General features: G+C 35.2%; 1 protein-coding gene across 1 annotated transcript; it reads right to left on the reverse strand.

Moving 5' to 3' along the window:
* Window positions 1–5,320: 5,320 nt before the first annotated feature.
* Window positions 5,321–58,650, reverse strand: Hey (Hairy/E(spl)-related with YRPW motif). The gene is made up of 3 exons (XM_081755482.1): window positions 57,922–58,650; window positions 46,969–47,186; window positions 5,321–9,807 (listed from the first exon to the last, which is right to left on the reverse strand). The coding sequence occupies exons 1-3, from the start codon at window positions 57,981–57,983 to the stop codon at window positions 9,107–9,109; spliced, it is 981 nt and encodes a 326-aa protein (XP_081611608.1). The 5' UTR covers window positions 57,984–58,650; the 3' UTR covers window positions 5,321–9,106.
* Window positions 58,651–72,089: the final 13,439 nt, after the last annotated feature.

Here is a 72,089-nt window from a genome sequence, read left to right on the forward strand (position 1 = left end):
CGAATAACCTTGATTTTTTCTTTCTCTGTATATACATCTATACATATGTACTTACATAGTTTGAAAATTTACGTGCCTGCTCTATTTGTTGTATTTCCACATCTTATGTCAACTTATTAAATAACACCAACTATTTCTTTATACGCGGATCTTTAGTAAATTGAGAATGATTATTGATTATCGGGTTTACATATAAAGTACAATGTTGCAACCTTATGAGGGAAAAAAGTGAATTTTGATAGTCAGGGTTTTTGTTTATTTTGAGCCAAGCAAGCGTGAATACTTGTTGAATATAAACGGTTATGTAGAATTTAAATGTCGACGAAATACTATGATGGATATTAAAATGAAATTTATTATATTGAGTAATATATATATATATGCGAGTATGTATGTAAAGGGCTCGGTATTTACCCTGGTTGTTTTAGGTTGCCATAGATTTTTGACACCCGATATTAACCAACTATTTGTGATATACAGTATTACCGCGTAAATTGTAATAAATCACATTTTATTGAGTTGTTATTGATGTTTGTGACTATTAAAGTTGAATATCATGTTAAATACTGCATGTAAATAGAACAAGTAGCAGGTCGTAAGAAAAGTAAAATTAACCCTAATCCTTATCCAAATTTATTTTGCGAGATCATAGTGAAATTAGTAAGCTACGAAACAGTGTGCCCCACCAACGAATCTTCTATCAGAAAACTATGAAACAAATCCTTCCCCTACGATCGGAAACCTAACTATTCAGTGACTAGAATATTTTGACTACGATCTATACTAGAAAAAAAATTAGTGATCTTAAATTCAATGAACTGAAATTTGGTTAATAATTTAATGTGAATACAGGAATATGGAAATATGTTCCCAATGTTTGGGACTGGACTCGATATTTTAAATCTCGATAAACTTTGAATATGCATACCAAGTGCGTTAAGTGACGAAATAAAAAATATATATGTAATATGAAGCAACTATTTGTCTGTAATTAAAACCAAAACGATTAAATACTCTCATGGACACAAATCATAGTGAATAAAGAGAGTTGAAAAAGGAGTTATTATCGACGTGAGAACAAAGACTCATAAAATTGTCGAAATGTCTCCTCTTGGGACAGAGACTCAATAAAAAGCTACTAAAGTGCTTTTTTTTTTAAAGAATGATTAACCAATTATATTTTTTTCTTTCTTTTTTCCGCAATGATATGTATTCATTGCACTGAATCTTAAATATATTGACCTTTGAATTTTCTTTTTTGTTTTCCCTTTATTTTTGTCTTTCGTCTTTTGTCGAATTTTTTTTATGTGATTCAACTTTTAATATCTCTAGAAAGAGAAATGTGTTATTTGATCTTGTTGAAAGTAGCGGATTTCTGTGCATGCTTATGAAACATTCTTTTCATGTATTAAATTTTTCCTGTTATGTCGAACTAAGTTTTCTTTTATTGAAATGTAATAAATGTCTATAGAAATGTAGTTAGGTTAGTTTAATTCAACTAAATACAACCTGAAGTATACATTGTCCTGTATGAATGTGTGTGTGAGTGAAATGTAGGTTTAGTATAAGTGCACCAATTATTTTGACATATATGTGTGACTTATTATAATTAATGGTAGTTAGCAATTAAAGTCATTGAATGTCAATACTAACTTAATGTAAGTTGGCTCTATAAAGTAAGCAAAAAGGACGGAAATAGCCTGAACGAATGATCATCATGGGAGAACTGTGAAAGTCAAAATCTTCGACAAATATGTGATACTCTGATTTTTTTTTCTTTCCTGTGGTCGATTCTAACATGCCATCAACTTCGTTGTTTGTTTTTCAAATATTGGATATTAGTCTAGAACTCCTGGAAATATTGAATAAACGGTTAAATTAAACTTTCTCGTTTATCTCAGAGCTAGATTGGGATAATTCGGTAGTTGGGGTTAAACGGATCTAGGTCTGGGATGTATGGGTTAACATGTGTCTACCTTTGATCACCTTAATACCAAACATTCACCCAATCGCTATGGGAAATAATCCCAATTCGATAATTATTCACTTTTCCTTTACCATATTTCTCAAAATATCCAGAACAGTTTCCTCTTTATCACCTTCTTACTTTACCTCTTTTCTCTTCTATCTTCCTTTTCCTTTCTTCATCTTCTTCTTTTACTTTTAATAAAACTGAAAAGGGGGTCGTGACTGGGAATTCTATATGTAATAAACACGGTCATGTATTCATTTGATTTTTATTTTTCTTTAGAAGTCCGATAAAAAGTTTTCTCATTTCGATCGAACCTAGTATGTTCGAAATTAAGAAATGGATATTATATTCCAATATAGTTAGACATAAGCTGATAGCTTCATGAACATCCCCACCAGGGGTGAAGGGTTCCCACTCACGACTTATTCCATGCATCTCATTTGTTACAGAGTTTTCTTTCTTTTCTTCTTTCTTGCCCTTTATCAGTTTTAGATTGGAAAACGTGACAGGATTTGTTGTTATGGAAACGGTGGTTTCTATGGCAACGGCCCCTTTTTCAGTTTTATATATACTGTATATAAAACTACATATTTTCAGAGCGTGAAATCGACTCTTTTACTGAAACTTTCCAACTAACTGATAGAAAGTTAATAAGATGTGACAATCATTATCAGTTTACTTTATTCCGAAATGTGGGCTAAAACAAGATTCACACGTATCTGAACTTCGTTGCTGCACGCCAATGTTCTGTCAGAACTCAGTTATATTTGTTTCCTAGCAACATTCGGACATTTTTCACTTATTTATTATTATTATTATTACATTTTGAGTTAACTTATCAAAAAAACTTTTGATCTATTTATCTATCTATCTATCTATATATATATATTCATTGATTGATAGATAAATAGATCGATAGATAGATAGATGATAGATATTGAAAGTAACTATGCTTGTGACTTCGTACCTTTTTAAACCATGAGACCGTTCTCTCTCAAATTTGCCACATAGATGAGGTTCGGGGCTGAGATAGTTTTTATCATTTCACTTTGACGGTGCAGCTTAGGGGAGGAAGAGATACATAAAATTACATAAAAATGAAAGTGATTCCAACCGATCTTGATAAAATTTTCAACATAGAAGTGGTTCGGGCCTCAGACGGTTTTAATCATTTCACTTTGATGGGGCAGCTTACGGGAGAGGGTGATACTTAAAATGATAGAAAATAACTAATATTAGTGTCGAATCCATAGTTTTTGGGATCGCTGAGATGAACAGTGTTATTTTCGATGTCATTTTAATAAAAAATTCTGCCCTACAGCTTAGGGAGGGGAAAGTATATACAAATGATGGAAAATGACCGATATTAGTGTCGAATCCATAGTTTTCGGGGTCACTGAGACGAACAGTGACACTTTCGATGCCAGTTAAATCCAAATTTAGCCCTTTATGTCCAAAATGAAATGTATTCTCCCCGTACGAAGAGCGAGTATTCTGTTAGTATACGATATTGAAACAAACCTGGAACTTCCGGTCTTTAATATCTGTCCAGTTATATTCTGAAAGCACTTCAACCACTGTCCAAAAGAGACAGCTGCAAGAATTTCAGATGTCTCGACTTTGAGATTCGAGGTATCTCCAATTCTAGTCTCATTCTGCAACACATGTCTCATGGTAGCTCAACAGCGCTGGAAAGCAGCTTTCTCCTATCTGTTACAATTTTATTCAAACCTCTCAGAAATATTGTTGTGGTATTTCTACATATGAAAGAACAAGTCTCGAGTGAGTGAGTAACTGATTGACTGTCTGATCAACGCCCAGCCCAAACAGCTTAAGATAGAACACTGAAATTTCGACAATATATAGGATTTGTGACGTAAGGTATCACTAGAAAGAGGATTTCTCGGAATTCGACGAAGGGGGTGTAAATAGGGGAGCAATTATTATATTAAGATGTCCATATCTTGGAACCTCTGAAGGTAAAAGAAATGAAATTTGATATATGGACTTATCATTTCAAATATTTAATACTTCTTATGTGTGTGTGTATTTGACCTAGAAGGGAAGAAAAGCTGTGAGAAGAAAAAGAAGTCGGGGTTACAATCATTTTAATAATGTGTCCATATTTCGGAATCTCTTAATCTGTTTGGGCCTTAATAAAAATTAGAGACATGAAATTCGGAACCTGAATTTCTCATTTAAAATAATTATATACGTGTTAATAGCTTTTTTAATATTTGATCTAGAAAAGAAAAAATAGAATGGGAAGAAAAAGCGTCATGATTATAACTGTCTTGTATGTTCATGTTCGTGTCACTGTGTAAGGATTCAAACTCTGTACGACGAAATCCAGGGGCTTAGAAACTAATATGATTGGTTGATTTAAAAACCAAATCTAATGATAGAATGTTGAACTTTGGCGTGAGAGTCCCTTGTTCGATCCCAGATCAAGTAAATTTATGATGTAGAGTCTGCAACATCACGTCAGTGTTCTTCCTGAGTTTTTAAGTTTCGTACCACTTTATCGCTTGCAATGGAATTGCGCATATTTTTCCGCTTTTATCAGTTCTATATGATAAACCGTTGACAAACTGTTATAATGTACAGAATTGAGCACAAAAAAATTAAGCAGATGTCAGATGGAACATATTTTCTCTTCTGATGTTTGTATATGTGTGTGACTTTATTGACAAGTGAAACGTGTTTTTCTTGTCCGGGTCACCAGGTCCAAATATTTATCAAATGATTTCATCTTTGTTGAAGATACAATCAGAAACAAAATTGAAATTAAGATCAATTGCAAAAGGAGATACCAATACAGAAGAAAGGAAGATTTAAAGAGACGTAACTTCATATTGAAGCAGTATGAGATGCTTAAAAGTAATACATGTTCAGAGTATGAGACAAGGAGAACTAAATTTCTAAAAATTGTATGTTTAAAATTGCAACCAAGAAAATTATAACATGTGGAGAACTTGGCTATTGGTTTTGGAGGTATCTTGATTTGTTGTATTTACTGATCAATACTATTTAGTGAATCCTCAATATAATTTGTGTTTCATTTCTATTTTCTGTTTCTATCCTTGTCTGAAGAAAAACCTTGTTTTCATACAGATTTTAAAGCTGACATTGTAGCAACATTGGACAAAAATCTATGTTTAAAAAGGCCAACAGAGATTTGTGCGCAATTTTGGATCTAGAGTGTGCACAATCCAGTTGCTCCGCTTTATCATTCCCCAATACTTCCATAACCATTCATATTTGTTAATTATTCATCTCTTTTAGGCCAAGGGTTATAAACATAGAACGTTAGATTAAAATTCCAATTTCACTTTTTCTTAGGGAATAAAATAAAACATTCTTTAGGAAAGTAACTTTTTAAAATGTATTTCTTTTTTTTCTGAGATCATGCTTATATTCAGCAATTGAGATCACTGTGCTTTTCTTTACAATATATAAAGTTACATTACATTTAGGTTCGCTTTTCACCAAGACAATCTTTCGAAATATTTAAGTAAACACATATACAAAATGGTATCTCACATGCTGAATTAGTGTGCAGATGTCCTGCACTTTATATACATATACATTACCGAATTTGGAATCACATATTATCGTTCACCTAATACATTATATAGAATTTGAATCATTGTACATAAATATACTATCTAAACCTTATGAACATTTGTTTTTCATAAATAACACGAATATGGAATATATTAGGCACTTTTTAGTAAAAAATACTTTACCAAAAATATATATTCAGGACTAGATTAGAGTTGTTTTTGTACTTTTGAGGACATTTCCAAATAACGATTGTAAAATACTAAAGAATCTTTTCTGTTCATCAAGTAGTTGAAGTCATTAAAAAGTACAGGATGGCCCAAAAGTAGGTATACAGACTTGCATTGAACACGTATGACATTTTAATTTAAGATAACGCATTTATTTGCTTCGGTCTGTTCTGAACTTCAGGTATAACTGAAAAGATATTAAGAACAACTAATGAAGAAACTAAGCCAATACCTGTATGGATAATAATAAGTAAATAATATAAAATGCCATGACCCGATCAGTTCGGGACTGTACACCTACTTCTGAACCACCCTGTATTTTCACTGAAAAATACAATGAAAATATATACATATTTTTCTGATTGTACATCTATTTTTTTTTAGTAGAAAATTATGTGGTATCACAAAGGCAAACTGCATAATGGTTAAGAATCACACAGCCTCAAAATTAAGCAGCGACTCAATGAATTTGCCTTGAACATAACATTGACTTTAAATTTAATTTAATTTAAGGCACTCTACCGAAATACTGAGCAAACTGAAATCAAGGCACGGCCATTTTTATGGCGTTGATTTACATAAGGCATTTATAAATTAATTTTCAGTCAAATTGCATATTTTGTGTATATTCTCTGTAAGAAAATAGTGATAATCTTTTGATGCGACATTATCCTGATTTTTCTGACACAATCATGTAAACCAATTTCATATACATTCATATTTATAAAATATATTATATATCCTATACAAATTACCTATATATTTATATATATAAAGTATTCAATTCTTATGTATATATTTTTTTTTTACAAAAATAGAAAAGTATATAAGAGTAGTCAACCCTTTAAATGCACTGTTTTATAACACGAAAGTTTTTTATACCTATATAAAAAATGTGTATATGGCATCGTTTACAAATGCGCATGTGTTAACTTTGACAATTAAAAAAAGTCGGATTTAATGTACTGTCTGCTGTCATGTTCAAAATATGTTGTTGTGAATGTTCCTATACCTATTTGGGAAGTTTTTTCCTGTAGATAGCATAGCCTTCGAAAGGAAGAATATGTTGTTACATGTGATACAATTACATCATACCTACAGATAAAGATATTGAATTTTTAAAAGATAGGAGGGTAAACATTTTATAAATCTTTCAAACGATACCCTCAGTATTAAAACTGCCTTTTTTCTATTCGGCTATTTTCTCTATGTAAAAGTTACGATATTTGCTACCCTCAGAATTGTTAGCTTCCCTAAACAATTGAGGCATACCTCGCTAGGGATGCGCACGAGACGAATCGAAACAGGATTTTCCTCACAAAATTCGAGTCGAGACACGGCTATTCCAATAGAGAAATATACATTTTTCGAGTCGAGACATCACTTTTACAGCACATTTTCGAGACGAGACAGCCACAAATTTTGGCTCGTGCGCATCCCTATACCTCGCCTTCAGTGAAACACTATGGTAATGTATTTTTATCCTTTTTCTTTTCTTTTTTTCTTCCTTTTATTTATACAAAAATCTTAATCAGAGAATAATCCTGGAACTCATATACCTTTTTCAATATTCACCATATAGAGGGAAGTTACATTCACAGGCGTAATTAGAAAGGGCCATGGGGCAGACACATCTAGAACACTGTTCTCTCCCTAGAATACTGTTGGACCACACTCTGTAACTGTGGTCGTTAAAAGATTCTTTTTTAAGTGTCAGGAGCAAGAGGCCTGTGCCTCCTTAGCAAAATATCCTAGTTACGCTAATGGTTACATTGTTCCATAACTCGTGTAATTTTCTACAGCAATAGGAGAAGATGAAGTTATCACATTATTAATGTAAAATTTGGTACTCTTTCCGGAACAAAATTTGGAATTTTTATAAAGATCCATCCTCTAATGCTTCGCCTTCTGTGCCCCCCTAAAGCGGCGCGTTACCAAAATAACATTCCAGATTTGAAAAACGCATACTCTTTTGCTACAATGACACCAAATTTCATATTAATTGACAAAAAAAAAAAAACTTCTTTTCGTATGTCCCTACTAATTATATTTATGGTGATTTTTTTTTTATTTTTGAAAGAGGAATGTAGCCCCATTATCAGTCTCTCTTACATGTAAGGAGCATTGGAGCATTAATTCTGTGACACTTGTGATTAATCTGACGCTTACTGGCATTCCGAAAATAAATTTTGGGATTTTAGTAACACATCACCCACCACCTTTTTACGCCCCTTGCCCCCAAAAGAGGGACCTTTCCAAAATAATGTTTGAGACGGCTTTACTAGCTTTGTGAATGAGTGTTTTTGCATTTTGTAACAAATACAATTCATTTGCCCCAAAATCTTGATGAATAATTATTGGAGAAAACTATTTCCAAAATTTAACATTGAATCTCCCATAAGGAAAATGAACTTTCATGTTTACACTCCTAAAGGGGGAGCTAAAGAGCAATTTTCTCATATTTCCTTTAGAAATTTGAAAAATTCAGATATTTCTCAATAAGAGTGCCAAATTTTACATTAATAGTGTGATAACTTCATCTTCTCCTATAGTGCTGTAGACAATTACATGAATTATGGAACAGTCTACATATATTCGTGTAATTTTCTACAGCACTAGGAGAAGATGAAGTTATCACACTACTAATGTACGAAGCTTTCTTTTCTAAACTCGTAGCGCTGTTTTCTTTCTTTTTGCCAATGTGACTTCCCTCAAGTGCCGCCTTCGACAGTAACCAAACTAGTGATTCTATTGCAACAGACAATAGTCAGACGTTTTCCTCTTTAACATTTTTTGAATTTTGTATATTTGTTATTGTAGAATCCGAATTCTCTTCCAAAATATTTTTTTTAAAAATAATATTGTGGCAACAACACAAATCAACATACAGTATGCTCAGAATAGTTACCGAACAAGAAATGAAGAATCGGCAGTAAAAGACACAATAATGTTATTATTCGCTCATTTGGTGTGCACGCATTGTCCGTACAAAATAACTTACAATCGTGCAAGAAAATCCAGAATGTTCTTTGATGGTAACAAAATACGTACTGATCGGATTTACTGTACAATTTCAAGATGAACAAGTCATCAAAATCATAAGTAGTATTCTTTACAAAGCACTACTTCGATTTAAAAAAAAAAAAAAGTTAGTTTTTTTTTTTAGATACACTAAAATCATATCGAAAGTGCGTTTCTCTTTATTTTTCCCACTTATATATATTTAATATATAAATTCTTTTTTATATATATGTACAAGATTCGAATACCACATTTTTTTTACACGACTAGTACTTATCTCACTTACTATCCACAGGTTAGAGCAGAAGTGAAATATAATTTAATAAGCCACCTCTGCTCCCCACGGTCTATATGGTTTCATATTCGCCGTGCTGGGGCTATAGCTATTTTGTGATATCGAAGGAAAACTACTGTGAGAGTTCAAGTTCACGTGATACTGATGCGAAGAGTTCAATTGAGCAGCTGAAGAGGTTGATGACGATGACATTGACACTGTTGGAGTCAATGGTGACGAATGAGGGTGACGAATTCCAGCCGTTGAGGAGGATGTCGACACGGAAGGTGCTAAGGGCCCACAGGACGATACGTCGTTATGCAAACTTGACCCGTAAGCATTCATTGTTGTTGATAACTGGGAAGAGTCCAAAAGTGACGTTGGTCCTGTTTGACCCATTGATGTTGATCCTACATGCGATGGCGCTGGAGGGGGTGGGGGTGGAGGAATCATATGTCCAGAAAGACTAGCAGCAGATGCTGGTGACGTAGAGTATGGATTATTAACTCCAGTCCCAAGACTATGGTGGTTAAAGCCCCAACTGGTAGACGCCTGTTTGTTGGCCAACTCCCGTTGTGCCGCAAAACACTGTAGGTGAGACATTAACCGTAATCTTAGTGGATCTTGTATATCCATTCCTTCTACAGTCACAAGGTACCTAGCTACTTCTGCAGCGCACTCTCGAAAGCCAATGCTATGGTAGTCCATGGCGAATTTATGAGGATCGTAGGCCAAAGCATCTAATCCTGCAAAGAGCAGAAAGAAAAAAATAATTAGTTCAGAAATGTATAGTATAAAAACATAATATACATTAAAAATAGCATAGGTACATACATATTTACTTAACTTGGTCGGATATTCACATGCTTTCAGGTACAAAAAAGAAACTTGTTAAAAAAATATTTGTATACAATGTTAGTCCAAATCAATGGCGTACGCAGAAGTTTGTCAAGGAAGAAGCTTCACGCTCCAAAGTTCATATTATTTCCGGCGTTTATCCACATATGTAATACGATCCACATATCCTTAATACGATAAATGTTTATTTTTGCATAATATCTTGCTCAGAGTTCAAACCCCGAAACTCTCCTTTCGTATGGCACAGACCTAAATTGATAAATGTGGTTCCACATTAACAGATAAACAAATCATAGTTATAATAACGAATGGCCTTTCCATAGGTAAGACTAGCAAGGAGGTCGTTTGTTAGCGTGGAAGCGTTTATAGATTTCGTCTAACAGTCTAGAAATAAGCAGGTATAAAATCAAAAGAGGGAGAAACGAAAGGTAAATCGCATATACAAACAATTAAAGAGTATGAGGGAAAAAGTGGAAAAATGAGTGATCTTGCTGTAATACCAGTTTATAGACATATACAACTGCATTTCAGGTACAAACTGGAAGATAGATATATCAAATCTGAGAATTTTTCTTTTCTGTTCATGGATGTGCTGTGTGAGATTCTACCCCGCCCCCTATAGTTATATTTCCTCGTGTTCAATTGAAAGATATTTAACTTTAAATCTACTCTAAACTGAGAGTCTTGGTTCCTGTACGTTAACTAATTTCACTGGATTTTCCTCCTCAAATGAGAGTTGATAACTTATTTCATACGGTAAACGTCGTGACTCTAATAGCAACAGTCCAACGTTCAGTAGTTAGAAGATCGCTCCAGCAAAGTTTACTCGATCAACTAATTGGGCGTTAATTGAGGGAAGCGGTGCCAACAAATGAAGTCAAGACGAGAGCTGCTCAGTAATTATGTCTGACCGCCGACTGCCTCGTGCTACCTCATTACCACCATATCGATTACGGCGCTGTTAATAGACTTCCAGGATAGGCATTTACAATCACCCGCCTCACACACACAAAATAACACATGATTAAATTTCGTCTTCAGATTGACCCTTCTTCTTTACTTACCAAAGAAAAAAAAACTTTCTGCTTTTAATGTTGTTATTCTGGTTTGAGCAGGAATTATGCCTACTTCTTGGATTTAATGAAGATTTTTTCCTCTTTCTTAATATTACGCAGCTATGATTGTATTATAAACCAAGACTAACTATATATATGCCGTATATATATATAGTACCGTAAATATATATATACCGTATATATTTTACCTCTTGAGTTTCTCTTGACAAGAAAATAATGTCCCGTGAAAGTTCAACTTTCACTAACAGACGTAACTTCATATGCTTTGTCTAAATATGAATAAACTTGTAAATTATTGTTACATTTTCTACAAGTACGTTCTTCCTATACAGGAGCGACAAGTTTCGAAGGGGCAGCAAAATCTGTCATAACTATATTATTATTTAAAATAAATATTTCTTGTTGGAAACAGACTTTATGATGATGGTAGTTATATTTACTAAGCTGACCATCTATTTAAATCCTTATGTAAATCATGTTTAGGTCGCATTAGTTTAAGGTTACATGGACAGTGCTAAAGCTAATGGTCAAACAAATCCTAGCATGAGTTGCTTGATCGTAGTCAAATACAAGAACTCAATTTTCAAACAGTAGCAAACACCTGTTCCATTTAGTTAGTTGTCACAGTTTTGATACGAAAACTAGTCTTGTCTTTGTCACAAACAAGTTCCTTATCATTGAAAGTAGAAACATTTTTTCTAAAATTGTTTTTAATAGATCTAAAAGTAAAATCAAGAAATAAAGATAAAAGAGTTACTTGCACTAGAACTGCAAACTGACATATTGAGATTGAAGTTCGATATTGAATTCTATTTTTTTAAAAAAAGGATTAAAATCTTTCCCCTGTAAGTATACTTGTTTTATCTTTCACTAAGATATATTATTACTTAAAAAAAACAGACTTAACGAGATTGTATTTGTAGCATTTAGGTTTTTCTGAGTGCGAGTGCGTTTTCCTTCCTCTTCGTTGTTCATGATGCGGTAGCATACTTAAAATTGTGGCTTTTAAGATTTGTTATTTCTAGAGAAAGAGGGTGGCAAATGATATCATTGCACGAATGACAAATTGCCTAGAGTCGACCCTGTTCCTATATCTTAGTGTTGTCAAGAGACGAGAAATTTTTCGTCTCAAAAACAAGACGAGAAAAACATTTTTAAATTCGAGGCGAGAAAAGAAACATGACAATTTACGACGACAATCGAGACGAGACGCTGCATTTCTCGAAGCCTCGTGGGCAACGATAGTTCATCGAAATCTTAGATCTCACTGTCTTTGTGTTACATTACTCATAATGTAAAAACTATAAATTGATAAGTTAATTGTGCAAACATAACGAAGGGCATTAATCAACGTTAAACTATAGTCGGGTCACTACACAATATACTCTAATTAATAAATATGGTTTAAATGTTAATGTGTCATGCTCTTTGCGGAAAGATTCTGATAAAGAAACGAAATTAAGAAATAAATCAAAGCATAAATTTTGTACATAAATTTACAAAAAATGAGTCGAGAAAAAAATTCAAGATGAGCCCGTCCAACACTAATCTCAGTTGAATTTATAACACATTCTTAGCTCTCTTCCTTTATAATATACGAGAAAATGGAGGGAAATTCACAAAAAATGAAGTCCTAAACAGTGCTAGTTTTTTTTTTTCTGAAAAACAAAGTTACGTATACACTGTACTATGAATATGCTACTGTACATCTACACGATCTGGTTGGCTGCGAAGGCACCCGTCAAAATCAATATAAGCGGGGGAAATTACCAGGTGCTGTTTTCTATTTATCCATTGTCTATTGAATGCATTAATGTACTTTTGTTCCATTTTACAAATCGATTTAAATTAAGAAATTCATTTCATGAACACAAAATAGGAAAAATGCCTAGAGAAATCTCAATTTTTAAAGAGAATTTTTTAAAAAATGAGCGACGTCACTGTGTACCGACAAAAGATAAACTATTCTAAAGATTAGCAAATATCCTTACTCTAGTATGCCAAACAGTAAGGCATTTAATGTCCATTACGTAAATATTTCAGTGTACCCCATTTCACAAATACAGATTCCTATTACTTTGCAAATGAAATTTATTCATAGTAATAACACAAATATTTGCAATTTACTAATACTGTCAAAATTTGAATATTCAAAGTTCAAATATTTGCATACATTTCTTTGAAATTATGCTCTTTGGGCTAAGGGGGACGATGATTACAACAAGTGTATGATGATGGAAAAAATAGTGGATTTAGTGCAATGAGAAAGTGGATGAAAACGGAAGTACACAGAGAAAACCCACGATGTTGTACACCGCAAACTTACTTGGCGGAAGCTCATGTGGTTCGGATCCCACGTTAAGCTGTTGGTGAGGTCTCATACAACCTCACTGCTGAAAGGAATGCTAAACTCAAAATCAAGTCAAACCCAGAAGTTGCAGAATAAACTATGGTGCATAATAGTATTTTTTGATCCCTCATTAATAATATAACACAGCCAATATTTATTCTTCTATAGGGATATTCCTCTTTCATTTAACATAGGTTTCCTCCTCTTGAATGCTGTTAACAGCTGATACATCTGTTCATCCAGCCTTCAATGGATCTACAGACATTTTGACTCAACAGCTGGCCTTCCAGGTCTAAAGGGGCAGATGATCGTCCTGTCGCGTCATTATTTCCCGCCAAAATCCGGAGCATTTGCTCAGACTATGTGACGTCATTTCTTCAATACTTAAAAAGAAAAAAATAAGTAGAACGAAGAGGCGTGACCTACAAATGGCATTCCTCTACAAGAAAAACTGTGGTTGGTTCTTTGGTTATAGGATGGACTACACTATTCCGCATTGGCAGAGATTTTCTTTGCTGCATGAAACATAAGATCATTTGCCACATGCGTCTCTTTCATTTTTCATGAAAGGATTGAACCCATATTTCAACAATAATAAACTACAGAAAGATAAAAAGGGCCGAAGAAACTATGCAAAAGGACGCAATAGACTCCATTGAACTAAGTAATTATTGCATTATCACAGTAAAAGGGAGGCCATTAATAATATCGAATTAAAATGAAAAGATAATAGGGCAGGAATAACTGCTATTTCTAAGTAGTTTTTATCAATATTCTTGAAGGCTGACTTGTTATTCCTATCAAGTCATTGGGCCGGATACGAGCGCTTAATTTGAATTCATTGCAACATTCCTAATATTTCTTTATGAGATAATTAAATTACCTCCCTAACTGACAGTTATCGTTATCATAAATCAAATAATTTTCCAGGTAGATTATGCGCTTGAACAACATACAAAGAGAACGATTAATTGGGTTATATGCATCATTTAGTCTCCATGTAAGTTTCTTTTCCTTAAAATTAAAAGTGACATATATGAATGTAACTTCATAGTACTGAAGTTCTATAAGATCTCTTACCACTAGAGAGTTTTTTGCTTTGGTACAGTGGCGGATTTAACCCGGGTCCGTGGGCTTTTAACCCAACTTTTTCAGTAACAAAAGTAATTGAAGCTATTATTTAGATTTTTTTGAAAGTTTAAAGTAAACTTACGATATAGCTAACATAGTTTGGGTTTTGGCTGCCCCCCTAGCTATTATCTTCTAGATCCGCCACTACTTGGGTACTATTACAATATCAGCTGGTATTGGAACACCCCTGTTTCATCTACTGTCATGAAAATTCTATATCGTTTCGTCTCACAGCAATCCTATTTCTCAGTGATAATAGTGACATTCTTGGTCAAATGAACAGACTTGGTTTTTTCTTACTCTTTATAAAAATTAAATAAAATAATGTGCCGTGTGACATGCAAAAAGAAACTAAAAAAGATAAATAAAATTAAAAATTGACATAAATATAAATAAATATATTAGCAAAATTTCACTTTTCTTTTAATTTAAATTGGGTTTGTAAGTAACATTTATACAGTAACCAGTTGTCTTTTCGTACTTTCATTTCAAGCCAGGAGATTAATTTTGCTGAGAACACGCCCATGTATTTATGCACTTAGAAACGTATGCGTGCCTCACGATATTACATTTAAAAAAAAGTAATTTGAAATGTCAAAACAATGCCACATAAACCGCTCATACATGCATGGAAAAATTCTGTAGATGGGCTGGAAACAAAAATGTTGTTCTCTCGTGTCGAGCCAGCTTCTCTTCAACTTTCATTTAGCATAGCTTCGTTTATATAAACGCATATTCTTTACAGGAAAAAACGAAGTTAGTGCGTAATAAGTAGATCGCATTGAAAAGGAGATACGTGGAAGGAATGCGGTCACTGGACTTTTTGTCCGTGTTAAAATTCCTGCCATAATATCACCATTCTGAATTAATGCATGAACTTTTGTCTTAGTTTATCCTTTAATACGATCCCATCTTAATTAATAACTCAAGTAATCCTATGCGCCACTCCCCAAAATTGAGGGAATGAGCCAACACACCTATTGCCAAAATTAGGAGGGCTGGTCCTAGGTACCCTTGGACCATGGCTCCCTGAACCAGGACCACAAAAGTGAGACCAACTGCCCCACTTGCTACTGTTACGCTCCGCAATATTTGCGAAGCTTAGTGCAAAATAAGTTCCCCAGGTTTGGTGAGAGAATTCATTATTCTAAGCCACTACAGCTCACGAAAGGTTCTTGAGAGAGAATGCAGAAAAAACTCAATGATGTTGAATACTCGCGCCATCTTTGTTTTTGGGGAGCATTGATACTGTACATGAGGATTTTTTTTTGTTGCTCACGAGACGAGAAATATTTTTTTATCGTCTCAATTATCAAAGAATTCGTCTTCTTTTGATTCTTAAAAAGATCGTCTCGTCTCGTCTCGAAATATTTATCGCTTTGTTTTGTAAATTACGTACAAAATTTATGATCTGATCTTTTATCTTAATTTAACCTAGAAGTTATCAGAATCCTTCTACATTACGTGAGGTCCGCGAAGAATGTGATATAACAACATTTAAAAACCATATTTATTTTTGAAGTATATTGTGTAATGACTGATGAAGCTTTAAACATTGATAAATCCTATTCATTATGTACGTTCAACCACTTTCATCAATTTATAGTTTTTATATTATGAATCATGTAACACTAAAACAGTGTTTGAGATCTTACACTTGGATGTACTAGTGTTGCAAATGAGACGAGAAAATTATTTGAAATTATTCATCTCGTCTCGAATTTGAAAATGACGTTCTCGTCTGGTTTTAGACGAGATATTTTTCATTTCGTGAACAACACATCTTTGAATGAACTGGAACTTTAATAATAATAATAATAATAATAATAATAATAATAATAATAATAATAATAATAATAATAATAATAATAATAATAATAATAATAATAATAATAATAATAATAATAATAATTCTATTTTACTGAATTCTTCCCCAATGTCCCTAACTTTGTGAAAATTAATATTTATGGACGAAGAGAGTAACAAATGAAAATTAATTTTAACTAGCATCTTTCGTAGGAAGGTCAGTTGCATTGGACATGAATTTATCTTACTCCTAACGGTGTAGATGAAAAAAAAATGAAATGAAATAAAATCTTAAGTTTTACGTCCTACGATTATGTCGGCTAAGCTAAAGGAGACGGTGATTATGAGAAATGAATGAAATGGTGGAATGAAGAAAGTGGAAGGAAACAGTAGGAGATCCCTGAGAAAACCTACGCACAAGGTGTTTGTCTCCCAAAAAGCTCACTTGGCGCGAGTTGGGATCGAACCAAAGACCACACATACCAGAGGTGAACGCTCTACCACTGAGCCACCGCTGCTCGGTGTAGAGGAAAAATAGAAGGAAAGCGCAGAGTAAGATGAAGAACACAACTGTCCGATAATTTGAAAAATTGAAGAAACTATTAAGTGTTAAAAGAAGAAGCTAAAGATTGGCAAATGTGGAAGGAAGATTTCCAGATCAGATATAAGGGATGAAGGGGTGAAAAAAGAGTTCTCTCCTATTAGTACCAAGACTTCCCAACAGGCAAAATATTTAATAAAATAATAATAATAATAATAATAATAATAATAATAATAATAATAATAATAATAATAATAATAATAATTTTACTCTTTGCTATTTCTTCTTTAGAAAAATCAACAGAAGGACGATAAAATTATACATAATGAAAAACAAAGACGTGTATGCATAAATATCATGTATTGGAAATGTCTCATTTCCAGGAAGAAAATTAGGTTCTAATGACAATTGCATGGAGCAAAGCGTACTTTATTTACAATACCTGCGGCTACAGAATATTCCTTTACCTAACACTCCCCTCAGGTATTAAACTTTCTCTAATCGCATGAGTTTGATCTGCAACTAAAAAGGAAAGAAAAGAAAAAGGTATGATACCTCTCGATTCTTTCATTCGCATTTGAAAACCATCTCATTTGGAGAATAGGCCAACACACGCTTTTCTACTTCTGTGTGAGAACTGATTATTATTATTTCTTTTCTCTTTTTTGTTCTAAAACAGAATTGAGAAACAAAATGAAAGAAGAAAAAAAGAATTAAAAGAATGAGACATGGCAACATTGGTGAGTTGAAGTCAATGAGCCGGGTAGCCCCAGATCAAACCGTGGGAAAGTAACCTCCGGCATCGCCTGCTTCTGTTCTCCCCTCAACCTTCCTTCCAGCTATCCGGCCGGTCTCCCCCAGAGAGCGACTTCACGCTACAGATTGTGCGTTACCTCTTTTGACCCTTGGCTGCATTCCGCTCGTTTCTCCACATACATACGTACATAAAACCGAATTAAGTAACTTAAGCAAAGGTAAGCAATTACAAATGATGTCCACGGATCATGATATTATTTCTGCTTTTTTTGAGCTTTTCTTTTTACGTCTTATAGTCATGCGGTTTTATTGTCAAAACTAGAAGAAAATCCAATGTCGAGAATATTAAGTGACGTACGCAAGTACCTATTTACGTAATGAGAACGTAGTCCATTACGTCTTGTAGACATATATTCTTATTTCTAATTCTCCACTTACGTTCCGCAATCGCACATAATTTTACCACATAGTTTTTGAATTGGACCATATCTTTTGTTCCACAAGCTTAGTGGATCTATCAAGGTAAACGGGCTAAAACCTACCTTGGGACATTTAATAAAACAGAGATATATGTGTCGAAGTCAAGAGATCCGATTTCGCAAGCCCAGTTCTCGAACTCAGTCGCCTTGAATTCAATAAATTGGCGTGAGGCCATATAAGCATCGGCCTCAAGTTCGATAAATAAGAATGGGTCCTGTAAACATCGGCCTCGAGTTTAAATGAGCGCAAACCCACGTAAACATCTTCCAATTCAATAAATGAGCGCAAACCCATGTAAACATCGACTTCGAGTTCAATAAATGAGCGTGAGCCCACGTAAACATTGACTTCGAGTTCAATAAATGAGCACAAGCCCACGTAAACATCGACTTCGAGTTTAATAAATGAGCATGAACCATGTAAACATGAGTCCCATAAGTGGATAGCGAGTTAGAGCTCGAGTCCGAACGAGCCTCATTAAGGAGACTGAGCCCGAACTCAATAAGGTTAATGAGCGCAAGTCTCATTGCGGATAGCGACTCCGAGCGCAAAATGGTTACCTCTAGTTATCTAAACTAGAATCAAACGATATGCTCAAGGGTGGTTACAAAAAAAAAAAAAAAAAAAAAAAAAAAAAAAAAAAAAAAAAGCAAGTATCTGTATCATGTAAGGAATAATATGTATTATGTTTTACTACGAACTACAACTGTTATCAGTATTACTCACAGAGTACAATTAATGTAAATGAATCGGTGAGTGGAAGGATACTCTGAAAAAGTCCGAAATCACACTTTATCCATAATTCAATAAGAAAACTGTATGTTATAATGTACTACACATGACATTCATTTTTCAATTACCTAATACCTTGGCAACTGTTATACTAATCCATTAGAATGTTATTCTATGCATTCAACAATTATTTTTAACGGTTTATTTTGGATTTGTACTATTCTTCCACTCATCAATTAAAATACTGTAAGGCAATCACAGTAAGAATATGATTTTAAAACTAATTTATGTCAACCAGGCACTTACGCAGGAATTCATTTTGGAAGGGGTCCAAAGTTTCTAGGGGGGTCCAAATCAATAAGAGAATAAATATGTTAAAACTTCTAAAATTGTCACTCAAATTAGACTAGATTTACAAAAATCTGCTCCCTTTCCCCTCAGGACCTGCACCCTGTGTACGTCTCTGATCGCAACAATTAGTACAGAAAATTTCATCTGTAAAATCAAAACTGATAAAATGTTTTAAATGATCATGTGTACTATATCAGAACGACTCAAATATTACTCAATTCAAACCTTTCATTCTATTCACATAAAGATTGCCTACGAGAAAAGAATTAAGACTGTTGTCTTGAAAGTCATGTTTCGTCTTGAAAAGTGCACCTGTTTCTATTGGAAAATCTCTATTTTGTCCCAAAAATTTTGCCTTGTATTGCCTCATTTACGTTCCAGGGAATAAACTTTATTTGCGTCAGTAGTAAAGTTCTAACCAGTGATATTTCAGATTTTTTTCCCCGAGGAGGAATTTAAAATCACTGGATTGAAAAGTAGTAGGGTCTATAACAAAAATACTGGGAGGAATGCATATTGAGTAGGATAAGAAATATTGCTCCGGAGGAAAATTTCGTAGCTGAGGTGGGGAGGGGATTTCGTGGACCAGCTCTGAAATCATCACTGATTCTATTATGCTATAATATATATTACCTACAAATGTAAAATTAACTGTTTGTTAATCCTTGAGTAACATTCATTTGTAAATCTAAATTTTCATCATACTATTTTTTTTTCCTTTTTTGAATGTATGTGTGTGTGTTACAGATTTTTGAGACAAGAAAATTAAATGTTCTACTTTTCGAAGATGAAATTAATAGAGCAATGAAAGTCGTGAGGTATAGAAATGTACACATAAAAACTTACAATAAAGGGTCCTAAACTAAATTTCGAATACCTCTTTCCGTTCTTTTGTATGTAATTTCTTCCCCGCCCCTTCCCTTCTCTTTATTTCTTCCGAAAGAATAAAAAAAAAGTCTTAAGTAAAATAGGTACATACCAAAATTGATATTCACATAAAGATCACGCTTTATTCAATTTTTTTAATTTTTTTATTTATTTTTTTTTTTAAAGGAGAGCTGTTGAGAAATCAAGGAACGTGAAAAATTGCTTAATTTCTTAATTACACATTTCAGGAAGTGTTATATTCAGTTAACTCATTTTTTTCAGTTATTAGATTTCCATTTGTATTGGTTTCTGAAGCAGAAAGTAAAGACATCTTAACACAATGTTATTCAAATAATGGTTGAATTTTACCAGTGATGACTCTCATGTTTAAACGTGTATTATGAATACATTCTGACTCACATTGGTTAAGTTGTTATAAGAGATACTATTGTTAATGGATCTGGTAGTTCTGTATCCTATATGCTATAATCTGAAAAGATTTAGTTTTTTTGCTTTCTTGATTTATTAGTTCACGAATATGTTATGCATTTACAAGATAATTATAGTATGTTACATTTTGTAGTCTCATAAAATACCTCTTAAATGAATTTTATTTTTTATTATATTGTATATTGCTTGTAAAGTTTTTCTCGAACTTAAAGGCACAAAAACGTAGTAAGGAAATTCTACATACAGTTAAAGATGATTTCAGAATATTATTTCGAAACGACTTCACTAAAAAATATCAAAATTAGCTGATAATTGATGGTTCAAGGCGATTGGAATTATTAAAGATAAAAAAATAAAAAATTATACCTCTTAAAATAGAAAAAAATATTCAAATATAGTAGAAATTTATGGTTAAAATGAAATACGTAAATCAAATAGAAATATGCAAAAATGAGTGTACAATTAGTAACTGAATTCAATATGGCCTAGTGCCCAATATGGCCTATTTTCTTTATTTACGTACTTAGAAACTGAATCCAATAAATGACATATTTCCTGAAGACTATTTAAATGACTAAATTCAACTATTTCGTCAATCAATTAGTCCATACAGTATTGGCGAGAGGAGCGAAAGACGAGAATGTTCTCGTTGTGTCCCGACTGTTATAATGTAGCAAACATGTTATCATTTCCTGTACCTAACAAATATTACATATTACTTTCTTAAGGTCATGTTTTAATTCATATCATTACTAGTTCATAGTAATACATGTTCTTAACTATAATCTAATAACCTACTTTCAACACATGATGCGTAATGGTGTGTAGGGTGGAACCAATATGGCATTGCATTGCATTGTAAGGCATGCTTTTGGGCTATTTCACGGCATTGTAAGCTATGTTTGGGTTGTTGCTCTACATCACGGTTTCTCAACATGGGGGTCGCGAAGATAAGCGGAAGAGATAAATATATTTAGAATCTAATACTGGAAAATATTTTAAATATTACTTTAATTTTGTTCTGACAGGCATATTTTTAACTAGCAGCGTTCACCCCGCTTCGCTGGGGTCACCCCGGAACGCAATAAACTTTGTTACTTAGATAATTTTTACTTTTTCGCTTTCAAGTGATATGATAAAAACCATAGAAGATTGGAGTAAATGTTAACATTATATCGCCTGTCATTTATGTTAACCCGCCGAGTGACACGGTCATGTGGGTTGCATATAAATACGGTTAGATTTAGCTATGATGAGCTAACAAAGGATTTGTACGTTATGAACACTTGAATGGTCAATTATCTCAAGACACTGTTAATTGAAAATTAAAGTGATATGATAAAAACCATCTAGGGTCCAAATCTTAATAACCCCCCAAAAATGAAAGAAATTGGTTCAGCCGTATTAGCGTGATGAGCTAACAAAGGATTTGTACGTTCTCTTTTATATATATAGATTTTGTACGTACTGTTAAGAACAACAAAAAATAGGTCTACTAAACCTTTTGAACAGATGCAGAGTTGTTTAAAAATCAATTTAAATGAAGCAGGTACGATATGAAACCAATGAATACTGCGTGTTGAAATACCAGAAAAATACAAATACAACAGAACCTGCATATTGAAATACAATTAAAATTGAAATGTAATGAGCTACATGTGTGTCTGAGCGAATAGTCTTTTTTCAAGCAACTGGCCACAATTAAGGTAGATTTTTGTTGTAGGATTTTATTTGTTTCCTAAATGTCAAATGTAATCAACTTGCTAACAGTTTTGGGTGATACTGAACACATACACAACAATGTATAAAATTTACAATAACATGAGGTAACTCAGAGTGGCGGCCTCCAGGGCGGTTGCCAGACCAAAAATGTAGGGAAGGGGGGCATCCAACCATATTAGAGTCTATAGTTCATATAAAGCCTATTGTGAAAATTGTAGGGGGCAGTAAAAATTTAGGGGTGCCGGCTCCACTAAACACCCATGGATACGGGCCTGGCGGCCTCTCGAAAATTAAAATACTCAATAGCTTTTCAAACAACTGTCCAAGTTTTTTAAAACCAAAATTAGAAATCACTTTTTTTTATATCATATGACCCAAAATTAAGGGAGTTATGAAGTTTTAAAATTTTCAAACGGCCTCCATTTTGAAACAGTATGACGGATCGGATTCCATATTTGAAATTTGAATGAATTGATCAAATTTAGTTTTAATCCATTCACTTTTAGGGAAGTAACTGTATCCGCTACACACAAGAAATGGATGTTAGTATTATAGAAATAGATAGATATCGTGCGATCTCCAATAGGTATATTAAAAATACCACACAAGCTTATTAGAAACCAGAAATTATGAGGGGGTCGCTAGCAAGAGGATGTGATAAAATTAGAGTCGTGATAGGAATTAGGTTGAGGACCACTGCTCTACTTTGTAAGCTATGTTTGCTCTTTGTGGGTATAAGCTACAATATCCTGTATCTGAGCTTTGATATTCTATGGTCTTATCCTTATATTAAGGTTCAGATTTTTAAAACAAAAATACTTATGTACCCAGGCCATGTTGGACACATTTATACCCGTGCAGCCTAAACGTCACTTTCGAAAAACATGTCCACTGTACGTTACGTTATTTTGAAACGACCTCCAATTTTGCCTACATGTCTAGAAAAGATTCTTCATCATCATATGTATTCTACCATTATTGACAAGGTCACTTGTCGCAACCAAGAAACTTCCATGCTTCACGGTCTTCAGCTAACCTCTTCGTCTTTACGAACGATTTTTCAATTTTGATACCGTCCGTCAATTGTAGTCTAATTCGCCTAACCCTCTTTTTCCTGCACTAAACTCAACTAAACGTTCATTCCCCCTCCCTTTATTTCTTTTTGTCTCACTTTATAAACGTTCACGAATACTAAGCTTAGATAAACCACATTGAGTTTAGTTATCTTAGTAAGAATTCCAAACAATACATTATTGAAAAGTTATTATAATGATTTCTGAATCTTGGATTGTTTATTTAATTCGAGTTCAACATCCGTAGTCATACGAGATAATCTAACGTCGGATCTGAACTACTTACGGAGATCAAACCCAGAAGATTGAATATAGAAAGTCAGAGAATTAGTTCATGGAATAATTTTCCTAGCCCTGTAAGAAATGTAACTTCTTTTCATTTATTAATAATTCATTTCGATAGCTTATGTTATTATTATATTCCTATGTTCAACGAATCTTTTGAACTTATTAAATAGAGTGTAAGTATTGATATGTAACTATAAAGTGTTGGGGAAAATTACCCATCGTCTTTGGTATCAAAAGAAACATCAACAGATAAACAAACCGCGCGCACAAGACAAGAGACGAACCACACGAAAGGAAAAAAAAGAGCAAACTGATGAAAGTGCCGCCGGCAAGCAACACAAAAACCCAACCAGAAGTCAAAAGAAATAGAAGAACATCACATTACAAGAGTTGTTGAAATACAAGAAAAAAAAAGTATGTTTCTTTCTGTTGTCTCTGACAAGCTTCCGGCATCAAATTATCTTACAACGTTACATTTGTAATCACGCTTTCTCGTGGCCCCATTTGAGGCAGGGATCGCGCGACCTCATCTACCTGCTGAAGCTTTTGGAATCAGACCACTCTGCAGGCAGCTAACAAACCAAGACATCATTAAGAAACAAGTTTGACAGTAGTTGCTTTATTTAAAAAAAAATAATAAAGCCTTATTTAATCGAATTGAAGATTCGATCGTTTGTACTGCTATATAGTTACGAGTCTTTTTTCTTTTTTCTCTTCCTCTTTCATTCTTGCGCCGAAGCATTGGAAGTACAAGGAAAGTATTGTTTTATGTAGTTTTTCACTTCTTCCTATTCTGAATCAGATTTTTCATTTCCATGTAGTTTCTCTTCCCTATCCTAAGCCAACTTTTCATTTCCATAGTTTTTCTTCCTTATCCTACGTAAGACTTTTGCTTTCCATAGTTTTTCTTCCCTATCCTACGCCATTTCCATGGAGTTTTCCTTCCCTATTCTCAGCCAGGCTTTTCATTTCTCTGTACCTTTTCGACCCTACATCTTCCATTATTTGATCGGCATATTTCAATTGCAGCTTTCCTCTGGGTATTTTTCCTTTTGTCACTCCTTCATAGCTAATACCGTGATTCCTCCATATCACATAATGTATCCAATTATCGATTTCTTTTTTCTTTTCTAAATTGTTTTGAATATACTCACTTTCTCTCCTACCATCTCCATCACATTTCGTCTGATAGTACCTTATCCATCCACCTAATTTTCTACATCCTTCTACAACATCACATTACGAATACTTCCGTTCTCTACTTTTCCTATTCTTCTAGATTTCATGCCTTACATCCATACAATGGAATTCTCCATACATATGCTTTAATAAGCGTTTTCTTCAGTTCTATGTCAATGGTTTCGCTCAAAAGCTTTTAGTTTTCTTCCAATGCCTTCTTCACCAGAGCTATTCTGGATTTTAATCTTGTCTGCATCTATTATCAATTGTTAATTGTCTATTAAACCATCATCATTCAACTAAAACTTCAATTGACTTTGTGGTTGTTACTGCAAGTTACAAAACAACGCCTTTACTTCCATTAACAATAATTTCTATCCTTTTTCGACTAAACTTTTCATTTGTCTTTGTATATCATGATTGCACTAAATGTATTTTCTATAGTGTGTAAAATAAATACATTATGTTCCTCTTGGGAATTTCCAACCTAAATGTGCTGTCAACCATTAAATTAAACATTCGCACTTTACTTTATTATTAGTTTTATATGATCTCCTTGGAAAACCTTCTATTTTATGTACCCTTTCTTATGGTCTCCAAAGCTGCTGGGTCAACAAATTGATATCAAATCGAATATCAAAGTTGTATGAATATTAATTACAGACTATTTTTATTTTATATTTGTAACAAATCATTCTTGAACGTGAACAATTTTAGACTGTTAACTTTATCACTGATTCCAACTATTTTAGTTGTGCTCCAACTAGACTACTTCCTGAGTAACTGATTTTTCAAATGTATTGTTTACCATATTAATGAATTTACTGAAAAAATTCATAAGATACTGATTTGCCAATAGAAGAGATGTTTATCATGAACCACAACTAAAGGTAATTTCTGTTTCTCATGACTGCCAAATAATTAGATTTGTGTGTGGCAATGTTATTAGCAACAGTTTACTTTCAAAACATGATATATACTCATTCCCACAAGTTTTGGTACAAACGAAAAATTGATTCTTCTAAAATGGAAAGAACTAGAACGTTGAAACTATGTTATTACCGGTACCTATTATGCTGATAAACAAAACATTTTCTATTATCCAAAGTAAGTTAATTTGATAAACCAATGTCGCATTTGATCTAATGCATTGTGTTATATTCCGAGGTCTATGTCTTTAAATTTATTTTAAATATCTGCGTTTATCATAACTGCTGTTCTTTGGACAATATTATTAAACAACATTAGAAGAAGCATGGTTCCAAGGGTGAACCTTAAGGAACACCACATTAAATACGAGGGGGAAAAAAACAACTAAATTCTCTGAAGTTGCTGCCTATGAAAGACCGTCTAACTACTAAAATAATTTACACGTATACTGAAAAATTAATAAATTTATCTTCACAGTTAATGTTTTTTTCAACGAGTTGTCAGGCTTTTGATTTAAAAGCGAGGGAAATGATTAAAATTATTGAATAATAATCGCCAAATAAAAACAGAAATTAGCTCTCTTTCTCCGATTACCTCAATGGCTAACTTCATATGTTACGGTTTCCTTCTATACATATTCCCGCCCTTTTCTTTTTCTTTTTTGTATTTAAGTCGACCGACCATCTGTCGCATGGCTGAATGCGAGTTCCCACGATGCAACGAATACCCTTACCACTTACCATTTTGATAGAACACCAGCTTTCCCGCCTTTACTACCAGGTAGCCTGTAAACAGTGTGAGCTACTCGCACGCACACATCAGGTTAGTGGTGGCACAACAGAAGTCAATAGAATAACAATTCATTATATTATGATTTTTTTCTTATCTTCCAGTTATAGAGCTAATCTCTGACTTCTGACTAAATACAAAATGAGAAGTTTGTTGAAAATTGGCAGATAGTTAGAAATCATTTTGTACCAGGAAAGAGGCAATGTGTTAGGAGCAGAAAGATGTATTATAATGGTAAAAGCAAGAAAATCATGAGCTCGACAACATTCTGTGTCTATATAAAAATGTAGCCAACTGCAACATGCTGCGACTGCTTTAAATGTTCATTTAATAATTGTCTTTGCGATTTTTCTTAAACAATGTTATATTCATTTTTACTTAAAATTTCTATAGGAGCTTCCTTCTGTCTACATAACTACCGTACGTTCCTTCGGCGCGGAAGTTCCGGGTAAATTTCCGAAGGGAGCTCACATGGGAGCACCAAAGACCCACGTGCTAGTCACTTGACTAGTAGGGAGGGCCACTGTGGCTCAGTGGTAGAGCGTTCACCTCTGGTGTATGGGGTTCCTTGTTCGATCCCAGCTCGTGCCAAGTGAGATTTGTGGTGGACAAACACCGTGTGCATGGATTTTTCTCGGGTTCTCCTGTTTCCTCCCAGTTTCTTCATTCCACCATTTCTCAGCCGCATAACCGTACGACGTAAAACAAGAAGATTTATTTGGCTAGTAGGGAAGGCATAGTCATATAAGTTTGAGAAAAGTACCGTTTTTATCGTTGGAAAATACAGATTAGATTCTTATAGCCAGTTGCAAAAATATTAAGAATGTAAATTTCAAATGTTATTATTCTGATTCTTGCCTTTTTCGCTGATATATACCCCCTAGTGGTAGCGCACACGTTTGGTGCACAGATCATGAGTTCGGTTACCGGTCGGAGAGCTTTGAAATTTGAAGCCATTACGGCGGTTCGGATTCCAATTAAAACTTAAATACATTTCTCATATAGCCTTATTGTTGAAGAGGGACCCTCAAATCCAATAATAATAATAATAATAATAATAATAATAATAATAATAATAATAATAATAATAATAATAAACTTCTGATTCTTAAACAGGACTCTCGCTTCTGCTATCAGCTAAAACCCGGAAACATTCCAAAACAAAGTCACTGAATATTTACCTTAATTTTATGCAGTAAAAACGTGTATTTCCCATCGTGACTAACTCAAACTATGCATTCAATAATAGCAGTGTTTCAACAGAGATCGGCATAATATGTAAGTTTTAGTATGTGTAGTATAATATATCCCGTTAAATATTAAAACCACAATATGCCTCTTTCTTCAGTTAAGCATAAGATGTTCCTTACTCCGGAACTGTCATGTGAGTAACTTGTGAAGTATGTATTTAAAACAGGATGTCTATTTTTGAAGTGAACAGTTTTACTTCTCTTTTTACAAGGCCATAAAATTCTCAAACCCAGTTGTCTTCAATTCTGAGTTCATTGCTAATACTCACGTTTGTTGAATTGGTCTAACAGAAAGGAAATATCTCAAATTGGAGGATTCTAAAGTCTGTCTGTTTCGAGGAAAAAGTTCTGGAGAAAGAAGTGATACAACGCAATAAAAAGAAACATTTGATGTAACCCGTGTCACAGTGATAAAACTGAAAAGCTACTGATGCCTCCTTGTATTCTCTTGAAAATGCTGATGTATGCAAGTGAAAAACTTCTAAATCTACATTTGAGTTATGGTGTTAAAGGAAATTAGAGCGCTCGGACAGAATACATGCTCCCGGTGTTTGTTCGCCGTTCGTGGCACAACCGTGACTAGCTTGAAGATGACCGCTAAGCATCAGCGATATTATAAATTGTTTATCCGGAGTAAATTGGTTCCAGAAATTACAGAAAAAAAATAAGAAAACAACATTTTTAACAATTTATCATTTAATTACATACGCTGCAGTATTTAAAAACCTGTTGCTTTGGGTAATATGGCTGTTTTTCTCAAAGTCTTTCATTATATTTGCAAATTTCTGTTTATAATAATAATAACAATAATACGGAAGAAATTCATATCTCTTTCTGTTGCTATCCGTAAACACTTAATGACGCTGTGTCCGTTAACTATTTTTATGATTCAGTATTAGGTCTCAAAAACTGGACAAGCTCGCACACAGCAGATGTGTCCGTCTGAAAAATAGCTTCTTCTTCAATAACAATTGAACTTCGCAGAATATTAAAGCACCTATCCAGCTGATGAGGGATTGACTGGCCGGCCTTCCTGCACTCTGCGAATCGTGCTTTGCGTTCTTTGAATCCGGGGAGCAGAAGGAGGGAGAACCAGGTGTAAAAAAAGCAGCTGAGAACAACCGGATCACACATAGCATAAAATGAGCTGAGGTTCCCACGCTGACGTAACATCATCTACTACCACCAGGGGTCACTAGTGACATCCTCATGTGATTCTTTTATTTTTTATCTCTTCACCCCATCCCACTTCTCAAGTAGCACCACCGCCGGCCAAATGCTAACCTGAAGGCAGACACGAGACTGAAGAATAAGGCGGAGAAAACTTTAAGCAAAAACGGGATAAAAGGATCTTGTGGACTGGGAAGAAGAAAGCAACCGCTTGCTCTACTCATCTCCCAGAAAAGTTCTTTAAATCTTCCCCTCAAGGCTGTCTGTTGGCGCCTCTTCAATTAAATTGATGCGTAGCATCAGAATCACTATTTTAAATTTTTCAATATGATTTATAAAGTCACTTTGTGGTATGTTTTTTTTTTCTATAAGTTGATTTCTACATCATTTAATTTACTCTTACTTTTGTTTTTGAAACCAATCAATAAATTTCATTGGGCTGAGCAAAACGATATGCATAAGTGTATCTTAATAACGTACTTTCCCCGAAGATCGAGAATTTTTTTTTTTTTTTTTTTTTTTTTTTTTTTTTTTTTTGTAAACATGAAAAGTGATGATGTACGATCATCATGTCATGTATTAACATGAAACTGAATCTGGTGAATGCTTTGACCAAGCTTTTCGTTATAACTAGAGACCGGATGTTTAGGCATTAAAAACCTGGAAAATAGACAGGCAAATAAGCACTTAAAATTTAAAAAATAGGTACAAAATGTAACTCGAAATAATGAACATAAATACTCAATACAATAAATAAATAAATAAATTCAAGTCATAATGTTCAAAAAATATAGAAACATACCTGTTTGTTAATATCGTCTTTTATTGTATATATAAAAACGATGCTTGACATGTATTCCATGTATATTTGGTTAATACATTCTTTATAACACTTTATCGCTACAAGTAACAGTCCAAATTTTATACACGTTATCAGTACACACAGCAGTCCAAAATTTTACATCTTATCATTACAAACACTTATATCTCTCGGAAGAGGCAGAATCCTTTCTTGTAATACTAAATTATATATTTCCCCCAATAATGTCTTATTTTGTAGAAAATGCATAGAATAGGCAACATTAGCCACTAAAGCGATTATTTAGTCAAGAATGGGCGAAATGGGCAAAATAAAATTGGCTTAAATTGAAACTATAACCCCCCATATAAACTTTGAAACGTTATTTTTAATCTTATCTTTAATATTAAAGAATAGGCATTTTGCCTAATATCCGGTCTCTAGTTATAACACTGTGCGTAATATGGTCAATGAGATACAGTTCATAATTATGATTAACTTTTAACCTTCAATTATAATATTATTCAAAGATGAAATATTAGGGTGATCCTCATTTTTCGACTTCGAGTTTTTTTTTAATAATATCATCACCTGATATGGTTCCATATCAGATCAAAGCAGTCCATAAGAAAAATTAGCTCAATTGAATAATATTCAAGCTTTGAATGTATTTACAGTATACGATATGAGGCAAAGGTATCTGGTAAGTTTGTAGTAGTGTAGAAACAATAGTGTAGAAACACAATTGTAGTTAACAAACAAATATTATAATAGTAATAATTATTGAAGGTAATAATTATTAAATGATTATGGATAAGTTGTAAATAATGTTAGATGTGTATGTGTTTGTTGTGACATGTGATATATCACAATGTTTGGACATGTAAGGAGAAGACCTTCAGAATACGTAGCTCACCAAATGAATGCTATAGAACAGAACGGGAAACAAGCTGGAGGCCAATTAAAGAAGAATTGGGAAGACTGGGAGAAGAACGATATGATGCAGTGTGGTGTCACAGTGGATATGACACACGACAGAAACAGATGGAGGACAGCAATTCGGTAAAAGACCATTCTAGATATCTAGGGAAAAGGTTTAGAAGAAGATGAGGATTTATTCAATAATGTCTAAAGGAAATGTTGAGATGAGATAAGAGCTAGCAAATAAACAAGATAACATTAGGCATTACTAAATTTAGTTTAAAACAATTAGCAGTGCCACTGTACACCACGTGAAGGAGTTTGGTTTGTACGGTGTGATATTTTCTCAATTAATATTTAAGCCTGAAATGGTAGTAAATTTCTATACTTTCTGATTTATTACGAGAGGTGGAGATGGAATATGTTATCGGGACGTTTAATTGATGGCAGAAAAAACAGTTTTCGCTGTCTATCCTATAGCTGTCTATTCTACACCGTTTTTATTCTATAGCGGTCAATGTTAAAACCGGGAGTAGTTCATTTGAACCACTTCCGATTTGAAAAAAAGGGTTTAGAAATAAGATATACCTATTCTTAGAACGCAAAACCGATTTCATAAGATAAATGTTTCTTTAGGCAGTCAAATTTTAAAATTTTTGAATTTAAAAATCATGAAGCATTTAATAATTAGTTAAAATAAATTTTGAGATAATAGACTGTACCAGCCAAAGCCTCTAGGGACAGCAACATTGCTCAGCACTACTTCGTCGTAGAAACTTATGTTTTTACATTATTATTAAATAATAGATTAAATAAGGGTGTCTCCATGCAGTGGACCTTCAGTAAAGTCCGCCGTGAGTCAGAAAAGTTAGGAATGGCTACCATAAGAAAGTCCTTCTCGCTATGTCTTTGCTCTATGTAAATAAATATTAAAACTAGAAGTTGTGGTAGATTTCTATCATTCCCATTGCAGTAGATAGAAATGAAGATGAAATGAAATATTTCAATTTTACGTCCCACGATTATGCCGGCTAGGCTAAAAGAGACGGTGGTGACGAGAAATTAATGAAATAGTGGAATGAAGAAAGTGGGAGGAAACGGGAGAATCCCGAGAAAAAAACACACACGGTGTTTGTCCACCACATAACTCGATTGGCGCGATCTGGCATCGAACCCAGGATTCCATGCACCAGAGGTGAACGCTCTACCACTGAGCCACCGCGGCCCTAGCTTTTAGTAAATAGTTACAATAGAAATGAAATATATATATACTTCGGACGCATAATCGATTTTAGAAAACCCTTTCTTGCTATTATCGTTTCTGCTCTATAATGATTAACATTTCAATCGGAAATGGTTTAAGTTAGGGATGTCCAATTCCTCAATTTTTACTTTCTGGTATCCGGATTTCGGAATAATTGCGGATTCGGAAAAAATCCAAAGTTCGGAAAGTGAAATTTCCGACTCCAGAAAATAAATTTTCCGGATTCTGGAAACATTTTAGCCATCCTAGTTTAAATATTACTTCCATCAATGAACTCGCTTCCAAAATTTTGACCCACTTCGTCCTGGCCAAAATTGATAGTGATCCATCAGATAGCCACAAGAGCGCCGATTTCTCTGTAACTTTTGGGGGAGGGGGGCATTCAGATGTTTTATTGCAGAGAGCATATATGAGGATTTTAAGACAAATTCAATTTAAATTATGCCAAATATTGAATATTCATAAATACAATGCGGGGCCAACATGAGCTTCGAGGAACTCAGGCCCGCTAGTTACCCCCAGGATTGGCGCCCTTGGGTAGCTATTGAGATATTTTGTCTCAAGGACGAACACATACTAACAGGTAGGGTAATATACTGCATAAAGGAGTTGTGATAAACCAGGCTCCTTTAAAATTGAGGTAGACTGAATGAGCAGAACTCCCTGCTTCATCTGTTTTATTGAAGTAGCCCATTGGAAGTACAATGAAGTGATTTAGTTCCACGTCTTCGAGAAAACAAGAAGAAGGAATTAATTGTAGCTGTATTCCTTATGAGAGAGGACGACAAAGAAAGATATCCTAGCAAAGCTTCGGAAAGGATTTACAATGGACTAATCCAATTTGATTTTGAATTACACAGAACTTGTCGGATGAGCAATTTTCTTTCATTTGGGATTTTGATTCGAAGGGAAGATGAACATGGAAAATGAGGATGATAATGAACAACTGATTCCAATATTCAACTTCCATGAAATAAGGGAGGGGAAAATAAAATAGAAAAAAAGAAAAGTCAGAAGAAACCAGGCGTAGAAGGAGAAAGCACCGAATTGCCAGACCTGTTACCGATAGCCGTCACGACTTCCGAAGCAGGTAGGTCCTTCGGATGCTCGTCTGGGTGGGTATCTCAGAGAGAGAGGTAAGAACAAGAAGAAGAAGAAGAAGAAGAAGAATTAGAAGGCAGGGAGTTGTTAGCCATCAAGATGAAGAAGTGAGTTAGGGTGGAGAATTGACCTCTTGGGGTCACGCCTCTAATGAAGTGGGTAGCACGACCAGCAGCAATTTGGAGGAACGCTTGGGAATTGCATAGGCGTCCATCAGGCAGGTCGATCTCCATCTCGTGCATCTGTTGTGCCCCACTCAGTCTTGGGCTCAGAGAGGTAGGAAAAAAATAAAGCTGAAAGGCAATTGTAAATCACAGGGATTGGTTCACTAAACACTACTTTCTTCTGATCTTTGTATTCTCATTGTTTCCTGGAATCATCCTCATCAGAGCTGTATCATTGGATTCTCTCTCTACTTCTTTAGAACACGAATATAGATACCTAAATTCTAAACTTTCATTTAATTCCAAAAAGAAAAATACAAAATTATAATAATCGGTGTCTTATAGTTAGTTTTTAATTTAATTGGACTTACAAGAAACGGAACATTGATTTATTTTGTTGATTTTCTGCTTCTTTTACGAGGTAATTCTTACAAATGTCATACTTTACAAGTAGTATGTATATGTCACTGTGTGTGTATGTGTGTGTTGCTGTCATAGCTGTATCTGGACACTACGAGGGTGGTTTGGAAAGTTCGTGATCTGACTAGGAAGGAAGCAATTATATTACGTTTGTATACATTAGCTGCGTAGCTATATCCGTTGGTAGTCACTGTATAATTTCATTTCTCTATTGTTTCAGGTGAGGAGTTTATAAGGCTGTAAGTCGGCAGAAGTGACGGAAATTTTGTTTTACCAAGACAATTCGCGCGTTCACATGCCCCTTATATCCATGGCGGGGGATTTATTTCTCTGGGTTCGAACTGTTGCCGCACCCGTTCTATTCGCCTGATCTGAGCTCTTCGGACTTTCACTTGTTTAGAAACCCGAAGAAGTTTTTTTTTGGGGGGGGGAGGTAGGGTCATCAATTTTCTTCGGATGCAGAGGTGAAAAGTGATGTACTGATATATTATGCAGGGCTCGAGGAATAATTTTCTAAAAGGGGTATACAAGGGTTAATGGCGTAAACGTATCTGGGTCGACGGGGATTATGTGGAAAAATAAAACATAACTTGTCCAAATATATTCTAATTTTGTAGGTCAAGGTATGAACTTTCCAATCTACCCTCGTATTTTAGGTATAACTTCGTTAGTAAAAGAAGTAAATGACGGGACTGGTCGCATGGTTTCTGTAATCAGCACTCTTGGAGGCGAGTTCAACCATCGGTGGTGGTTTGGAGTCCACGTTAATAGAAGTTGCTATCATTCATAATCTCGGTGTTGCAAAATAAATAAAAATACAAATTCAACTTAAAATAAATAAATAAAACAAATGTTTTCAATTGAAGCAATTAGGTTAGATTATAGACTTGTGTGTGTGTAGTCGTATGCAGCAAACCAACTTTGTGATTCACACGAAAAGGACTGCAGTAAAATCTCTGTATAACGGACACTGTTTGGATATAATTATTTGTTCGTATATGAGGAGTTACACAAATTAACATTAATTACAGTTCATGTGTATACAGTAAATACATTAGTTGTAAATGTACGAGAGGATGATCAGAAAGTAAGGTTATAAATGCCTGCTGTGAAACGTGTATATATTATTTGATACAACCAATACAGCCAACAGATAGTACATACATTAGGTTATTTTAAGACATAGTCTCCATACTGGTCAAGGCACTTGTCGTATTTTGGGATGAGTTTGAAGATTTCCTCATGGTAAAAATTCCTGTCCTTGCGTGTTGAGCCACGTTGCCACGAAGTGTTTCACCTCCTCGTCTGAAGCGAAGCGATGGCCTGTCAGGTGCTCCTTCAAGTGTAGGAACAGTTAAAAGTCGCTTGGAGCGAGGTCCGGGCTGTAGGAAGGGTGGTCGATGATGTCTTAGTGTGTTCAAATCAGTTGATGCCGTGCTGGGTCGACCATTGCGCTCATCGTCGGTGACATTTTCTCTACAAGTCGCAAACTTTCAACACTATTCTACGACATGCTGACGAGACATTACAGTCTCTCCGTAAACCTCTACCAGCTGGCGGTGAATTTCAACCGCGGTTATATGTTTCGCCCATAGAAATCGAATAACTGAGCGCACTTCTTCGTGAGACCAGTTTTCCAAACGAGTCGCCATTTTTGTTTACACATAACTAGTGCCGTAGGTAGCATGTGGCTGAAACTCTGCACAGTTGCAAACTTCATGTATTAAAATGACCGCACACTCCTCATTCCTCTATAACAGATGAGACTCCAAAAATATCGGCCTTGTAACCTTAGTTTCTGATCCTTCCTCGCAAATATGGTATATCTAATATCGAGAAATTGTACTAAGTGTTCAAATTACTGGGAAATGAGTGAGAAATTTCCCTTTGTAAAGAAAAAAAAGTATCGCTGGAGAAAGTGTTAATAAGGGGACATCTTAAAACTCTTGGGGGAAGGTATGGAAAATTGACCTATTAACCTTCTCCTCCTACAACATGGTAGTGAAACCGATATTTTCTCCGAAATCCGGTGTTGCCAAGAAATTCAAGCTAGCTGACAATTCTCGACCAGAGGAGTGCGCATTCGTCTCTGTCACTTGAGAAAGGTTTTGGCGAAAAAGAAAAAAAAAGTAGCGTGGAAACTCCGAATGGTTTGTATTGTTTTGTTATTTGACACTTTGAGTGGAAAAATGTTCCTTCTTCCTTTGGAGAGGAACAAAATTCGAACTGGACGGCAGCTCTCGACAAAAATAGGGAGTGAGCAAGAGCTGATCTTCTCCGTCATATGAATATGGAATGGAATGTCTCAAATGTTTTGGCGAAGAAAAAAGTAGTCTGGAAACTCCGAGTGCTTGATGTTGCTTTCTTATTTGACACTTTCAACCTGCTTTCAACAGAATATTTCTTTTTTCATTGAGAAGGAATGATCTATATATGCAGGCAAATTGGTTAGTGTTTGTTTATTTCCCCCTTCTCTATATAGAAAGAAAGAACCCAATATGTAAGCCATTAATCACAGTGTAATAGGGACCAAAGCTATGGCAACGTCGTTGAACATAAATTAAGTTACAATGTCACTAGTAAGAGGATATGATTGTTCGGACAGTTCCGATTACCACCCACTAAGGTTTTTAAGATCCTGCCAGTTCTATAACCCAATAAAACATGCAACATAACATACTGCACTCATAATGGTTTATGAATTACTTGAGTAAAAAGTCTCTACAATAGTTGTCTGCCGTTTAATCCCATAATCCCAGTTTCTGATTGGAATTTGCTCGTTACTGCTAGATTGCTTTGAAAGAATCAATTAAAGTTTTATTTTCAAACTGCAGGAAATACGTATTTATGAACTGAGAATAATTATTGTCCGTTATGGAGATGTTATTAAAACGTTTGGGGTGGGGTTTAAGGGCTTCCATTTTTGAAGGGACGTAAAATTTTGTGCGCATTATGGAGGTGTTCGTTAACCGAGGCTTCATTGTACTTGTTCCAGAGATATGCGCAGAGGGCGGCTCGAGGTGTTCCGGACTCCCCCTCCAAATCTCGACTGTTCTATAAATTTGGTCTAATTTTAGGGATGACTTTAAAAATTTTAACGTAATTCGCCCTCATGTTGAATTTGGACTCTCCTTCCAAAATAAATGAAATGAAAATAAAATTAGATCTGTCAGTTTAACGTCCCACGATTATGCATTTTAGGCTAGGAGAGACGGATGATTAACCCAAGTGAATGATAATGGAAGAATCGGTGGAATGAGAATGTTGGAGGAAACGGGAGTACCCCGAAAAAGAACGCGGACACAATGTTGTCCACCACAAACGTACTTGGCCGGGAATCGAACCACGGAACCCCTGCACCAAATGTAAGCGCTCTATCAGACGAAATAATTTCCTGTCTACGTACCTTCTTGTTTGCAAAGTACTTTACTTTTATTTCCACAGTGATATCTACACGTCCTCTAGAAGAAATATTAAGAAAAAAAACGTTGAATGCACGCAGGTAACATACTTTTATGATTTTGGACTCAGTCATACGCTTTTTCATTCCATTTTCTCCTTGTTTTGTGAAGCCTGCCGTGTTCAGGTGACCTTCTTTAAGCACATTCACGTCCTGTTCGTGACCACATCGAGCCAAGAACTCAAAAGCATGTTTCAGAGTAAAGAGACATTTGGATATATATATATATATATAAAAGTTTTTTTTTAACCGGTGAAGGAGTAGTAGTTAGTAATAGTTGGTGGTGGAGCAGAGATCGATTGGCAAATGGGCGAGGAAAACGGGGAGTAAAGGGAACAAGAGGGAGTGGACACGGCTGCAAAGCACACGCCCCCTTCTGCACCGACCATCAGGTCACTTTCCCATGAAAGTTGCAGATGCGTGAACAGGTGTCTACAGAATAATCTCTCTCTCCAAGTCATGGAAATTGCTATGGTTACATCTAGAACAAGCTGTTCTGCTCCAAAGAGAATGTACCTGATCTGGAATTTTGTTAGAATATCTGGTGCATAGAACAAAGGAATGAAATTTTGTAGTTATGTAGTATAATCCAGATTTAAATTTTCAATGACAACCAAGATGTTTTCCTAAGAAATTTATTAGCGGCAATGTCTGTTTTTACTGTTGATTATTAAAGTTAACATGCTATTTATTACTGTTTAAGGTCTCGGTGAAAGAAGTATTTGTTTCAAATTTTCATTTTCTCCCTCATGGTTAGCCTAATTTAGCAATGACGTAGCTGAGGGATAAAGATAAGGCAATATTCCAGCTATTCTATTTATTTATGAAGGATGGTTGCTTAATTTGGAGTTTAGCCGTTCCTTTCAGCACAATGGTTATGTTATATCATACGTAAACCGATAGCTTAACGTGAGACTCCAACTACATGAGCTCCCATCGAGAATCGAACCTGGGCCTCCCACGCCAAAAGTTCGTATGCTGATTATATAGCCACAGGCGGGTTTTAGGGCCCAGGTTGAGCCCATGGAAACATCTGGGGGTGGGGATAATTTTTCATTTACAAAAAGTTGAAGAATGGTAAATTTATGGAGCAGCAAAGAATAGGGATGAAACACGAGGGGAGAAAATAGAACAGGTGACTAATTTTCGATACCTAGGTTGTATTATTAGTGATGATATGAAATGTGAATGTGAAATAAAGCCAAGGGTAAGAATGCGAAAGAAGTTCTTAGGAGGAAGAAGATACTGTAAGACCTTGAATAAAGAGTTGAGAAAAAGACTCATAAAATGCTTCGTGTGGAGTGTTGTACTGTATGAGTCAAAAACATAGACATTACGCAGAAATTTAACGAAAAACGACTGGCAGCTTTCGAAATGTGCGTGTGGAGAAGAATGGAGACAATTAGCAGGATCGAGCGGAAAACGAATAAGAGGGTGTTAAAAATGGTATAGGAGAAAAGAACAATTTTAGATATTAAGAAGAGGAAGAGAAACTGGTTGGGACATTGGCTAAGAAGGAACTTTATCATGAGGGACGTGCTAAAGGGTATGGTGGCAGGAAAGAGAGTGCAGGAGCGAAGAAGACTACAATTAATGGATGATATCAAAGCAGAAAAATCGTACGAAGGAAGAAGTTAGTGGAAGACCGTGGAATACGAAGGCTTCTCAGCTGTGGCAAGTGACCTGCTAATAATGGCAGAATACCTATAATGATGATAATTGTAAATTTCGGGACAGAATAGTAAGTTTGGAAAAGAATGATAAATTTGAAGGGGTTACGCCCAAGTCCTCGGTGGTTGGCTACGATGAAACTAATTTATTCGTGTAATAGTTGGACAGAGTACATAACATATACTAACATATACACTCTGTATGCTTGAATTAGTTGTGGCCGCACCAAATCAAAGATCAGAACTTCATTATATCCAGAACTTCTTGAGTTTGATTTATTCAAAGAAATAATAATAATAACAATAATCGCAAATTTTCATTCTATTTCAGGATTTTCGTCATATTTGTCAGTTTCCTCTGTCTCTCTGTCTCTCTTTCTTTCTTTCTTTTTTTTTTTGTTTCCTTACGCGATTCGCAAATCTCCTTTCAAAAAAAAAAAAAAAAAAGTCATTGGCTGTAACTTGATTATCCTACTGAAAACAAAAGCTAAGTTCATTACCAATATACTATAGCAATACTCTGTCATATAAAAATAAGCATCTTACGTTTATATTCATGTAAATATATAATGTTTAAAAGAAAAACACGAAATTGGTGACAGTTTGAAAGAAAGGAGGAAATCGTGAGAAAATATGATTAAATGTAGTACAACTAATGTAGAAATCAAATGACAAGCTGAACACGGAACGAATTTAGTAGAATGTACAACTTATTGAAACGAAAATTACTGAATCAGCATGCAATCATGCAGAAATTACATCGCCAGTAGCTAAAAATTTTAAGTACATATGTTGGGGTATAGAAAGGGATGTGGGTTCCATTCATAATTAAAATAGCCACGTATTATGTTCTATCTTCTTGATCTATCAAAAGCTTTTTGCTTTTTCATTAACTTGTCTGGTAACCTGAATCTGTTTAGGAAAAGATCGTGCCCACCGCTAGTTATTCCTAATTCATTATTCTTAACACGAGCAATATTGATTTATAGACTATTAACGCATTATTTTGATTGGAAAACTGGCGATTTCACAGCCTCAAAATGGACGCTGTGCTCCTGATGGGGAAAAAATTTGGAAATTATGAATAACAAAGCTCAATCTAATCCAAAATTTAATCTCTCAAAGAACTCAAGATCTTCTGGGTTCTAACATTTTATCTCTGTAATAGGTCATATGCTACTGCGCTCTTGAGCAGCCGCACGGTTAGCGCGTTTGTCTTGGCGTGCAGTACCGAATTCACTTCCCGTTCTAGCATCATAAGCAACTGAGAACGCAACTACTGTTGCCCGCGAGACGAGACGAGAAGTAAGACTTTATCGTCTCGATTCTCAAAGAGCTCTTCCCGCCTTGTCTCGAAATTTCTTGTCTCTTGTAAATTTGTGTACAAAAATTACAAAAGAGACAACAAAATGACTTTTTTAAAAAAATATGTAGAAGTTATCAGGATCTTTCCGCGTCACGAGAGGTCCACGGAATGGTGAGATATAACAACATTTAAACCAAATTTAATATTGGAGTATATTGTGCACTGACTTGTGTATATTTGTGTTGGTAAATGCTTTTCATTGTGTTCGTTCAATCATTTTTTTGTTTCAAAGTATTTATACTATGAATCATGCAACACTAAAACAGTGTTTGAGATCTTCGATTCGGGTCAACTCTTAAAATTTCTCGTCTCATTTGAAACACGAGACGAGAACTACCTCATTTTTCGTCCCGTTTCGAATTTAAAAACTAGGGACATCCGGTCGAAAAAGTATAGCAGCTTTTCCAGGTCACCCATCCTGAATGAAATGAAGCTATTACAGGATGAAGGTGGTATCTAACAAATTGTACATTTCGAAAACATCGAATTTCACAACTTTGTCCGTTAACATACTCTCTTTATCGTTTCTAAATCTCTGCACTCAGACGAGGACTTACTAAATGATATGTTACGAAGCATGACTAACATATAATATGTGCATGAACCGCCAGAATGCAACGTTTAAAAAAATGTAACATTACATCTTCATCTTCTAAGCGCTTTAAATCTTCCACATTTTTCCTCATTCATACCAGGCAAATCTCGGGGTGGTACCTAAATATGACGGTCTCAGACCGCTTCCTTCCTTCACCAGTCCTTTCTTCCTTCCCAACTCCCTGGGCAGTGTGCTCGCCGAGGGACGTCAGCCCTCATATCTGACGGGTTAATAGACCATAACTGCCGAAAACCTAGACATTTGATTCCCAAATCGTATTCGAATTTTGAAACGTACTTCTCGTCTCGAAACGTGGGCAACACTAGGGGCAAACATAATTAAAAGGAAGCGGACATTGGTCTGAAAAGCCAGAAATAAACAACGAAAACTTGGTGTACTGACCATACATCACTCATCCTATTAAAAACTATTTGGCCGGCTATAGTCTTCAATTAACAGGAATATTATGGAGTTTAGTTTAGATCACACTCTTAAGACGGAAGTCATTAAACAAGAAAGAACCGCAGTTTATGCGGAAACTTGACTTGCAAAGGGGGAGCCAGGTGGTGAATTATGAGACTGTTATACAGTACGACGGCGACTAAAGGGAAGTGAAGGAATTAGTTTTTTCTTCCTGTCTCTGTCTCTCTGAAATACAAGGATTACACAGGAAGTTGTGTGAAGCTAGAAAACCGGATGTAGAGTCATGTGGTGTGCGGCAAAGTGTAATTAACATTTTCTCGCCGTTAAAGGCAAATGATAATTACATATATTACAAGGTTTGCGGTAACTAGGTGATGGGCTACCAGGTTAATTGTAAGGGAGGGTCTGCTCTTATACGTCAATGGATTCTTTGTTCATTCATTTTTGTGTGTGAAATAGTTATAACGTACACACACACAAAAAAAAAAGATTGTACCCATGTCATGTGAAAAGCACCTCTCCCCTTCTTCCTTATATACTGTACGTGGTGCAAAACGAGATTTGAATAAGCATTTCATTTCAATTGTATTTGTGTTTATATTTGAAGCAACTGGATTCCACTCTTAAGAGATTTTAAACTAATTCATTGATTTATGTACCAGATAGATTCAATAACACACGGAATTATTTTTGCGTTATACGAAAACAATGTGTTATGCACAGACCAGACCGTGGGGTTTAGGACTAAGAAAGTAAAAATACACAAAAAACTAGAAAAATTAGCGGGGGAGTAAAATAAAGAAACTGAACTAATAGGTGTAAAAGCATTGGGCGCTCTAAGTGGTTTGCTATCATCCACTATAACCAATCGTGCTCAATAATATTGTAGTTTTAGTACCATTACATGATTTTACCCCACCGAAAATTATTTTCTCCATTTTGTGCATTTATAAAATGAATTATTATTATTATTATTATTATTATTATTATTATTATTATTATTATTATTATTATTATTATTATTATTATTATTATTATTATTGTTTAATTTTTGTGTAATTTTTTTTCATTCAGTCTCCCATGGTTTCACAATATGAAACGTTATTCACGAACATCTCCTGGACGTTATACTGTATACAGAAACTCAGAAGCATTTCTGGTTGCATGAGAGTACAGGATAAGGAACAAGTCGCAACTCCAGAATAATACTGTCGTAATTGAAAATAGGTTTTAAATTGTTATAAATTTTAATGTGCAATAATCGAAATTTGAATATATTTAAGGAAGATTTTCCCTACAATAATTAATACTATATAAATTGAAATAACCTTAAAATCATCAAAAAATAGAAGAGATCAAATTTCTTCAGATAGAAAGTTTTTTTTCTTAACTGTAAAATTAACATTTTAGAGAGACGACAGTCTTATTCTGGGCGTTCGAATTAATAACTTTAATTATTTTCTAATTAGTTTAAAACAATAAGCTATAGCAAAAACTATATAAAAATATTTTATTTTCACATGATTTACGTATCTGAACAGAATTTCAGTCCCCTAGTTAGTATGGAAGTGTCTGAAACTGAAGTTGCAAAACTTCAACTTAAAAGAAAACCAACAAACAAATAATCTAATAAAAGCATTATAAGAAAAAAGAAAGAAAAATGAAAAAGGAGAATAACGTAACATCATCAGTCTATAACGTACAAAAAGCGCACGACTGAGATGGGAATCGAATACAAGTCTAGTGTAGTAAATCACTATCCTACCCAGTCCGCTCTCTAAATAGTAATAAATTCTTTCGCTCTTCAGGTTGATACTCATGCAGAGGTCACGGAATGTACCTGAACTCCTATGATAAGCCTGAGACTTGGGTTCGATTCTGCTTTATTAACTTTTTGTATATAATTTATTTTCATTTAAAGAGGAACAGGTATGATCTAAAATAATTTGGAAACCCGTACACCAAAGACGCGTGAGCTAGTGAGTATATCATAAAGTAATATAAAGTACTGGAGATGATTGACTAGAGTTTATCGTCCCTTTTCGATACTAAAGGTGAATTAAACAAAATATATTTCTTAAAATAGAATCTGAATCGTTATTCAGATTTCATAAAAAAAATTGATACACACAATGGGGATTGAAATCGCGAGCAAATGAACAGAAAGCCGTCCGTTAGCAACTTAGCTTCGAAGGAATATTGGACCTACACAAGTTCTATAGTCAAGAACAAACTAAATACATAAATAGAGGAAATGTTATGTTGTAATATGTTATTACTTATATATTTTTAATTTATCATAATTTATTTCGAGACTATTGAGAGGAAAGTGAGGCAAAATCGAGACCTGGCGATCGAAACGGAGACCGAGATCGAGACAAGTATTTGTTGATTGAGACAAGACCGTGAACGACACTATGATTTTCGACTCGACACGAGACCGAGAACGTATTGTGTTATCTCGTCTCTTATCAAGACCACTCTTAATATTAAGTTTCATTTAATATTCCATACACTAAGTTCACTCATGAATAATATTTGTTTTGGTAACGTGAGATTTATTGAAATATCTGTCTTCTAACAAGCAATTACCGAAAATACGAACAAATAGTTTAACAAGACCAAAAGGATAAACTTCTTCCTTTCAAGATTGGACTTAGGAGTACAAATTAACAAGAACACTGCAAAAGCGAATGTTTTCTTCTTATCATTCATCATACTCCAAAAGTTCAAAATATTTTGGAAAATATCTTCTTTCCAATTTTAAGTATTTCGTATGATTTTTCAGGATGTGAATGTTTTCTTTACGTATTATATGATTACTAATCTTATATCTATAAACACGATTTATTTAATTTTGAACTCTTTAGCGTTCTTGATATACTACTACTACTACTACTACTACTACTACTACTACTACTACTACTACTACTACTACTACTACTACTACTACTACTACTACTACTAATAATAATAATAATAATAATAATAATAATAATAATAATAATCTCCCTTGTGGTTATATGCTTAGCGTACGCGCGTTCGATTCCCGGTGGGAACTTATTTGCTTCGGATCAGTGTTACGCTGTAGGTCAACGTCTCAAATAGCTTTGGGGCTACAAAGGGATACTAAGCTACGAATCAACCTATCAGGCAATAATAATAATAATTCCCAATTTTACCAGATTCAATTCAGTCTTGAATGGGTTATTATTCTTATTGTTATCATAAGTTGATATTCATACATTTTGTTAAAAATAAGAATGGAAACTTATATTATTATTACGTATTAAACTAAACTTATAAGAATGCAGGGGTTTCATTCACATTTTGCTAAATAAACTAGTGCAACTTAAACCCAACAGTATATGAAGATTTGAAACAAAAAACGAACAAGGTACCTTACTTCATTTTTTTTTAAATTGTCGGATGTCCATAATTATTTCCCACTAAAATGATATACGAGTATTCAACAGCTAGGTATTAGGTCCATCTAACATTACATTAACGTTCATGAATCTCGTTTATTTAAAAACGAGTTTTAAATGTGTTAAACCATTGATTAGGTTAATTATATAGTAGTGTGTTAGTTCAATAATAATTATATATATACTCATATAAGGTATGCTTAAAAATCAAAGGAAACAGTGTGGATAGTGTTTTATCTGTTGGCTGCCAGCTGAAACTAGTAAACATGGTTCGGGTGTTATTTTGTTTAGCAGAAATGTGAACGAGGTACGAGATAGACACTTAATGACCCTGAAAAACGTTACGTATTACCGAAGTGGTATAGGAAGAAGACCCCGAGAACACCGGCTCAATTACGACTCTCAACGAAGAAAAGAAAGCACTCCGATCTTTCCGCACAAGATAGCTTCATTAAGAACTGCCGGTGCTGGGACCAGTATATGAGTCAAGATGTGAACAATACAGCGTAAAAAATACAGACACGCACACACTATCTATGATACTGCGGCTTTGTGGATGTATAATAATTATTATCTGAGCTTTTTCATTATTATTTTTATTCCTTTAACGGTGTTAAACTACATGTATGAACAGCAGTTTCCGCGCCAGTTGCCTTCATTAAGCTTGTGCTGTAATCAGTATTGCATGTTTGGAAAAGAACAAGAGGATGAAGTAATTTTGCTATTATCTCAACATGAGAACAAACTTCATCACTAAATAGTTTTCCTGTATCAAGGATTTATATATAGATACGATTATATATTCTGAATGATGGTATCACTTTTTTTTTCAGTAAGTGAATAATACACCATGAGAGTTAAATTATACTTTTAAAAATATGTGAACTTATATAATCCTTTCTTTCATTTGTAACTTCCTTAAAATAGGTCTATAATTACCACATGAGATGTAACTGAAGTGTAAATAATAAAAACACTTGGCTTAACAGCACATTTAAGGATCAAAGCCGCTCCAACGCCATCTGTCGCTGACCGGCTGAACTGGTCAGGGTTTGCTTTGTCACTAACCGGAATATCGGGAGCTTTCTAGACCCAGTGGTCGTCATGTCTTTTATTCATGTGACTCCCCAGTTTGCCTCACGACGCTGGTTGGAGGCCAAAAATTGGGAAGCACCGGCCGGAAATCGAACCCGGGACCATGCGGACACAAGTCCAACGCTGCAACCACTAAACTATAGTGTCCCTTAACTGAAGTGTAAATAGTCATTCTTAACAATTCGCAGGTTTTAGTTTCGAGATCCAAGCATTGAGGTAGCTAATTTTTCTCAATATGTATGAAGGAATATGTTTTAAAATAGTTCTATAAGATCGAGCGTCCTCAAACTGTTGATAAAAAAAAAAAGCACAATTACAAATGCGTGGGCACTTTTACCATCGGTATCTTCATACGGTATCTTAATGATCACATATAAAATAAATGACTATCTAACTCCTGCTCAACTGAGTTACAGAGTTAGTAGTTCCATCTATTTATGAGACGTAAATAGGTTTAGAACTTTATTTACAGCATTCAAATAGAATTCAGAAAAAGAAACCAAAATTTTGACTAAACTTCTATGATGAAACATACGTTTGACTTACTTAATAAATGTTCTTAACGTAATTCAAATTATTATATAGAAGAATGAAACCCATTCACTGATTAGGATTAGGAATTAGATTTCTGGGCTTTCGGCATCTATGGCCTGTTAGCCCGTCACGTATGAGGAATGACGTCCCTCAGCGACCACACTATCCAAGAAAAGGGAAGGAAGGAAGAAAGTGGTCTGGGACCTGTATGTTTGATACCATCCCGGCATTTGACTTGTGTGAATAAGGAAAACCCAGGAAAACCTCATTCAGGACGGCTGGCCTGAAAAAGCGTTTTATATTTTCTCGACCGACTGCCCGTACGAGGAAACCACTCATTCAGGCCAAACTACTATAGCTAGAAACGCGAATTTTGGATATAAGACTCTTTTTATCACGAAACCAAGGAAATAAGACAGAATTAAAAATAACTGTCCTAAGGAGATAAGAAAATAAAACAGGATTAAAAATAACTATCCTAAGGACATTTTATTGTTTTAGAATATATAATCTTACGAGTTCTTATAGTTAAGGAAATAAAACTGGGCATGTAAATTATTACTTAAAATAAGGGAATACGTGTATCAGCGTTTCAAAAATTCCGTTCTTGAGAGAGGAAGGGAGCCTTTTTCTATAATATTCAAATGTCTGGTTCTTTATTGAGAAAAATGCCCAATGCAAGAATTCATTTTTTAAGTTGGAGATATGAACTTCGGTACATAAATTCTTAATAAAACTGACCGAAGACGTATTGCAGCATTTTCGAAATACTGAAATTTCAGGTTATATTATATTTATTAAACTTTATTCTTCTTGTACTAAACATTGACACTTCTGCTTGTATATATATAAAAATCATTAGTCTTACCTTTAGCATGAAGCATCTTGAGATGATCTACGGTCATCTGGAGGATTTCGGCCTTCTCCAACTTGGCGGAACCTTGCTTCTCAAACGCGGTCGGCACAAGCCTCCGTAGCTCGGCTAGGCTGTTGTTGATGCGGTCCCTCCGTCTTTTCTCGATGATACCGCGTCTCTTCTTACGACTCAGCATCTGACAACTTTCTGAGTCACCAGGGGAAGAACATCTGCAAGAAAATTTTAAAAAATGTATCTATTAAAAATTTCTCTCCTATTTGGAGTGATTTTGAGTAGTAAAGGGAAAAATAAAAAAGTTTCATATTGAACATCCGACTATGTTAAGGGACAGCGTTTATGGCATTTGGAGGAGGTGCTCCGGGTTCCCTTTAAACGTTGTTGGCAATGAGACAGCTGCGGTATTGCCACGTTTACTGTATCTTAAAACAGAGAACGGGATAGGTATATATTTATTATCTGCTCACCTGCTTGCGCTATAGTGCGACTGTATAGTCACATCTATTTACCGTAACATAGAGTAACGTCGCGTTATATTCCTCGTGTCATTCGCCTAGCCCATATGCCATCAACTACCAATGTTCCACGCTTTAAATTAGGATAAAAGAACCCGCAAACAGAGTTGCGGTTGGTACTAATTCGGACTCAGACTCACTATCCTCAAATGGTCTCTGGCTTACAAATCACAATAAGATTCACACTACCTTAGATTCGCACTCACACATGCTTACACTCAGTTTTTGAGTTCGAGGTCGATGGGAGCCCAGACTCGGGTTCACAAGTTTGGACGTATCTGCTTCAAACATTAATTTGTTGGTTGGAGAAATCCCTTATCAGTGCGAGACGTGAATCTAGTGCTTAAGGTGGGATCAGACAACAAGAGGCTTCCTGTTAAGAATGCAACTCCAGTCTCGCTACTCGAATATTCAAACAATAAATATGTTTCGAAGATTCTTTATATTACGTTAAGTCAACGACAAAAGAAAGTGTATTTCATATACTAGATTATTTCAAAACAGAACGTCTTCAGTAACATTTGTAACAACCAACCTGGAGCGTTTCCTTAACCCTCCTTACGGGAGTTGACAATTTCCTACAATAATCTCCCTTATGAGAGTCTAATTGCCTAAAGGTGAAAGTAGGTAAAGAGGACTTAAATTTTGACATGTTCTAGAAGTACGTTTCTGCGTATTATGTATATATATTCCTCACAAACTATAGACCCATAAAAAGTCATCATTTTAAGAACATAAAAAAATTATTAAGTCGAATAGAGTATCAAATGAAATTACATGTTACATTTCGATCGTAAAAGTTAATCAATTTATTTTATTAGCGAGGATTTCTGAAACTTAAGTTTATTTTCCGAGTAAGGAATGGAGTTTAACGAAATAAGATCCTTTTTAATAGTTTGCCATTCTTGTATAAGGTTAAAATTTCAGATGTCTCAATAACTTGGAATCCCCAACATACTCGTAGATGTATTTTTAAAAGTAAAGAAATCAAAATCTTTGAATATATAAAATTCAAACTGGTTTGTCTACTTAATGGAAAAGTTTCAAGTATAATACAATCACAGGAATGGTAAAAGTCATTAGATTACTACGGCAAAAGGTTCGTTTTGAATCTAATGTATAAAATTGAAGGTGACTATGTTTGTGACTTGGTAACTGTTGAACCACCCGACCAATCTCGATCAAATTTTCAACATAGATGGGATTTTTTTTATCATTTCACTTTGACGGTGTTACTTAGAAGATGGGTATATACTATACATATATGAAATGAAATCTTTAAGTTTAACGTATATATATATAGGAAGGGGCTAAACCATAGTTTGCAGCTTTATCCAGTGTAAAGCAGGATTGAAACGCATTTTATCCAGTGTATATCTGGGGGGAGGCTATAGCCCCTATAGCCTCCCTCTTAGATCCGCGCCTGTATATATATATATATATATATATATATATATATATACACGGGCGGATCCAAGAAGGGGGGGGGGCTACGGGGCTATAGCCCCCCCCCCCCTTGACGCTCAGGTTTACACTGGATAAAATGGACTTCAATTCTGCTTTACACTGGATAAAACGGCAAATTATGGTTTTAGCCCCTCCCTTGATCATATCCTGGATCCGCCACTGTATATATATATATATATATATGATCAAAAATGTTCTATATTAGTGTGGGATCCATTTTCGGGGTCACTGAGACAAACAGGGACACTTCCGATGCCGTTTAAATCCAAGTTCAGCCTTTTATGTTCAAAATGACACGTATTCTCCCCGTGCAAAGAACGGGTAATCTGCTAGTATAATTATAAAATACAAAATAAAAAAAGACACATCTAAACCACAATTTAACATTAAAAATGCTTTATAATGACAATGTTATATAGGCTATCCGCTTATGTCCCCACAAAACACTAATCAATCAATGAGATTTATAAAGTCAATAGTCTTTCATAAAACTTTGGAGGAATAAGAATCAAATTCACTTTGCAAGTTCATAGTGAAATGAAATCTTTAACGTTCTACGATTAGGACCTTTAGGTTAAAGGAGATTAATGGATGTGAAAATATTAAATAAAATGTGAGAGGAAATGGAAGAACCTCGAGAAAATCTACAGACACAATATTGTCCACCACAAATTTACGTGGCCTGGGATGGAACTAAGAACCCTTCGCACCAAAGGTGAGCGCTCTACTGCTAACTTTGTAAGTTGTCCTTAGCTTCAGGTGTCACCATACTTTTATCTACCACCATATTTTCAACTTGTAAAATGGCAATGTTAGGAACAGTTTTAACAGATGGACGATACTGTTTTAAATTATGTGCACAGGTGTTCTTAACCACATCTATTTCCCGGAAGTACACGCATCAACCTTCGGAATAATTACAGTAAGTGAAAACTTGGATTATTTTGAGTCCTTTATTATTATTATTATTATTATTATTATTATTATTATTATTATTATTATTATTATTATTATTATTATTATTATTATTATTATTATTATTAATCTCTTTCCTTTGGTTGTTTCTTCGCAACTTCTCTAGTACTTGTCTGCAGTGCTCTGAACATTGTACAGTCTTTTTATGGCTGTCACAAACTCTAATTGAAGACATATCTTTACACTTACCCTGCATTTACATGTATACATATAAAGGTAAATAGTATATTGAATACGCACGATTTATATAACGAGATATCACTTCACTTGTATATCTTTAGAAAAGTTTATTTTTCGAGTTAAATGTCTCACACTTATGCTCTGAAGATAATGAACACGGTGATAATGATGAACGAACTAGTGAAATGATGAACGTAGGAGGAAATGAAAGAACCCACAGAAAAATTTACACATGATGTTTGTTCACCGCAAAACATACTTTGCGAAAGTTGTGATCAAACCAGGGACTCCATGCACCAGAGATATGCACTCTATTACTGAGCCACCACGGCCACAGAACTTTTTGTCTTTGTTCAGTACTGTATCGGATATTGTTCACTTTTAGTCAGTTCTTGCTATTACAAAGTACAGCGTGTTTGTTCGTTTGTTTGTTAAACTTCCATTCTCAGTATCGAATGTGTTTAATGCTCTCCAACCGGGAACCGAATCCGCGACCACGCGCACCATAGACGAACGCGGTAGCCACTAGACCAGTGGGAAGGACCCTATGCAGTACGTGAATACAATACTGAATACCGTAAAATTCATATCTTAAGAAATAATTTCGCGTAAATATTTCTTACACATATGTCGCGCATTTTTTAGCGAAATTTTTACGTGTTTGTTCAGTACTGTGCAGGATATTGTTACTTTATACTTGAGTCGTTCAGTTCCAAACCGCCTCTTGTCCATTTACTGAAAATCTCGGAAAATTGAGAAAAACTGTAGGATCTATACACGAGTGTTCATGTGAATCACTTGTACACCCTCAAATATATCTATCCAGTTCTACAAACATTTCGGAAAACTGTAGGATCTGTATATTTTGTAGAACTGGAAATACCTGAGTGTTCATGTGAATCACTTGAACACCCTCAAATATATCTATCCAGTTCTACAAAACATATCGATCCTACAGTTTTTCTCAGTTTTCCGAGATTTTATGTAAATAGATAAGAGTCGGTTTCGAACTGGACGACTCACCTATTTCTTGCTATTTCAAAGTACAGTTTCAATAGCTGTAACACAGTTAAAGCATTTTTCAGAACGAATTTTGGTGTTTAGCTACCAAAGAATAAGGCGTGAAATTAATTAGTTCGATGACCAGAACTAATAGAAGATAGAAGAAGAAGAAGAAGAAAAGATGTATACGCTCTTGTTTTTGCCAAAAACGTGAGAAAGAAATATCCCAAAAACGTCAATTGCAAAAGAAGACACGTTTTGTAAATCTTCCTAGTTCTTTCCTTTAATTTTTTCTTGTTCTAAGAGTTTTTAATCTTTTTTTTTAACATAGAGATTGATCTCTTTTTCACTGCTGATGTCGTGATGTCTAATGGCCTGTCCATGTGATTGTGTAATGCCCTGATTGTTGTCGCTAAAGAAATAAAGACCACCAGTAGCATTTTGGACGCTCTTTGTGAGTGACCACTGCTACGTGAAGAGGCTATGTTCCGCTGAATAAAAACCAATTTCCAACCGAGACGCTTAGCGTTCAACAGCCACACCGTTGACTTCTCTTTTATGACTTCTCAATTTAAGTTTAGTTGGTTTTTGTATTCATTCCATTGGCTCGAGCTCTGTCTTGCTCTAATATTATCCTTCTCCTAAGTTTTTTTTTTTTAAATAGTCTTTGCCAAATGATTTAGTAAAAAAAAGTCTCACATGTATCATGCAGAATTCCAGTGATGTTAACAGTACAATAAAATTTAAAAGCACATAATTTTGATTTTTTCCACTTGTGAAATAAGAACGAGTCTATTCACGTACACTTCCAGCAGCACTTCACGTTTACGGATCATATTTCAATTATAATTAACCGAGTGCATTGCTTTGCATGGGAAGAATAATGTTTTATGGAAAATATTTGAAAGATATGCACAATTGTTTTTTCTGGTTGCAAAGTATTTGTTGATGCAAATTCAGTTCTACTGGAGATACGTACACGGTCAACCCTGTTTCCCTGCTTAAATATCACATCTCGTAAAACTGCATGTTATCGTCAGCCTGGGATACATGGGCAATATTTAGAAAGATCTATGCCTAATAGTTTCGGAGATCTAAAGAACGGAAAAAAAAAAGTCCGTTCCCCATTCCGGGGATACCATCTCGGAAAATTCCATCTTATCTGCAGCCTTCATACAACAGATTGTTTGTACATTACAGAATTGCGAAGTTCTACACATAATAGTTTTCAAAATTTGAAAAACGAAAGAAACAAAATAAATCTCCCTCTTCTCTCTTAGAGGCTGCGTTTCGCAAAATCCTATTTTCGTACACAGGCTAGGGTACAAGGATAGGTCGTATGGCTAACAATTTCAGACATCTCATGAACAGTCGAAGAAATTTCACCAAACCGCGTCCTAGCCACTAGACCAGCTGGGGGGGCTCAAACCGAACATAGATTCCAAGGTATATAAAACATTAAGATGTACGAAACGAAGTAAATTTGTTGCTAAAATATTTATTTTTTGTGATTAAAATAAAATAAAATAACTATATTTTTATATAAAAAATAAAAGTAATAACTTAGTAAATATAATCTTGTACTGTACAATAAAACAAACTGTTGTGATTTTAATATAATTAACAATAAAATATTTGTGTATAAGTTTGTAATTTTAAAATAAATGTTTATTTTTTATTTATCTCTCTATTCGTAAATAATAATTTATAAACAAAATGCAAACATAAATTACAATTTAAAATATTTTAAAAATTAATCTATTATAATATTCTGTCTTAATACATATATCTGTGTATGATGAGGAAATGTTCGGAACTCTGCAAAATTCTACTATTGTAATGGAATATTTCGAATAACAAGAAAATTGTGTATTATAGTTTGAAAGAATGAATGAAAGCTATTAGACGAGTGACAATTTTAGTTGATGAATTGTATACTAGTCTATGATGCTTGTTTTCCAAAAGTTCTATTTCCAGGAAGGATTAGTACCCGATTTGAATAACCCTGTAGTCTCGGAGCACAAAACTAATAAAGTAAGCAAATAAAATATCAAAATATGTTCTATATGAAAAAGAAACTTTATTTTTCTTTCTTTCCTTTTCTTTTTTTCTTTTTTCTTTTTCTTTTCTTTTTTTTTCTTTTTTTTTTGGCATATGGGTTCGCACGTTTAAATGTGTGATTCAACTTTTCTTCTAACTTCTCATGTGACATGCTACATTTAGCTAACAATTCACGAGTAATAGAAAAATATCGATTATAGTCATGAAATATTTGTTATTTTGTATATGTTAATGAAAATTATACAAACATTAGTAGATATCAATGTAAGCATTCAGGAATGTAGGGCTATAAAAACGAAAGAAAAATGCTTTATATTATAAGCATTTGTAGTAAATGAATCATCATTTTTTTCTAACAAATGTGATTAACTTCCTATGAACAGCACAACAGATTTCTCTTGGTATGCTCACATATTCTAAGGTCAAGACCTGTAAATGTGTAGGTACACTCATGTCCAAAATTACTGTCGCATGTCTATAAATCTGTTGTTGTAGGAATATAATTTGATAACGAATTTGCCCGGTATTTCTTATAATGTTAGTGTGTGTATAATCGACAAAGACATGTATGTGGAAAAATTCATGTCAAAAGAGGAATAAATAAGAACAATAAAACGAAAATAAAACTTTCTTGTCCATTTAGCAACATTTTGTTTTACTGATTCTAATTTTCGCATTTTCCTATGAAATTTACCATATATATTTCTCGATTATAGACATAGTATCAGTATTAAAAGTACCCTGCAAAATCATTATGAAATTATATTCTTACAAGAATAGAGTTATAGATATGCGACAATCATTTTGAACATGAGTATACATACTATTCATTAAGTTCATATTTTTATCGTATAAATACCATCCTAGATAAAAAGTAATCTGATAAACAAAAGATTAAAATCGTTCAATAAGAAAACTAGAGTATAAAACCGCAAATGCAATGCACAGTGAAACAAAGTAAAAACTATTCTTCGTTTATGTGGATGCAGCGATTATATCAATATATCATAGTGCATTGTTCGATATTCGAAGATCTGCACCTCACTAAAATTACCTTCTATGGTTTGAACACTGCAATGTGTGTGCATTAGATAAATCGTGGATAGTAAATTATATGTGATATCTTTTCTTATTTAGCGTCATATAATAAGACCTTTGAGACGGAAGTGGAGTACGCAATTGAATTCACTTGCGTTTTAATTCTGTGGTTACAACATCAATTCATCCTTCAGATCATTCTGACCAAACTTAGTGCTGCCTACCAGACGAGACGAGACATATATTTTTTTCGCCCAGTTTTCTAAATTTTATAGAACTCTCGTCCAATTTTTTTTTTTTTTTTTTTTGCCAACTTTCGTAAATTTATGTACAAAATTTATGGTCTGATCTTTCTTAATGTTATCTAGAAGCTATCAGAATCTTCTCTGTCACGGGAGACATACGAAGAGTGTAATATAGCATTTAAATCATATTTGTTATTGGAGTATGTTGTGTAATGACTTGCATATAGCTAAACACTGACAAATGTTCTTTGTTATGCTCGTACAATCTCTTTGCCAATTTATAGTTTTTTTTTTTTTTTTTTTTTTTTTTTGTACTTTGAATCATGTAACACTAAAACAATGCTTCAGACCTAAGACTTGGGTGAACTAGTGTTGCCCACGACGAGATGAGAAATGTCACCGTTTCTTGTCTCATCTCAAATCTGAAAATGTAATTCTAATCTCGATGGTAACACTAACAACAATTTTCAGGGATGTTACTATTTCTTATCATAAATTATCTTTCCCAGTTTTACTCCTAGATAATGCAATTCCCGAGAAGCAAAATTTCTCTGACGCATAGACCCTAATGGCAGATAAATGAAATTAAAACTAGTTAATAATAGTAGTGAAAATTATTAATTTTTTCTTCATAGAACTAAGAGGAATTAAATCGATTTGAAAGAGAGTAATATAACTTAAAAAAATACTTAGTAATGAAAATGGAAATTTAAATTACGCGTGGTTAAGAGTAGCAATGGAAACTAAAATTATTCAAGATAAATTAATTACGAAAATTGTAGTAAATGTAATTTACGAGAACTGGACATTACAAATAGATTTAAAATAATATTGTAATTAACATAGCAGAGACACCCAAGTGATGTCAGTACCGGAATATCATAAGAGACCTTAAAACGAAACTTTTTCCTGTGGGATTTCTATGGAACATTGACTCTTAGCGATTAATCACAGGACAATTTCTGAACATCTAAATATTGGTCCATGAGGGAAACAACCCACGAAATCTAAGAGAAATTTCATGGATATTTCTCTGATCTGTAAAATATCTACCGCGAACCTATCCGTAAAATATGTCCCGAGACAGGTATGAAAGCTTTAGACAGTATCATGGATATGTACTAAGGTCTATATGGGAAATTGGTAAAGAATAGTAAAGTTAGAAAATTAAAAGTAAATTTCGAAGAGAAATAACGAAAAGTTCAAAGAACTACAAAATACGCGGATTAAATGATAGGATCAATCGATGTTAAGGGATGTTAGGTTTTTTGAAGTGTCTTTTATTCTTACTTCTTAAAGTATAATTGAAGAATATCTTGATTGATTTTCTGTGCAAACTGAAGCTGTTCAGAAAAATTTCAGAATAAATTTCATTGGTCATTTAAAATAAATCTAAACCTTCTTTTAATTTAATTTATTTGTAATCTACTTATGAATGACAATTTATCCACAATGGAAGTTTCATTTAAATTTAAGCTTGGTTGGTTGGTTAGAAGTTTCACGTCTTGTTTCACCATCGATGCTATATGAAACGCCGATCTTTACCAATCAGAAATTCGAACCACACGAGCTGTCGCCGGGAATCGAATCAGCATCTTCCACCCTAAAATCGCATAGTACATTATTTAGCCACGAAAGATATAAATTTAAATTAAGCGTTCAGTCAAATTAAAGAATTCAAAGGTTAATAATGTTTGTATTCGTCAAAAAGAATGTTTGGTATTTTTAGCTTCAGTTATGAGACTATTTATCCCTTTGTAATAAATACGATTTTAAAAGAAACTGATTAACTCTGGCCACCCTGTATTTAGCTTCATACATTTTCATGACAGAAATCCAATACTTTGAAACAATTGAACATGATAAGTGACTTTTGATTGATGCAGAAAGTTCTAATTTAAAGGAAATTTTCTACCCCAGTGGCTCTTTAATCTAAATAAAGTAAAAAAAAAAAGTACTATACTAGACAAAACTTTATGTATGATATATATTACTTACAGCATACAATTTGATGATTCATTACATACTTTTATACACTTCGGCTAGTTATCACATATGATGCATTCAGTATTTTATTTAATTTTTCATTAACACGTTTCAATTCGAAACTTTCAACATTTTTTTTTTTTTAATTTTGCCCATATTAATGTACATACTAAAGGGTAAAATCTTGAAAAGTAGAATAAGTTATTTATACTTTATTTTAAATGTTTATAAGATATAAACATTTAAGATTTATGTCTTATTTAAATGTTATATACAGATAACACAAAGTACATCAAATTAGATTTGAAGCACTAATAAGCATTATTTATGTGTATAAATTTGAGTCTGTTAACCTGACTCAAATACCTCAATGACTGTAGGTAAATATCAAGGATAAACACAATGAAATTTGCCCATGTGAAATGTTTGTAATTCACAAAACTCACAAATCAATTAAATGTAGTAGAAAATAATCTATTCCACAGAATATTATAGTTAGTGTGGAACGTGACACATTTACAAGAACTACTGTATTGCATGCTTTAATGCATGGTAATGTGTCTTACAAAACGTTAATTAAAAGACTGAATCGTGTATTATTACAAAGAACATACATTCATGACATAAGATGAAGTAAGATAGGAAAGCAATTATCCCGTACATTGCGCCAACATTTTTCTAAAGAAAAATTCGTCACGGAGTACATTTTTTCATTATTTACAGTAGAAATATATATATATTTTCTAATATCTTGGCATAACTCAATGTAGGAAGTGAGTGTGCCATCTGGAAGGTGAATGATTATCTCCGAATTCTTGTCACACGATAGTGTCTACGAAAAAGCATTCTAATGTATAGATGCGCATTGTACAGTATGTATGTTGAACACAAGTTCAAATTATACAATTTTTCGCATTTTAATTTAGAAACAAAGATATTCACTTTTTAAAATTATCACTTTAATGTCTTAAAATAATTATAATGTCGTTCTGTAATTATTAATAGCTATTAAATAAATGGAGTTTCACAGAGCTTTTTTAAAAGTCTTACTTGCCTGATGGAGACGAGTCCATAAGCAAAATAAATTGTGAAGCAAAATAAATTCTGAAGCAAAATGAATTGTGAAGAACTAATCTGTAACGAATTGGTATCGAAGTCATAATCATCAACTTTAAAGTCCAGCGCAATATTAATGGGATTATTTATTTATTATTTGGCTGTTTTGAGTTTCATATGTCTTGTCAGCACCGAAGTAATATGAGTTCAAAATGGGATCAGATTAAGTATTCCCACTTGGAGTCGAACCTAAGACTCCTTCATAAGAGAACCGAACAGTAACTGTTTAGCTTTATTATTGTTAATTATTATTGGTATTGTTATTAAAAATAATAATAGTAACTACAGTAGCATTTATGAATTTCATTTCAGACTTTTTTTCTTATTGATGTATAAGATGTATTTTAAAGAAAAATACTCACTGTTCCTTGGAGGAAGATTCTTCTGAAAAGACGTCGTCGCAATCACTTTCACTTCTTTTCATACTGTACCGCTCCCACCTAGGGTCGTCCCCCTGGGGAGCAACCCCTTGAAACAACACTCGCCACAGTGTCACGGCAGCGATTATCCTCTCATACACAAAATAATTAACACCTCGCACTTGTTACTGTAGAGGAATCTTGTAAAAAAAGGTTAAGTGAGGCAATGAGGTATTTTGATAGGCTGATTAAAAGTACTAGAAAGAGAAGTATTTTTTTTTTTATGTCTTGTGGTATTTGTTATTTCCGAAAGCACATGAAGTTTAATTGGTTCTGTTAAATGTTCCTTGGTGGTCCTTCTTAACACACGTGAAGTCACTTCGAAGACGTCGTTCACACACGCTTATCGTTGTCATACATTCATGCGCGCATGCATCCAAGACTTTTGTCACTAAGTCTTCGGACGTCGTACTGAGTCCTTGCTTCACTCACTGTCGACCGACCGAACCTGCGCTCTCGTTCGTCTGTACGTCGCCCAGTCGTTCGTCCGCTCACCGCTTTACTTCCGCTGGCGACACTGCTAAAGCAACTGCCTCCGTTCTGCTGGCCTAGCGCTCAGCCGCCGCACTGACACACGACGAACCACCGTCTAGTCTCAAATACCCATGTCAGTCGCGTGTGAGGCCGGCTGGAGAGAGGTTCCCACGGCTGCCGTGTGAACGCCGCTTAGCGCCTCCTGCACAGCACAGACATGCAAAAAGACCCACCGACCAGCAGCTGCTCATCCAAGGAAGAACTCACTAACAGCCTCCCTGGTTTCTATCTTCCTCCTTCCACCACTCGAGGGTCGGATAGGCTTTTTTTCCTCGAAACTTTACTTCTCGAGTGTAGCCACACTATTTACCTGATTGACAAGACAATGAAACCGCACGGTCCCCCTCGGATCAAACCAGTAGCTCAAACATTGCATAAAAAACACACCATAATCACTGACAACACCTTTAATTCTTAAAACAACATACATTGTTCAGAAAAGTGTTTGCCATTGCTTTTATTCTTCCATTTAGATACACAATTCATCTTAGAAGGAAAAGTGTGACAAGTAAAAAATATTTTAGATTAAATTTCTTGAAATATTCAGAGCGACGTCTCAGGGTTGACCCGAGTACTAGAAGGAAGAGTATTAGGGGGTGACACCTCCGACTTCACACATACAAGGTTCTCTATTAGAATCCAGAACATCTTTGAGAAAGAGTTGAAGAAAAAATATTTTTTTTAAAGAAAACAAAAAAAAAAAAAATAGATAGTATTAAAAAGAAACGAATAAAGTGAAAAACTAAAAGATAAAATAGAATTCTATTTTCAAGGAAATTTCTTTTGAAATGTTTTCTATTTACCACTTATGCATTTTAAGAAAGAAAAACATGGGGAGTGCTGTCACATATTATAAATTGATTATATATGAGCCGTTTCGGGGCCCGATGTACGAGCGTATTTGGGGGGAAGGGCTAATGAAATAGTTGGTTCTGGTGCAGAAGCGTATTTGGAGCACCTTAATAAATTTATTGGTTCTGGTGCAGGAGGGCATTGGAGGGCCCCTAGTGAATTAGTTGGTTCTGTTGCAGGAAGGTATTTGAGTGCCCTTAGTGAATGAGTTGGTTCTGGTGCAGGAGAGTATTTGTTGAAGCCCCAATCAGCGAGTTATTTTGAAGATGTAACAGTTGAAGATTGGTCCCCTTATCGGAAGCCATAACATCAGACTACGTTAAATTGATTTATTTACTGTATCTAGGAAAGATAGTGAAAAAGAGCCTACAATATGAAGACGGCATCTCATTGGGAGGTAGAATGATTATGGTAAAGACGGGGCAAACGGACATGCTAAGCAGTAATCTGTTACTTGTATGAATACGAATGACCGAAGAGAACTCAAGATGTTTCTTACAAACCAATAAGCTTTCTACAAAGTAAAGGTATAATAAAGAAATCAGTTTGTCAGTTAGTCAAGGATATATGGAACAATTAGTATATAAGGGTGCAAGATGTCAATATGCCCCATGGGGTGGGGCAGAAAGACAAAAATGGTGGGGCAAACGGACAGTTACAGTTAGAGTTCACAAACCACTAACACTCTTACAATGAATACATAGAAAGTAAGCATCACGACCGTTTGGATCGCATTCTACATGGAACCAGAAAAAAACAATGCTTAACATTTTCATGAGTTAAACTTCTAGCTCTAGCATAGGATAATGATTGCGCTACACACACACTAAGTGTTTTGTGACGCTGTAGGAAACTACGCACTCAATCTTTACCAGCCAATTTTTACATCATTATTGAATGTGTGTTTGTATTTGTTTGCAACAGCAAAGTTGTACGCCAACTTTCGAAATTCGTAATTCGTAAAGTTAACCCAAATCCCATTTCATCCAAGGCGAGAATGTTTTACGATTTCCAAACTTTCGGATTATGTGCGATGACATAACGCATCGTCGTAGTTTATTACAAGGGACATTGAAAGTTGTCGCTGCAGTTGACAGACTATCCCCTTTAGCCTAGCCGGAATAGTCATGGGACGTAAAACTTAAAGGTTTCATTTCATTTTCATTTCATTTGCAGTTGAAAGAGCCATCTTGTCTTCGCGTATCGCTCTAAGAGCAGCGGCCATGGACGCATCTTCCCATTTGCATCTGTCTGTTGTGCGAGATCGATGACGTACCATCTCTGGAAAAAATGGTAGTACTAATAAGAAACCCGCCTCTTAAGTAATATCACACACAGAAATATTGTTTTCCTACTTCATATTAACCATTTAGGTCACTGTCCATTTGCCCCGCTAATTGCATGTCCGTCTGCCCCGCATACACATTGGTTTCAAATATTTCTGACCCTACTCAATAGAGGGTACGTAACGTTCATTTACTCTAGTGGCGCGTGTGTCTATCCATGCTATTATCTGCTGCTCTTCCCGCGAATGTTTAGCATCTTTCCTTCCTTGTCAAATACTTAATTTCTGAAGTCAAGTTTTAAGAAATCACGTTTTGGGACACTTACTTCTGTGTAATTATTGCCGATTTCCTCACAATAGTGTTGTAAACACACGATATTAAGTGAATTCCACTCCTGCGATGTGAAGCACGAACTTTAACCATTCACCACACACGTCTCAAATCACTGTTACCAGATTAGTATATTTCCTATTACTATATTTCTTAACTCCTATCGGTCTGCCCTCACCGTCCCTCTGCCCCGTCCTTACCATAGGTGTATACCTCTTTACTGATGATATGCCGCTTGTTCCAGAATCTGAGGAGAAAATCAATAAGATGTTAGAAAACTTGAGGAACGGCTGTGAAGAACATGGGATGAAAATTAATGTTATATAGACAAAAGCCATGGTGATTTGAACGAAGTGGTTGGTGCCAAGTATAGAAGTAAGAGGGGAGAAAATAGGACAGGTGACTAGTTTTCGATATCTGGGTAATATTATTAGTGATGATATGAAATGTGGACATGAAATAAAAGCAAAGATAAGAATGGCGAAAGAAGTCTTTAGGAGGAAGGAAATACTATTTTGTGGGAATTTCAATAAAGAATTGAGAAAAAGACATAAAATGTACTTTACGGGTACGAGTATTGTACTGTATAGTCAGAACATGAGCATTACGCAAAAGTGATGGAAAACGACTGGAAGCTCCCGAAATGTGGGTGTGGAGAAGAATGAAGAGAGTTAGCTGGGTCGAGCAGAAAACAAATGAGAGGGATTTAGAAATGGTGAGGGAGAAAATAACAATTTTAGATATTATTAAGAAGAGGAAGAGAAACTGGTTGGAACATTGCCTAAAAAGGAACTGTATCATGAGGAACGTGCTAGAGGATGTGGTAGCAGGGAAAAGAGGGAGAGGGAAGATATTACAATTAAGTGACGATATCAAAACAGAAAAATCGTACGTAAAGATGTAGAGGTTAGCGGAAGACCGTGGAGCATGGGAGCTTTTCAGTTGCGGCAAGTGACCTTCTAATAAAGCAGAATACTTATGATGATGATGATATGGCTCCCTAATAGGTTCTGCAGGGCCTTCCCTCCTCGGAGACCCTTGCTGCACCAATGGCTGGTCCTCTTCTTCTGGGGACCACAAAGGGAGTAATACTATGAAAATAGATTAAGTCAGGCAACTACATATTACGACTTCAACAAAGACATAGGCCTACTATATACTCGTATAAAATTTTGATAATTTTCACAATGATGTATTGATGGTCGTAGTCTAAGTTGGATATTTGGAAGACTTCGTCGATTGTACAGTTCGAGTTGTTTAAAACGGTTTAATATTAGATGATTTTTCATTTTTGATCATTTCTTGCTTTTTAACAAAAGCAACTTTTCTAGGGGAAAGAGGATAGGGGTTGAACACAAATTTGGTACTAATCTGATATTTTATAATGGACAAATTTCACATACACAAAATATATAACAGGGTAATTTAAGTATTCAGTAATAAGTACGAGTTTCAAACAGCGAGTGTGGGGGTCCCTTTGTCGGATAGCCCTGGTATGTTACAGTTCTGTTACCCATGATTTTGTTTCTAGACATGGATAAATAGATTTTTTTTTTAAAAAAAAAAGTAATTTTCTTAAGAACAGATTTATTTATTTATTTATTTTGCTTTTTTTAAGCACGATTTCCTCTATTTTGTTTGTTATTTTTGTTAAGAAAGTATGTGTTTCTTACATTTTCCCCCTATTTTTTTAAAGTCCTTTTTAAATACATTTTCTGTCGTAGTATAATTCTGTTTCTCTTTCCTACATGTTTGCCGAGGCTCATTGTCTTTCGACACTATACTACCTGAAGAAAGTATTCAAAAATTACAAAAATGGGGGATTTTATTTTGTGGTATAAAATGAAGAAACGGAACGGAGTACGAAAAATAATTAAATACTATTCTTTTCTTTAGTTTACCCACAAGAAAACCTTTTCGTGTATTTTATGAAAGCATTCAATATTGATATGATAAAAAATATCATTTATTTGTTACTAATTGATTGCTAAATTAAGATTATCATAAGAGCCACAATTAAGAACAGTTTTACTCTGGTATATAGTCTCTGGTTCGATCCCCGCAAAGTTAGTTTGTGGTGGACATTATCGTGTCCTGTTTCCTCGCACTTTCTCAATTCACCAATTCTCCCATTCTCATTACTTGCTTTGATCATCGTCTCTCTTAGCCTAAATTACATAATCGTAGTTTGTTAAACTAAAAGCTTTAATTTCATTTCACAATTAAGAACTGGAAACCTTTCAACCTGGAATCTTTTCTTGTTTATCGTCGCCATCTTAGGGTACGTAATCATACATTCTGATAAGTACCATATATTCGATTCCCAGCCAAGAAGTTTCTGATGAAAACATAGTTCCCGTGGATTTTCTCGGGGCACTTCTATTTCCTTTCAGATTCTCATTCCACTAATTATGTCATCATCATTCACTTACTTGCCTTACTCACCCTTCTCTCTTAGCTTAAAGGGCATAATAATGGAACGTTAAACTGAAAGATTTGAAAGAAAGTTCTTGAAGTTTATCGGAAACATAATTTACTAAGATCCTCTGAATGTTATACTGTACCTGAAATCTCCAGAGTATAGTTGGTTGCATAAGCAAATAGGATATATACAGTTAGTAGAGAGCAATATTAATAAATTAATTAATTAAGCAAATATACAAAGGTAATAAAGAAAGTTATGTTGCTTTTTCACCCAATATGTTTAAACATCGATATGTCACCTAAAGACGTACACTCATGTCCATGTGTCGCATGTCTATAAATATGTTGTTGCAGGAATAAAATTTGATAACGAATTCGTCCGGTATTTCTTAAAATCGGCAATTAATGTGTATAATCGGCAAATACATGTATGTAGGAAATTTCATGTCTAAAGAGGAGTAAATAAGAACAATAAAACGAAAATAAAACTTTCTTGTCCATTTAGCAACACTTTGCTTTACTCATTCTAATTTTCGTATTTATAATTCTTTTCCTATGAAATTTACCACAAATATACATTTCCCGATTATACACATAGTATCAGTACTAAAAGTACCCTGCAAAATCATTATCAAATTATATTCTTACAAGAAGACAGTTATAGATACGCGACTCTTATTTTGGACATGAGTGTACCTAGAAGATCAAAAATAGTTCCCAACAGCATGGACGACCTTCTGCCAACGTTGTGGAAGGCCATGGATTCCATCGCGGTAGAACTTGGTGGGCCGTGAAGCAGCGACGTAGCGAGCATTACAAGATTGGGGGGAGGGGATGAAACTTGAAATTGCCAAGTCTTGATTTTAAAAATGCCAAGTCTTGGTAAAAAAAAAAAAAAAAGTGTTTCGAAAATCTTAGTCTCACTTTTACCAACCCTGCGGAAAACTTTACAGCAACCTTATTTTCATATTCGTCCCATTCCGTGCACCATCTGAGATACGAATACGAACAGTCCCCGGTTTCGAGTAAAATTTCACACTTCAGCTCAGAATCATTATCATCTCCCACGATGCACAACTGTTAATTTGACAACTTATGGCTAGTTTAGGTAATCTGCTCCAGTCAATCCTCATCAGAAATGCGCAGATTTTTTTTCTCTTCTGTCCTCCAGTCTCCTCCCACTTCGATTTCATAATTTCGCACTCTGATGAAAATTATTAAATACCGTCAAGAAAAATACTAATATATAACCTCCCTTTTAGGTGCCCCTCCAACCACAAGCCCGGGGCACGTGCCTCGCTTGCTCCCCCATGAGCTACATAAGTAACATACAATGGTTACGTAATACTTTGACTTATAATTACTACAAAGAAAGGAAGAATTGCAATTTTTGTTTTACTTTCCGAAAGAACCAACTATCTGATTAAAAATAAAGTAGGAAAGGCAACACATTTGTATGTAAATGAAGTGAAACACACACCGGTCTATGCTTTCATCCAGCAGACGTATTGTTTGGCCCCTCAAAATGTGACTTTCGGAATCATGCACTTAGATTCATAGCAGAAGCGATAGAACGACTTGACTCATTCATTGTAGCTTTCGTCCATCGAACAACATTTCCAGAAACCTACTGTGCCCCCCTGTGCCGTGCCATGGAAAATCAGCACCCGGGGCGAGAGTATACGACGGCGTCCTCTTACATATGAGTTAGGGCGACAGATCATCCGCGAAGCGCCACCATGGTTCGCGCGAAGCGTAAGAAAATTTTCAAAAATAAACCCTGCTTTTCCTTGATTTTGAACACCTTTTATTACTTTTTTTCCTTCCATTTTATATATGTATACATATATTTTCCTAACATGAGTAACATTATAGAACCACTTCCTAAAGTAGAAAGAGGATTTAAGTACATACTAGTAATATTCCAAGTAATTTTTCCTTTCTCTCTTTTTCTTTCATTCTCTTTTTTCATTTTTCTGCCCAATTTTGCGCCCCTTTTTAGGCACCCGGAGCTATCGCCCCCTGTTATGCAAGGCACTCATGATACCATTCCCAAAACACTTTTGTTCAGTTCTCCCTACTCGAAAAGCCCTGTAAATAGAAAGTCTTACTGCAAAACAGAACTGAAATAAGCTATTTTTGTCCTCTATATTAATATGATCACCTTTTGTTTTAAAGCGAAAGGTTTATTCATACACAAAGCATACACGGTTACACATTACAAAGTATATTCAATCTAGTATCAAAATCTACTTCCCTTTGACATTTTACTATTAGAAAAAAAATTACATACTATAATAGTAAAAAGTTTATACTAATAAACCTGCCATGTTTTCTTCATGGGAATACGGGACATCTTAGATCCCCTTCCCGCCCAAACTTTCCAACAAAATACAATAAACTGTACCTCTGGTTATGAATAACAGTATAATAGGCCGCGGCGGCTCAGTGATATAGCATTCACTTCTGGTGCATGGGGTCCTTGGTTCGATCCCAACTCACTTCCAGTGAGCTTTGTAGTGGAAAAATACCGTGTGCGTGGGTTTCTCGGTAGGGATGCATTCGAGTCGAGTCGAGTCGAGATTTAAGCCTGTCTCGACTCGACTCGAGAAAATGTTGTCTCGACTCGAAAATATGTTGCTGTCTCGACTCGTGTCTCGACTCGACAGTCTCTGTCTCGACTCGACTCGAATTCGAGTCGAGACGTCTCGAAATTCGAGTCGAGACAAAATATACGAGTTAAAATATGCACACACATCACCCAGACCATTATGACTACCTACCTAATTGTTAGTATGTCCACCTTTTGGCACGAATAACAACGGCAACGCGTCTTGGCGTGGTCGCAATGTTCCTCGGTGGGTCGCTGGAGAGAGTTGGCACCACATATGCACACACAGGTCAACTATTTCCCGTAAATTCCGGGGAGGGGGTGATGCGCCCTCAGGTCACGTTCAATCACATCCCAGATGTGATCGATTGGGTTCAGCTCCGGAGAGTTTGGGGACCAGCACATCACTTGGAACTCGCTCCTGTGTTCCTCGAAGCACTCCATCACACTCCTGGACTTGTGACATGGTGCATTATCTTGTCGAAAAATGCCACTACCGATGAGAAACATGGCCGTCATGAAGGGATGTACGTAGTCTGCAAGAAGCGTGTGACGCCTCGGCCGTCATGGTGCCTTCCTCGAGCTCCAATAGACACATGGATGCTCACCTGAATGTTCCCCAGATAATAATTAAACCGCAGCCAGTTTGTCTCCGCCCCCCAGTACAGTTGTCAAGGAGCTGTTCCCTTGGAACACGACGGATTCGCACCCTCACATCGTCATGATGAAGATGATATCGGGATTCATCAGATAATGCAACGCTCTGCCATTGTGCCAAGCTCTAGTGGCGATGGTAACGTATTCATTTCAGTTGTAGTTGCCGATGTCGAGGTGTTAACATTCGCCATCGGTAGGAGTGTTCGGTGCACTGTGTGTTCAGACTAGTGTTGTGAAGGTCTGTGAAAAAAAGTTTTTTTACGGTTTTCCCGAGCTGGGGAAAAAACGGAAAATTTGGGTATTATCAGAATCATCACTTTTGCTAATCACAGAATCATTTTAGTTAATATGTTAAATCAAACATATTTCATACAGATATCTTCATTGTTCTATGTAAAATTCCGGAAATTTTGAAACCATTAGAAAAAAATAATTTGTTCGGAAATATTGGCAAAAACAGGAAAATATAGTTTAAAAACTATTTGTTGGCCTGATACTAGTAATCTTACTTGCTGTAACATGTCTGCAACATATACAGTGGGAAATCGAAAATTCGAACTAATTGGGACCACAGGTAGTTCGGATTTTCAAAAATTGTTCGGATTTTCGAAAATGACGAAGAAAATGACATTTAGGCTTACATATACTGTACGGTATGTTCTTCTATCGATACAGTGGTTATTCAGTACATACAGTAATTACAATACCGTACGTAAGGCTACTTACATTTAGTGTTTCTGAAGAACCTGCTTGTACTCTAAATAACACTGTTCTTGTAAGTCACACTTAAAATTTATAGGCCTAAGAAAAAATTAAAAATAAAAATACATGACGAACAATTACATATAAATGAACTTTTGTAAAAACACTGACTTCACATAACGTCGATGGACACGCTATTGTTTGTTTCTCGCTAGCGTTAAGACAAAATGTAAAAAGCTTCTAGGGACCGCGTTCGAATTTTTGACGTTAGGATTATCGACGTCCTACTATATATGCAATGTATTTCGCTAACGGAAACATACTTAAAGCAACAGGTTTAATTCTACTTTACACACATATACCGCACAAGTGAGTAAATTTGAGCAGCGAGAAATATATTAAGTGAAACTTCCGTTAGTTATTATTACAGACTAGCAGAATATCGTTCTTCGCACGGGGAGAATACGTTTCATTTTGGACGCAAAGGGCACCAAAACTGTCCCCAATGAAGTTGTGGAGCCCCAAAACTATGAATTTGACATTAATACCAATAATTTTCAATTATCTTTACATGTCACCATCCCCCTTAGAGTACTAATGGGGCTGAATTTGTGGATTTAAACGGCATCTTCTGCTCATCTCAGCGAGTATGGATTCGAGGCCATTTTCGATCATATATATATATATATATATATATATATATATATATATATATATATATATATATATACAGAGGCGGATCCAAGGGGGCTATAGCCCTTCACACTCAAGTATACACTGCATAAAATGGGCTTCAATCCTGCTTTACACAGGATAAAACTGCAAACTATGGTTTAGCCCCTCCCTTGATCATATCCTGGATACGGCACTATACTGTATATAATGCTCAAAAAAATTAGGGGTTCAGCTGAAACATCACACAAGACCTTAAGATAGTGTATGAATAAGCTTGTGTTTGACTCATATATATCATACAAGAAGGAATGCTTTAAGATACACAAGAAAAATGGGGCACGGAAAACCTTGTTCACATGGCTCATGACACAAGACGGTTATGTGTGTACCTCTCGAACTGCCCACAAACAGGCAAGGCAACAACACTGATTGTTCCTTAATATGTCATATGATCACTTCGAATAGCCAACAGAGCCTCGCACCTGCGTGGCATGGATTCAATCAGATTATCGATGAGTTCTTGGGGAATGTTGTGTCACTCATCCAGAAGAGCGACTTCCAGCTCTGGAATGGTTAATGGATTTACTGGCCTAGCGGCAATTCGTATGCCATGCATATCCCAGACATGCTCAATTGGAATGAGATCCGGAGAGCATGCTGGCAACTTCATCCGAGCGATACCCTCAGCATCCAGCATCTCATCCACTAACCGAGCTCTGTGAGGACGAGTATTGTCATCCATGAAAAGGAACGAATCACCAATGGCACCAGCATAGGGAAGAACAAGAGTTTTCATGATCTCATCCCTATATCTGAGAGCCGTCAAAGAGCCATTTCGGATGATGTGGAGCTCAGTACGCTCACCAATGCTGATTCCTGCCCACACCATCAGTCCACCACCATGATACTGGAATCTTTCTCGCACAAACATGGGATTCTGTCGTGTTCCACAATCTCTCCAGATGAAAACACGTCGATTATCAGGCTCCACACTGAATCGAGACTCGTCAGAGAACAAAACATTGCCCCATTCATTGCGTCCCAACCCACGATGTTCCTCTGCCTTCGCTCTTCGATCAAAACGGTGTCGTGCAGTTAATGGGACACACACCATAGGCCTACGTGCGTAGAGACCACCTTCTCGAAGGCGATTGCGGACCGTTTGAGTGGATATTGTGCGTCCTGTTGTTGTTCGGAAGGCTTGCGGGAGCAGAGTTGTATTCTGACGCCGGTTTCGACGGGCTGTTAACAAGAGATAACGATCGTCTCTGGCTTTGGTTGCTAGTGGACGGCTCTGTCCTTGTCTTCTTCGAACACTTCAAGTTGTTTGTAATCGATTCCACAATCGGGAAATTACACTTTGTGCCACTCCTATGGCATGTGACACCTCCCGCTGTAACTGACCAGCTTCCAACCTGCCGACAGCTCGCCATGTCAACGATTCTGGCAAATCACGTTGTTGCGCAATTTCACTACGTAGATTTGTGACGCACTAAACACAATGAGAACAAAGGTATCCTGGAGCTGGAATGTGTTGGCAGCGCCACACTACAAAATGATATCTGTTAGCGCCACGTCACTGATCACGTGCACAGATGTTTCAAACGGTTCGTTTGCACGTTGGGCCTTCAGGATTTTAATCTGAACTGGACAAGATACAGTGTTATCACATTATTCGTAAGAAGTTTTACATGTGTTTTCATCTGATTCCCTAATTTTTTTGATCAATATATATTAGATAAATAGATAAATATACCCATTCTTCGCATGGAAGTCAAGGCCTGTGGAAGTATTACCCTCATTTCCGCGACCGCGAAAACTATGGATCTGAGACTAAATCGATCATTTTGGATTACTTTTACATCTCTCGGTATATTCCCCCCCCCCCGCTGATTTTCGGCCCGCATACAATGGTATCTGAATTTGCAAATCATCGCTAATGGAAGTGTCACCATTGTTCTCAGCGATCACGAAAACTATGGATTTGACACTAATATTGGTCATTTTGTATTACTTGTACATGTTTCGGTATCCCCGCCCCCGCTTACTCCCGGCCCGCATACAATGGTAGCTGAATTTGCAAGTGATCACTAATGAAAGTGTCACCATTCATCTCAGCAACCGCGAAAAGTATGGATTTGACACTAATATCGGTCATTTTGGATTACTTTTACTTGTCTCGGTTCCCCCCCCTCCCCGCTGACTCCCGGCCCACATGCGATTGCAGCTGAATTTGCAAATCATCGCTAATGGAAGTGTCACTATTGATCTCAGAGACCGCGAAAACTATGGATTTGACACTAATATCGGTCATTGTGGATTACTTTTATATGTCTCGATATCTCAACTCCCCCTTCCCGTTGACCCTCGACCCGGTGCCGCATAGCATGAATTTGGAAGTTAATGTGATCGGAGTTTCACCATTTATTTCAGCGACCGCGAAAACTATGAATTCAACACTAATATCTGTTATTTTATACTACTTTTACATGTCCCGGTAAACAACCCCTGAGACCCCCCTGGTTCGAATTTTGACAAAATCGTTTAACTCTGGTCTGGAGCCTGGACCAAGGTATTCGTGACTAAAATTTGGTAACTCTCGGTCAATTTGTCTGGTTCCCAAGCCGGTTCCCGTAAACGCCTCCCCATGAGACTCCCCTGGTTCGAAATTTGAAAACAACTTTTCGTCTTGATCTCGGGCCTAGGCCAAGGTACCCCTGACCAAAATTTGGTAACTCTCGGTCCACTCGTCTGGTACCCAGGCCGCATACAGACAGACAAACACACAAACAAACTGTTTATTTTATTTATATTAGATTAGATAGATTCTTGGAAATTATACCAGATTTTCATATTATCTTTCCGAACTAATTTTAAAGACCCGCTCCTACATATCTTTATATGTATACAGTATATCTATATTTATATCTATATATGTATATAACAAACGCAGGAATTACGTCATAAATAACGCTCCTGGAGAACCCCTTTCTCAAAGAAATTGCTGGGGAAACACTTGTACAAACTTTAGTTTTCGTACCGGATGATTACCGAGACCTGGTGGAAAAAAAAAACTGCTTTTGCGTTCGAATTTAAAAAAAAAAAATAGTTCTCCTCAGGTCCACTGATAATATTTTTATAAAATTTAAATTTGATGGGTAAATCAGTGGACTTTGAATACATCCACATCATATCCACTGAGTTGCAAAACTGTGTACCTCCAGACATGGACGGCCGAAGAAAATTTTCTAGGAGAACATCTTCAATGTTTGCTATATTAGTCTGGCATATTAATGTGCATGGTTTGTTATATTACGTATACATTTTCGTGAGCCAGGGAAGTTCATTCTTATCAAACACGGAGATTATGAAGGAGCAGATCTACTGTACAAAATATAATAAAAACATCTCTTTCGGATTTCTATCATCCCGCAGTCCAACCCCGAGACGGAAACATAAGAGATAGGCAGTTTTTAAACAAGATAACGTGTCTAGCGAATGCTTTACATTGTGAAGATTATATTAGTGAAAATTAAACGAATATAATTTTACAACTTAATATACATATTACTAAATGTTTAGCTCCCCGTTGCTATGTTGTTAGCGATGCGCCTTTCTCGAACGAGGTTTGATTCATGGTAGGAGCTCATGTGTTTCAAATCCGACATTAAACCGTACGTTCACGTCTTGTAGAGCTTTGCTCCTAAAAACGACGCTAAACTATAATCTAATTTAATATTATTAATATTTAAAAAATAATGACTTATCAATGTGACGTCAATTTGGCAGTCATCAAATCCATTTTATACTTTCACTTAATCCAGTGGATATTAATATAACAATTACGAGACACACGCGCATATAAATACTCAGAAACAAGCACATACACACGTACACATACACAAATATGAACACTTCAAATCTATTTACATGTGTTGGACTGCACTGCATCAAGTATCTTCTCATGTATCTGCATTTTCTGATTCATCCACAGATTTGTTATTTGTACGCATCAATCATTTTAGCATTTTCGGGAAGGT

Source organism: Thermobia domestica, chromosome 4 (assembly GCF_964235325.1).
Source record: "Thermobia domestica chromosome 4, izTheDome1.hap1.1, whole genome shotgun sequence".
Taxonomy (NCBI): domain Eukaryota; kingdom Metazoa; phylum Arthropoda; class Insecta; order Zygentoma; family Lepismatidae; genus Thermobia; species Thermobia domestica.

Coding starts and splice junctions, on each gene's coding strand:
- Hey (XM_081755482.1), bottom strand. CDS start 57,983: ATGAAAAGAAGTGAAAGTGATTGCGACGACGTCTTTTCAGAAGAATCT. Junction 47,187..57,921: donor GAATCTTCCTCCAAGGAACA/GTGAGTATTTTT, acceptor ATTTTCTTGCAG/ATGTTCTTCCCCTGGTGACT. Junction 9,808..46,968: donor CAAGATGCTTCATGCTAAAG/GTAAGACTAATG, acceptor TGCTCTTTGCAG/GATTAGATGCTTTGGCCTAC.